Source organism: Malus sylvestris, chromosome 3 (genome assembly GCF_916048215.2).
Source record: "Malus sylvestris chromosome 3, drMalSylv7.2, whole genome shotgun sequence".
NCBI lineage: Eukaryota > Viridiplantae > Streptophyta > Magnoliopsida > Rosales > Rosaceae > Malus > Malus sylvestris.
In genome coordinates this window covers 26213589-26283317 of record NC_062262.1, presented here as the reverse complement: position 1 = coordinate 26283317, position 69729 = coordinate 26213589, and the positions used below count along the sequence as shown (strand labels likewise).

The window sequence follows — 69729 nt, the reverse complement described above, 5'->3', positions numbered from 1 at the left end:
CTGACTTGTTAAGCTAGAAAACAAGTTTCAATGAGCTTTTTTAATCTCTCTGCTCTTAATGTTAGTCTTGTTTTTTTTAACTGTTTAACCATTATATCTCTTTTTGGCATTTGGCCTATGACCAAGAGTCACATTTTGTCCCTAAATTTAACATCCCCACTCTTATTATATAAGCATGCCAACTGGTCACTTATTCTTAATTTATTGGGCAATGAGCGGTTGCACTTTATTGATCTAAAATATATTGCTTTTCTTCATTCTTTACAAATTTTGATGAGTAAATCATGATCATCTCAAGGGTACTTTCTTGGATTGAGAAATGCTATGATCAATCGTACACGCGGGCGAAAATTGATTTTGGATGTTCATACTTGTCATTTGCGCAACACATCCTAGCATTATTCCTTTTATTATTATAATTCAACAATTGTACAACACATACCATTATACACCTTTTGAAACTCAACTTGAGTCTTACTTAATCCTCTTAAGCTCAACTCGTGTCTCACTCCCAATTTGCAAAAATAGTTAATAAGTTTGTCAAAACGTTTAGGTAGCACAAATGAGACCCATTGTTGTTGGTTTGTGTCACATAAGTGCCATATGGTTAAACAATTAGTAAAAATAAGAATTTTAATTCAAAAGTTTCATTTCAAAATAAGAAAAAATGAAATTCTAACAACATTTTTTAGGGACACTTTCAAAAAGTTCAATTAGTGCCACCAAACTTGTAACGGAATTGTTAAAGAATTTTGATAATAAGAGGTAAAGTGAAATGAGTTGAGATTCAGAGAATTAAACAAATTTTAAGTTTCAATAAATTAAATGAGATTTGAGTTGAGTTTTAAGGAATGTTTAGGTAAACCTTTTAAAACTCCTATATTATAATTTAGAACAATGGTCATTGAGATTACTTATTTTACTTTAAATAACAGCTCTGCAGAAATCTGGGAGAGGAAAATAATAATAATCATTTTGGACTCAACCATAAAAATTTGAGATAGAAATAAACAAATAATGAAATAAATAAAGCTTTACAGGTCACTTGGAGAACAATACATATAATATTTACTAGGACATTACATAAAAACAAACTTAGCAGCCATATATGGACTAGCAATAGGGCTTTATGACATTCACATGCATGGCTCTAATGTGTAGTGCGAACTTCCCCTGTTAATCCTCTTTAATCTATTACTTTTTGTCTGCACTTTACACCACTGGTCTGTCGACATATTTGCTTATGTAAGGATAGGAAAATTAACTTTCTTTTCTTAGTTCATATCTTTACTTATAAAGTATTTTTAAAAACAATCGTCCACACATGTAAAACAAAAGTCAGAAATTTGCTACTATAACAGTGTGATTGAAATACTTATGGAATTAAAATATAGACAAGTGTGCCTTTACTTTTTGTAATTTATTATTGGATTCGTCAAACAACTTGACCACTTTCGTTTAAAAATATCAAAAGAAACATAAGAAACATTGGGGCCGGATTGCATATTCACAAAAGATTAATGAATGACTATTTCAATGTTCTTATATGTTGCGGCTTTGCCACGATAAATACACGCATGCAATGAAATTATTATACTATTCACATCGACTGATAATTATGAATATCAATAGAATAAACAATCTTCGTCCTTCTATATGTATCGACATCAAAGGTTTAAGACATGAAGAAAACTAGATATTGCTTCAGCCTTGCCAAGCTTTTCTTCATTGGAAAATTTCTAATTCCTTGAGTGCCAAACTTCTCATTCCTTCATCATTTGTTTCTATCTCATTTTCTTCAACTATTTAAAAATGCTTGTATCATTCTCACAAACTTCTCAACTTCTTTATTTGCTTCTCACTACAGCTACACACGCGTGTAGCACAAAAATGGTCCGAATCGGCTTAGGCCGGATCCATTGACTTAGCGGTTTAACCAGAACTATGGGGCTGGACCTTGTCTTGGGCTAGAAGGACGGACAGGTGGGCAGATGTACTCATGAATGGAACTATGAAAGCTAACAGCATGCTTACGGTGCAAGGCAGCAGCAGCAGCAGCAGCTTTATGGCTTGTTTACTTAGTAGCGGTGAGGTGGCCGCCTACGAGCTCAGCTCACACGTGGCCCGGCACAAGGCTGGCGCGGTGGTTGTCAGGGTGGCATGCATGGGCTCAAAGACTGAGAGCGGAGGCCTCACAATTAAGTATTTGGCATACTCTGCCTAATTTGTCACTGAGTTTTGTGTGGCTCCTTTTGTTTCCCTATCACCTAACCTGAGGGTGAGGGTGCAGATCGTAGACCACTGAAATAAGAAGAAAAAAACATGGGTAAGAAGGGTTGTGTCTGTAATGAAATGAATGGTTGTGACATGTGACTTGTCGATCTAAACACAAAATGGATAATAATGTTAGAATAGGAATGTAAATATTGTAATTAATTCTACCGAGATTTCTTTTTATGATAAGTTTTATGCATTAATTGTGGCTAGGGCTGTACAACTATTCACATTTCCTTCAAGTGATGAGAAGAATAACAGTGAACCATTCACGAATTCTAAGTTGGCATTACGAGCCTAGGTTAGAAAAAAAAAGGAGAAAAAAAAAAAGAGAGAGAAAAACAATTGTTGTCGTCGCTTACCGCTGCTGCCACACATGAAGAAGAAGCCATTGTTCAGTTGGCTTTTTAATTGTGAAAAGAATAATATTGAAGTATTCACGAATTTTAAATAATCACTATCTATTAGATAATTAGCGTGTGACATACTTTGATCGATATCGTCCCGAGGATTAGATGGACCGATGCCTAACTCAAGTACGCTCCAATCTTTCATACTCGACTCCCAAGTTTGTAGTCATTCTCAACGACCTATATCTCATCACTTCAATTTGGCTAATCTTTTGCAGAGATAATCCATCCTCAACGCTTATCATATAGCAATAGCATTGCAATTACCAAATGGGAATAAGGGAAAGAGCAAAAGAGGAAGGTAGAAATAGAAGGTACGTAGCTTTCTATGAACTTGTCTTTGTCTTAAAGACATGCATCCAGGATTAGGACTTAATGATTTATGAATCTAAACAAAAGTTCGAGGTTCCGATTAATCATTACGACCCTAAAAAGAAGGTTACAACCCTACACAAACGCCCTCGCATAGTTGCAGGTATTGGCAATTCATTTGTTGGGGTCTGTTGATCTGTAAAATCCATTATTTGAATCTTGATGTTCTTTAAACGTCCTCCACGTGTGCATGCCCCCTTCTGGTGTGTAATGGTAGTTGGGGTTTAGAACGTCAGACTTTCATATGCAACTAAATTTTAGTCTCAATAGTGTTATTATTTAGTAATTATTTTTTACGAGTTCAAGAAGTATATTGTTTGTCTAGACATTATCGCGTGATTATATGATGACATAAAATAATTTACAACACAGTTTTAACCTAATTCAAATTTTGTTTCCATTGCTGTGTACTGTGCCGACCTTTTCTTATATATGTTTTGTTAAGGTTTACGCAATGTTTCAGCAATTTAATTGACCAGAAAAGTTTACTAATGCTAGCGTGCTTTAACTTACAATGAGTAACTTCACTGAAAATTGATTTATCTGTCTTGTGTCATCGACAAATTAATAATATTAATCACCTAGTTATCAGGAGTAAACATATTTTTTTACATATCTCTATCATCACATGACTTCTCACGCAAGTCTTCCTCGTAATTGACTTATCACAGAAACTATGAGTAAAAACCTTTCCAACCAAAACACTAACACAATTGAAAGAAATTTTCATAGGGTCTCAACGGGGCTCTAAAGAATAAAATCCCCTTCTCCCTTTCTCCAAGAATAAATGCAGCCATCTCGAACCCTAGCCAAGTGAGACAAAGAAAAATATTATATCCATCGGTTTCATATAAGTTTTTCTCGTCATTGGCAAACTTATTATATCCACTCATAGACCTTCTATATCAGGCCAAAAAACGACTCAAGACTCTCAGTCTCAAGTGGAATTGGTCTGCAATATTTTGAGGCAGAAATGCTTCCACAGATCATAGGGTAGTTAAGAAGTCGTATCAAAGTATGGAAAACTAAGCGTACAACTTGGGACATAAAATTGAATATGAAATGTTTGTTAAGGTCAGTTACGTAATTTTGGTCGGTAAACGCCATGGTTGTTGGGTCCTTTCTCTCACCTCCACGCACCTCCACGCACCTCCACCTTCTCTATAACTGCAATTTACAAACACAACACCCAGAAACCCACCGACAAAACCAGAACCTCCATTGTTTGAGCACTCGGAGGAGCCACTTGGCTGTTCCTGGTTTTTTAAGGAACGTGGATTTCTGGATCTGAATTTTGGGTCAAACGAGTGCGTTGACTTCATTGACTTGGGATTGGTAAATGATTTATCTTTGATTGGTCGGATTTGAGAGAAGAATGTCTTGGAAGAGCAGAGAAGGAGAAGCATCGAAGAGTGCTTTTGTGTCTCGGAAATGGACCCTTTTGTTTTGCATTGGTTGCTTTTGTGCTGGGATGCTCTTCTCTGATAGGTAAATAATTTAAATTTCCACATATTTAAAGCGTCGATTTTTCTTTGAAATCCCAGAGAAAATGATTGTTTTGGTGAAGTGGGTAGCTTTCTACCATCCTTAAATTTGCTCAAAGATTTGGGATTTTGGATTATTTTTGTAATCTGGATGTGGGGCTTGGTGGGTTTTGAATATGATGAGTGATGGTGGATTTTTGAGCGTTTTCTGGGTTTTTGTAATTAATGCATCAGTGCTGTATTTTTTTAATTGTTTAGTTAGCATCTTCAAAGTGGAGATTAATGATGATGACAGACTCGTTTAAAATTTATTTAGTGTTATTAACTGCTTCCTGGTTGAGTTCCCTTATTTTTTTGGCAGAATTGGTAAGTTTGTTGTGTCCCTTGCAATGATGAGATTGGGATAGATCTGAATTTCATATAACAGATGCAATGCTTCAATTCAGACATCATTCTTGTAACCAGGTTTTGTCTTAATTGTTTTGTTCAAGAGATTAATCTGTTGTCCCTTCTTCATTAAGTACTACGACAACACCTTCTGCACCGCCCGCCCTCCTTCCCTAGTCCTTTTCTTTCCCTCCCTTTGCTTCTCATTTCCGGAAAACGTAGGAGAATGGGCATACACTCCCATCAAAACATGTTATTACTTTGCACTTTATCAGAAGCGAATATAGCACGTTTATGCTAGAGTTTCTTTAATACCACGCATGTGGTGTACTGATAAAAAAATAAATGATTTCTGCCAACAGAATGTGGTCAGTGCCTGAAATTGAAGACATATCGAGTACAACAAGGGTTGACGATGAAACACCAAAGTTAGGTTCTGGATGTGATCCAACAATCGTAAGTACAATTTATCTAAACAGCCGGTTCTTTACCTTTTCGTTATTTGTTTATTCATCTTTACTTTTCTTTTCGTTTAAAAGGATGTAGAAAATGAACCAAAGGATGTTTACGGGGAAGTTTCAAAGACTCATCGTGCTATACAGTAAGCCATGCTGGAGCTCATCTCATTTTATTGAAGTTGACTTAATGTTCTGTCTTATGACTCGTAAAATTTGCAGCATGCTGGATAAAAAAATTTCAAATTTGGAGATGGAATTAGCTGCTGCAAGGGCTGCGCAGGAATCTATTCTAAGTGGTTCACCAGTTGCAGAAAATTTAAAAATTCCCAAGACAAGAAAGAAAAGAAAATATTTGATGGTTGTGGGAATAAATACTGCTTTTAGCAGTCGAAAGCGCAGGGATTCAGTTCGTGCTACTTGGATGCCTCAAGGTTTTTTATCGATAACCTGCTTTCTTTATATTTTCTAACTATATGTGAATGCCTCTGACATTTCCTTTCCACTTTGTCTTTACTATATAGCCGATAAAAGAAAGAAGCTTGAGGAAGAAAAGGGCATTGTAGTTCGGTTTGTAATAGGTCACAGGTGAGTATTTGAGCTCAAATATATTGGTTTTACTTTTGATTTGTTGTTTTAAGTTTTTTAACTGATAAATTTCATGAAAGCGTCAGTCTTTCAGTAGAATATCGTGGAATTTGACTCTATCCCATTGGGATCTTTATCATGGGATAAACAACAATCTACTTGGAGCACTTTTTATTAGAAACATTTTGGAAATTATTTTGATAGAGTTCAATATTTTTTGTTCTCCGATTGTTTGGTGTCTTAGAATTGTGAATTTATTTTCCCCTCCCTTCCACCACCTGCATCATAATCCTACTCTCCATCATGTAAAGCAATAGTAATGCCAGACTACTGTCAGCTCCAATGTTTCTGTTATAGGTCTTTATATGCATACGTACACATTTTATTTTGACTCCTGCATTTCTTAAACAAATAAAAACCTTTAACATTTATTCTGTCTTTCAAAGTTAATGTTCACATGATTTACCCTCGTTTGTCTACGTTTTTATTTTATCATACATGGTCACCTCAACGTTGAAATATTTTCCTTTTCTTAAACAAATAAAACCTGATTTTTTTTTCTTTTATCCATTGCTAGTGCTACATCAGGTGGTATCCTTGATAGAGCTATTGAAGCAGAGGAGAACAGGCACGGTGACATTATGCGGCTGGTAAAGCCTTTGTCTTTTCAGCTAGTTTAGTTAATCTTTTTTTTATCTGGCATCTGAGGTATCTTCGTAATGTGTTGGTCTCAGAAAAAGCTAATTGATTTTGTCTTCATAAATTTGATGAAAGCAGGATCATGTTGAGGGCTATCTTGAATTGTCAGCGAAGACAAAAATATTTTTTGCCACTGCTGTTGCTTCATGGGATGCAGATTTCTATGTTAAAGTTGACGATGATGTACATGTAAATATAGGTATATAATCATCAGGCTTCTCTGTTCAAAATATGTCTTTTCAATGTTTACAAACTGGAAATTGGCTTTTCTGGAACACATCCGAAATGGCAAAATCAGTCCTGTTTAAGGAGTCACTAGTGCTGGCATTTTTACTGGCACATTCTGATCTCCAGCTTGTGTGTAATAATTTTTGCTGTTATCATTCTCCCTTTTTTCTCTCAATGTTGATTTCAATCATCATATATAATTACAGGAACACTTGGAGCAACTTTAGCTAGGCATCGACCAAAGCCGAGGGTGTATATTGGATGCATGAAATCTGGTCCCGTCCTTGCTCAAAAGTGAGCTGTGCACGCTTAATTTATTTCTTCCAGCAGGACCTTTTTGGCATTCTCTCCCTTACCTTACTTTTTTTATTGACAGGGGAGTAAGGTATCATGAGCCCGAGTATTGGAAATTTGGTGAGGAAGGGAACAAGTATTTCCGTCATGCCACAGGCCAGCTTTATGCCATCTCAAAAGACTTGGCTACTTACATATCAATCAACCAGTATGTTTCCGTATTCTTTATAGTAGAAGTCCTTCTGCTCAAATTATGTCTACCCTTTACTTATTTCTAATGTTATGCTAATCATCTAGGCATGTGCTACACAAGTATGTGAATGAGGATGTTTCCTTGGGATCGTGGTTCATTGGATTGGACGTGGAGCAGGTTGATGACCGGAGATTATGTTGTGGAACACCACCTGGTAATCTCATATCCATCTGTTTTTTCCCCCTTTTTTTTTTTTTGACTTGCTTGGTCTTAATGAGGTTCCAATGGCAATAGTTTTGGGGACAAAAAGTTCGGGTGCCAAACATTTGCATGACATGGGCTGTTACATGTTCCATAGCTCCAACATTGTGTTTCTGTTACTTAAGAGTGGCAATAGATGACCAAGATATTCTTTGCTTCATATGGTCGTGTTTAGTTTTGTCACCTATGGTAAACAAGTTGAATTATTTGTTTTGGTTACACATTTTTAACTATGTAGCAGGCCGGGAATGGGCATAGTTGGGGGGTCGTGACATAAACTGGCTTACATGCTATAAGGCGTAGCTGTGCCCCATGGGGAGTTATCAGTCATTTTATTGTTCATTGAAATGTCAGATCAACTTTACCTTCCAGAGCATTTAGAGTTGTTTCATGGGTTGATTACAGCCCCTTAATTGCTACACTTATTGCTTAGCTGATACCAGTTGCAATACACACCTGATCATGGTGGCTAGCAGCTCATCTAAGATATCATGAGATCTTAGTTCGGATCCTGCGATTGTTTTAGCATTTCTTACCAGTAGAGTTCACTTACATTTACGATGTATATTCTCAAATGACTTACGTCTAAAAGACTTCAAGGTCAGGGTTGATGATGTGCGAAATAACATGGGTGAGAGACGCCTGTGTTAATTCCTATGGTGCTATTCAATGTTATTAGTCTGGTTCAGTGTGTTTTGTGTGGGTTTACGCATTCATGCGTGATAAGTTTTCATGTCCAGAATTACAAAGAAAACAAAATTGGAAGAAAGGTTAATTAATGGTAGTTCAAGCTAGGAATAAATATTATCATGACATAGCGCATAGTTATGGGTTTAACGCTGTTAATTGTTACCACAGATTGTGAGTGGAAGGCTCAGGCAGGCAACGTCTGCGTTGCTTCATTCGATTGGAGTTGCAGTGGGATTTGCAAGTCTTCGGAGAGGATCAAGGAGGTCCACAGGCGCTGTGGAGAAGGTGAGAATGCTTTGTGGAATGCAGCTTTCTAATTGACAAAAAGTTCTTCCAAACTCGGGAGGAAAATGTAAATGGCGTGAGCTTGTATCATAAAAATCCACACAGAGAAATTTTTTGCAACACGACGGTAGTAGCTGTCCTATTTCCTGGATTCTGCTCCATTTTAGACGAGTGAGATACCCAATATTGAAACTTGAAAGAGGTGATAGATTGTCGTTAAAATCATTCTTTGATTGCTTCCGGGAACATTTGTATTGCAAGTCTTCCAATGTTAATGAAGTTCCAGAATAAGTGCCTGTTGGAATTTTTTTTCTATATTTTTTTCATGTTGTAGAAGAAATGTTTATGATCTCTTTCCTTTGTGATGAAGCTTCAATGTGGCATCTCTGACCACTGACTAGTTGACTCAGTTGATGCGCTCATATGCAATTACATTCTGTACCAAATGCAACTCACCATATTTATATCCCATCCACCTCCCCCAGACTGCAGTGAATTTGAGTAGGTGAATTAAGTGACCAAAGGCAAATTAACTTATTAAGTGACAAAACTCAACCATATTGATCGGAGAAATTTACCAAAAGAAAAAAAAATGCAGGAGAAGTCATTAAGTTGTTATTATTAATTGAAACTTTTAGGAAATGGGTTCACTGTTTTCGTAGCACTTTTGATCACTAATACAAGACTATGTAACCTTGCATAAATCACTTGGAACGCTTCAGTGAGTGTGAACACGTTGCATATAAGTTCTTCACCATCACTTGGAGCTTTCTTGGTGGCTCTTTGAGGAAATCATGTTTTCCACTGCAAAAGAAAGTTAATAGAAAAAGTAAAAGAAGCAGAAAAGAGTTTAAAGATCAAACATGTCATGGTGAGATCATGTTTAGGGTGGATTTGTAGTTGTTGAAATGTCGAAAACAGCGTTTTGTATCTATCTCTCTACTCACATCTACTCACATAAACTATATATGATAATCTAGTAATACTCCATTACAAGGAAAGATGATGATCAAAATTGTTCTGCTGTCCACTTATGATTAAGGTAAACATTTTCTTGAAAAGCACAGCCAAATCTACTTTTAATCCGCCACGCCACCTGTTCTAGATATTCATCATAACGTCATGACATGATTTGCTGCAGCTGCACTGAAAAAGCAAAGCCCCACTATCTTTCCTCTTCCCACTAACAAGGACACCATCCGCACCGAAAAATTGGAGCATTAGTTTCTAAAATATGATTCAATTGGAGTTGTAGCTTTATAAAATATTAAAAAAAAAAGTTTGTGAACGTTAGTCTTTGAAATTGTCATAACATGGAATATTAGTTGTTTTGAGTGATTCTTAGAACTTCCGTTTTCTATTTGAAACCTTTGATTTTGGACGAAAGTTTTAACAACATTACTTATAAGGATCACTGCTTCACATTATGATAAGTTTAGAAATGAATAGTCTCATATCTTTAATTCAAGAACTAAAGCTCTAATTTGTCACCCAAACATTATTTATTTATTTAATAGAAAAAAATCATAATAACAAGACCAATAAATCCACATTGATGATTTTTCCAAAACAAAAGGAAAGCAAAGTAATGGTACATTAGTTATATCTAACTTCTTCCTCAAATGTTTTGTATTTATTACCACATTACCATTTTAGTCTTAGTCTCACCAACATCTTCATCTCACTCTCCCACACACTCGTATAATATAAGACCAGCCAAGCCTGCCAAGGGTTTCATGTTGCTGCTGCTCTTGCATTACCTGCAAACATGTTGCTGAAGCTCATAGACTCCTCCCTCAGGATTTTTGTAATTCCTCTCAATATTGCAACCATTTGGCTCACTGTCACCAACCACCAAGACAACCCCAGCTATGGCAACCTAAAGTTCTCCAATTTCATAGGCCTCAAGTAACAACTCCATTCATTTACTTGGATAATTACTGTTTCTGTTTTTTGATACAAGCGATACTGAAATCCGGGGACTCAAACTCAGGACTTCGGGTGCATGAGTGAATGTTCTTAAACAACTAAGCTGCAAGCTCGTTGCGTTGATGTTTATATTTTTGAGTTATTGATTGACGTTTGAAGTGTCTTTGTTTCTGCAGGTACATGGTTTTCATCAGTACCATTTCTGGTGTGTATGCTTTTCTTGCAGCTTTGTCCTCATGGATCAGATGCTTTGCGACTAAAGCTTGGCTTTTCTTTGTCTCTGACCAGGTTCATTTTCTTTTTCCTTTTGGCCCCATTTAATTTCTTTTCTTTTTCACTTGGCTTTTAGACAAAAAAATAGGAGGTGTGTTTTTGACAATTGACACACATGCATAGATAAAACCGGTTGCAAACGCTCAAGGAAAAATAGAACTGGATAGACACTCACAATAGAGTTTTTTAAAGATAAATTTAGTGCCTTTTGTTGTCTGTTTAAAAGTTTTTATTTGTGCTTATTTCTCTTGAAAGTTTTGGGAAAAGAAAAATAGATACACTCACAATAGAGTTTTTTAAAGATCAATTTGTGTTTGTTGTCTTGCTTTGTGTTGAAGGCATAATCATAATGTTTTAGCCCACTAATTAAGCACAATATTGGTCCTATATTTGATAAAAGTATAATCTTTTGTTTTTTGAAATTCTAATAACAAGCTCACATGTCTCAAATTTGACCAAAAATGTATCATCGATCATTTTGTGTAATATATTTCTTTCTTGTTTCAAATTTTGGGTGCAGATTGTAGCTTATCTAATGGTCACATCTGGGGCAGCAGTGATGGAGATATTGTCTTTAGCTTACAAAGGGGACAGGACAGTCTCTTGGAGTGAAGCCTGCACTTCTTATGGGAAATTCTGCAGCAGAATGAAGGTAGCATTGGTTCTCCATGCCCTGGCTCTTTGCTGCTTTCTTGTATTGGCTGTGATCTCAGCTTATAGAATGTTTAGCATGTTTGACCCCCCTTTTATTTCTGATAAGGAGGTGGAAGAAGTGAGGACTTAGATTCGAATCATTAGATGGGTTTTCTTTAAGTGTTTTTTGTTAATTGATTTAGAGGTCTCTTGTGGTATACATATGATGCCGCTTTTAATTAAACACGTATTTGATAATTGGATTGTGAAAAACACACTTGGAGGTTATATGTTTGGTGAAATACTAATTGTTGTATGTTCAATCCAAGCTATTTCTCGGGAAAATTTTATTCGACTTGGTGATCACTTGTTATGAATCAAACAAGTTAATGATTAATCATGAGGATATTATTGGTTACAATAATTGTAGATTTGTTCGATATATATAGATGACTAATTGGTCTTCACGTTATATTAATTTTTATAGACATGATCTTTATATGAAGATAAAGAGAATGAATGACTTATATTATGAAGTTTGTACGATGAAATAATGTCACGTCGTCATGTCAAGAGGAACGACTCTTTACATGTAAGGAACCAAGTATGTTTGTTAAGGTATGTTTGGTGAGGGATTTCCAAGTCCCAAAAGACTAAGGTCAACTTCATAAGGAATAGACCATAGAGAGGATTAGAAATGCTCTTCACAAGCATTACAAAGGCATGTGAGATAGATTAATAAGTGACACTTCCCAAGTAGGAATTTGCAAATCCCTCTCAAATACCTTTGTAATACTCATAAAAGACATTTCTAATCATCTTTATCTAACATTTTAGTCTCTTCCTTATTAATTTGGTCTCAATTCCTTCATATAATGTTTGGATGAGGAAATTTAGAATTACTAAGAAATTCCAAAGCGATGGAAATTAAAAAAAAAATATATATATATATATATATATATATATATATATATATATTTCATAATTTGTGATTTTTCTTGTTTGATTAACCTAAAAGAACAATGAAATTTGAATATAGAATTTAATGTGTGTATAAGACTCATTAACATATAAATGAAAGAACAGTTATGAAATGTACTAGTAGTGGAGGTGGCAACGATGATAATGATGGTGGGTCATGGCAGTGATGGTGATGGATATGGCGGCGGCAAGGACCATAAGGCATGTGGTGGTGACAGCATCCGTGATGGTGATGATGACGCTTGTGCCACTCATGGTTGAGTTTTTTATTTATTTGTATTTTTTTATTTAGAAACTCTCACTCATAGAAATTTAGAAATAACACATATTAAATGTTATGTGAACTTGTAAATTAGAGTTTCTAAATTAAAAAAAAATATCATGCAAAAATGTTAAATTCTATATTTATAAATCCAAACAAAAGAATTGATGTATGTCAATATATAATAAGTTTATTTTTCTCTTCTTGTTTTAAAGTATGTCGGATCTCATGTGTCCAGGTTAAAATAAAAGTTTAAGCCTATGTTTCAAAAAAGAAATCATCTTTTTTTTTTTAAAGGCTTTTAAAAATGTAAAGCACTAAGCGCATTTCTGCCCAGTGCCCATCTCACCTACCACACCCAAGCAAAAGCGCTTTTGAAACAGAATGAAGGTGGCATTGGTTCTCCATGCCCTGGCTCTTTGCTGCTTTCTTGTATTGGCTGTGATCTCAGCTTATAGGGTGTTTAGCATGTTTGAACCACCTTCTATTTCTGATAAGGAGGTGAAAGAAGAGAGGACTTAGATTCGAATCATTAGATGGGTTTTCTTTAAGTGCTTTTTGTTAATTGATTTAGAGGTCTCTTGTGGTATACATATGATTCGGCTTTTAATTAAACACATATTTGATCATTGGATTGTGAAAAACACACTTGGAGGTTATATGTTTGGTGAAATGCTAATTGTTGTATGTTCAATCCAAGTTATTTATCGGGAAAATTTTATTCGACTTGGTGATCATTGAGTGTAGTTATGAATCAATCAAGTCGATGATTAATCATGATGATATTAGTGGTTGCAATAATTGTAGATTTGTTCAACATATATGAATAACTAATTGGTCTCCAAGTTATATCAATTTTTATAGACATGATCTTTATATGAAGATAAAGATAATGAATGACTTATATAATGAAGTTTGTACGATGAAATGATATCATGTCGTCATGTAAGGAGGAATGATTCTTTACATGTAAGGAACCAAGTATTTTTGTTAAGTTATGTTTGGTGAGGGATTTCCAAGTCCCAAAAGACTAAGGCTAACTTAGTAAGGAATAGACCATAAAAATTTAGATAGAAAGGATTAGAAATGCCCTTCACGAGCATTACAAAGGCATGTGAGATAGATTAATAAATGACACTTAAGTACGAATTTGCAAATCCCTCTCAAATACCTTTGTAATATACTCATTAAAGACATTTCTAATCCTCTTCATCTAACATTTTAGTATATTCCTTATTAATTTGGTCTCAATTCCTTAATATAGTGTTTGGATGAGGAAATTTAGAATTACTAAGGAATTCCAAAGTGACGGAAATAACAAAAAAAAATATTATTTTCCATAATTTGTGATTTTTATTGTTTTATTAACCTAAAAGAACAATGAAATTTGAATACAGTATTCAATATGTGTATAAGACTCATTAACATATAAATGAAAGATAACAGTTATGAAATGTAATAGTAGTGGAGGTGGTGACAACGATAATGTTGGTGGGTGGTGGCAACGACGGTGATGGTTGTGGTAGCGACAGGGGCCATAACGACATGTGGTGGTGACGGGATCCGCGATAGTGATGATGACACTTGTGGCCACTCATAGTTGAGGTTTTTTTTGTATTTTTTATTTTGAAATTCTCACTCATAGAAATTTAGAAATAACACATATTAAATGTTATGTGAACTTATGAATTAGTGGTCCTAAATTCTAAAAAAAAATCCATGCAAAAATGTTAAATTCTATATTTATAAATCCAAAGAAAAGAATTGATGTATGTCAATCTATAATAAGTTTATTTTTTCTTGTTTTAAAGTAGGTCAGATCTCATATGTCTAGCTTAAAATAAAAGTTTAAGCCTATGCTTCAAACACAAGTCATCTTTTTTTTTAAAACAAAGTGAATGTTGTAAATAATGGGTATGTTTGCCCACATGTGTATAGTTAAGTACCACATGTATATAGTAATGTGTATAATAAAGTATCACATGTGAATAGTAAGTTTTGTAAGTTTCCATTGAAGTGGCTCTATAAATAGAGCACTTAGATTGTTCAAATGAAGAGAACATTAAGGAGAGAAAAGGAAGAGAAAACATCTAATAGCAATAATATACATTAGTTCCTCTGCAACATTTTGTGTTAGTATAATACTCTGCAACTGCTTCGTTCCTGTCCCGAGTAAAGGTTATCTCTCTAAATTTTGCCTATTTATAACACGTTATCAGCATGACTCTCTAATCATTTCTCATTTCCCTTCACCGAAAGAAAAAAAAATGTTTCCTCTAATGTTTTTACTGTTCTTCTTCTTCCTCTGCCTCAATTGCTTGCTGGGTATACCCTCGCGAAGAACTGTTTGCACCATGTTTAATTCTAGTTCTCCAACTAACAGCCACTTATATCTTTGATTTCTTGTTTGGTGTAGATATTGACTACTAACCCACTGATTATTTATGCAATCCAAGATTGTGCGGTTCTATCGCCTATCTTGGACTGCAGATCTAATTTTATTGCAAATTTTAAGTGGAGCAGTATAATCGCCCGCCCTATCGTGCATATTTAAATTTGCCTGTTATTTAATTTTATCGCAATTTTAGGTGGTGTGAAATAATCACCCACCCTGCTTTACATATTTAATTTTATCGCAATCGCAATTTTAGGTGGTGTGAAATAATCACCCACCATGCTTTACATATTTAAATTTTATCGCAATTTAAATTTTATTGCAATTTTAGGTGGTGCGATATAATCGTTCACCTTACTCTACATATTTAAATTTTCCTTCTATTTAAAGTAGTGTGGAATAATCGCTCTTCCTGTACTTGTTTCGATGAGAATGGTGCGGTACAATTGCCCTTCTCATTAATTATGTAAATCTCAAGCCTGAAGTTTCGAGTACTTATCATTTTGGCCTAAAGATCAAAATTTGTAAGAACCAAAAATTCTAACAATATATTCCTCCAGAACACATATTATTGCAAGTTCTTACACACCTCATTTTTCTTTCAGAAAAGAAAATGGCAAACTTGGCAAAGCTTGATTTCGCTGCCCTGGACATTACTGGAAAGAATTACCTTACCTGGGTATTGGATACCAAGATTCATCTGGAAGTAGCGAATCTTGGATATACCATCAAGGAAGATAGCAGCTCATCCTCTCAAGATCGGGTAAAGGCCATGATTTTTATTCGTCTCCATCTTGATGAGGCACTAAAGAGCGAGTGCTTAACAGTTGAAGATCCGTTAGCCCTCTGGAATGCCTTGAGAAGCAGATACAATCACCAGACAACGGTAATTCTTCCAAGAGCTCACTATGACTGGATTTACCTAAGGATCCAGGATTTCAAGTCAGTGGCTGAGTACAATTCGGAGTTGTTCAGAATTACCTCTCAGATGAAGCTTTGTGAGGATACTATTACTGAGGAGATGTTATTGGAAAAGACTTTTAGCACATTCCACGCCTCTAACATGGTATTGCAGCAGCATTATAGAGCGCGAGGCTTCACTGAATACAACCAGCTGATATCTGTGATCCTGGTAGCTAAACAGAATAATGAGCTCCTGATGAAAAACCATAATTCCCGACCTACTAGATCAGCACCGTTCCCAAAAGTGAATGATGCTTCCCTTGAAAGGAATACCATATCCTTCCGTGGCAATAATTACAAACGATGACGTGGCCACAAGCAAAGCCGGTGGAAAGGGAAAGGCAAGAACCATGGTGTCCAGTTTCACAACCAAGTTCCAAGGCATAATCCAGGCCCGAGCTTTAAAAATGCAAATCACCAGAAAGGAAAAGCTCATATGAACACTCCTAGAAATCCTGAAGGAGTTTGCCATAGGTGTGGTGGCAACGGACATTGGGCGCGTACTTGTCGCACCCCAAAGCATCTGGTGGAGCTGTATCAAGCCTCCTTCAAAGAGAATGGTGTCGAGATGAATTTCTTCAACCAGGCTCAATCAATGGAAACCCTTGATCCAGTGACCAATTTATTAGGACAATTAAACACAACCCACATGGATGCCACACATTTTATTAATGAAAGAGGGAATGAAGTTTATGGGTCCGATTGAATTATTTATGTTTAATGTACTCCTGTTATTTATACTTGTGGTTTAATGCTCGCATTTTCAATTCAATAAAAGTAGTATTCCAGTATGAATAAACTGTTTTTTCTTTACTCAGAGAACATGGATAAAAATTATGGTTATTCTCAAAACAAGAGCAATGGCGGAGAATTTTGTCTTGCAGACAGTTCAACCACGCATTCAATACTTCGAGATCGAAAGTATTTCTCGAATTTGGTACTTGCAAAAGTAAAGGTAACAACAATATCAGGGCAATTAGATGTAATTGAAGGCTCAAGAAAAGCCCAGATTATGTTACCAAATGGAACAATATTATCCATAAAAAATGCATTATATGATACTCGATCCATTTGAAATTTGTTGAGTTTTAAAGACATACGTCTAAATGGATATCACATTGAAACGAAAAGTGTAGAAAATGTGGAATATTTATGCATTACCTCCAATGATACCCAGAAGCGTATATTGGAGAAGTTGCATGGTTTATCGAGTGGATTGTATTATACATACATAAAGACAATTGAGGCATATACTGTCATGAACCAGAAGTTCATTGATTCAAAGGTTTACATGCTTTGGCATGACCATCTAGGTCATCCAGGATCTATCATGATGCGTAGAATCATTACCAACTCTAATGGACATGCATTATTGAGCAGACACATTAATGTCTCAAATGATAACCCTTGCAAGGCTTGTTCCCAAGGGAAATTGGTAATTAGACCAGCACAACTAAATGTTGATGATGAATCCCCATTATTTTTGCAAAGAATTCAAGGGGATATTTGTGGACCTATTCAACCACCTTGTGGACCATTTCGATATTTTATGGTTTTGGTTGATCCATCTACCCGATGGTCACATGTTTGCCTATTGTCTACTCGAAATGTAGCTTTTGCGAAATTTCTTGCTCAGATAATTAAGTTGCGAGCACAGTTCCCAGATCATCTCATTAAGTCCATTTGACTTGATAACGCTGGTGAATTTACGTCTCAAACCTTTGATGATTACTATATGGCACTGGGCATTGATGTTGAACACCCTATTCCTCATGTCCATACTCAAAATGGTTTAGCAGAGGCATTTATCAATGGGCTTCAATTAATAGCTCACACTCTGCTCATGAAAACGAAATTGTCAGTCTCTGCATAGGGATATGCCATATTACATGCTGCATCATTGGTTAGATTGAGACCCAGAGCCAACCACCAATATTCATCAATACAACTCGTGTTTGGACAACAGCCAAACATTTCCCATTTACGAGTTTTTTGTTGTGCTGTTTATGTGCCTATTGCACCGCCACAACGAACTAAAATGGGACCTCAACGCAGACTAGGAATTTATGTGGGTTTTGATTCACCATCTATCATTAGATATTTGGAACCTTTGACTGGTGATATGTTTACAGCTCGTTTTGCTGATTGTCAATTTGATGAGACAGTTTTCCCATCGTTAGCGAGAGAAAAGACCGTTCCAGAAGAACGGCAAGAACTGACATGGGTTGTTCCCACCTTATCTCATTTTGATCCACGAAGCACTCAATGTGAAAATGAAGTAAAAAGGATCGTTCATCTTCAAGGTATCGCTAATCAAATGCCAGATGCATTTAATGATGCTTCGAAAGTGATAAAGTCACATATACCAGCTGTAAACGCACCTGTAAGAATTAATGTCCCTGTTGGACAAAATAAAGTGGCAGCGAATGATTCATCCAGTGCACGCCTGAAGCGTGGTAGACCCCCAGGTTCAAAAGATTCAGCCCCTCGAAAGAGAAAGATGAAGGCATAGTTGAACCCAAATGATATCATTCAAGAAAAGAAATTGAATGATAAATCCATAATTCATGATTCTGTACTTTCAGAAAAAGAAAATGTCCTTGATGAGACATTTATCCCTGAAGAGACAGACGTACATGAAAACAAAGAAATATCCATAAATTATGCATGTACTAATGAATTGTGGGATCGAAATGAAATAATCATCGACGACATGTTTGCATTTGCAATAGCCACTGAAATTATCTTAAGTGATGATATCGAGCCCCGCTCTGTTGATGAATGCAAACAGAGACAAGATTGGCCTAAGTGGAAAGATGCAATCCAGGCAGAATTAAATTCCTTGGAAAGACGAAGTGTTTTTGGATCAATAGTCCAAATCCCGCCTGGTGTGAACCCCGTAGGTTACAAATGGGTATTTACTAGGAAACGCAATGAGAAAAATGAGATTGCAAGACATAAAGCACGACTCGTTGCACAAGGTTTTTCACAAAGACCTAGGATTGATTATGAAGAGACATACTCTCCTGTAATGGACGTAATTACGTTCCGTTACTTAATAAGTTTGGTGATTTCAGAAAAACTTAACATACGACTTATGGATATCATCACTGCGTATCTATATGGAGAATTAGATACTGACATATATATAAAAGTCCCAGAAGGACTTAAGTTGCCTGAAGCAACTAACAAACCACGAGGTATGTTCTCAATCAAATTAAGACGATCACTATATGGGTTGAAACAATCTGGGCGAATGTGGTATAATCGTCTCAATGAGTATTTGATTAAAGAAGGATATGCCAACAATGTCATCTACCCTTGTGTGTTCATTAAGAAATCAAATACTGGATTTGCTATAGTGGCAATATACGTCGATGATATGAACCTAGTTGGAACCCCCAAAGAGCTCAATAAGACTGCTGAATATTTGAAAAGCAAATTTGAAATGAAAGACCTTGGGAAAACAAAATATTGTCTCGGCCTGCAGATTGAGCATTGTGCTAATGGAATTTTGGTCCATCAATCAGCTTACATTGAAAAGATACTGAAGCGATTTGGCATGGACAAGGCTTATCCACTTAGCACCCCAATGGTCGTTCGTTCTTTAGACATTAAGAAAGATCCATTCCGTCCAAAAGAAGAAGATGAACTGGTCCTTGGTCCAGAAGTACCATATTTGAGCGCAATAGGTACTTTATTGTATTTAGCACAATGTACTAGACCAGATATAGCTTTTTCAATTAACTTGTTAGCCAGGTACAGCTTTGCTCCAACAATTCGTCTTTGGAAATGAGTCAAAGATGTTCTACGATATCTTTGTGGGACAACAGATATGGGTCTCTTCTACTTAGACAAGCTCACAAATGATCAGATCCTTGTTGGATACGCAGATGCTGGTTTTCTCTCCGATCCGCATAAAGCCCACTCACAAAATGGATATGTGTTCACTTATGGAGATACTACAATTTCATGGCGGTCAACGAAGCAAACGCTAGTTGCTACATCTTCCAATCACTCAGAAATAATTGCTTTACATGAAGCAAGTCGTGAATGTTCTTGGTTAAGATCAATGATCCATCACATCCGGAATTCATGTGGTCTACCTTCAAGGATAGACACTCCAACTGTCATCTATGAAGATAATGCAGCCTGTGTCGCCCAGATGAAGGAAGGATTCATCAAAGGTGATAAGACTAAACACATATCTCCAAGATTTTTCAGTGCACATGACCTTCAAAATGGTAAAGTTATTGAAGTCAGACAAATCCGTTCCAATGAAAATTTAGCAGACTTGTTCACCAAATCTCTACCAAAGTGCACATTTCAGAAGTTGGTGCAGGGAATCAGATTACATCGGCTTACAAATTTGAAGAATGCGGAATTAAGGGGAGATACAATTCAGGGGGAGCATCCATGATACATGTATGTTGTACTCTTTTTCCTTCGATTAGGATTTTTCCCACTGGGTTTTTCCTATCAAGGTTTTAACGAGGCAACATAAGCATGCTCAACACCATCCAGGTAAAGTTGTACTATTTTTCCTTCGCTATAGTTTTTTCCCACTGGGTTTTTCCAAGCAAGGTTTTAATGAGGCAAATGATACTGATATGTGGGCATCCAAGGGGGAATGTTGTAAATAATGGGTATGTTTGCCCACATGTGTATAGTTAAGTACCACATGTATATAGTAATGTGTATAGTAAAGTATCACATGTGAATAGTAAGTTTTGTAAGTTTCCATTGAAGTGGCTCTATAAATAGAGCACTTAGATTGTTCAAATGAAGAGAACATTAAGGAGAGAAAAGGAAGAGAAAACATCTAATAGCAATAATATACATTACTTCTTCTGCAACATTTTGTGTTGGTATAATACTCTACAACTGCTTCGTTCATGTCCCGAGTAAATGTTATTTCTCTAAATTTTGCCTATTTATAACAGTGAAGGGCTTTTAAAAATGTAAAGCACTTAAGCGCACTAGCGCCCAGTGCCCATCTGACCTACCACACCCAAACAAAAGCGCTTTTGAAACAAAAGCACTTATGTCCAAGAACTTGAAGGAAAGGAACGAAGGTCTTATGGAGCAAGTTAATTCCAATCCGTAATTTCGGTCAAACGAAACTTGGGCCACCACGGTGTAGCCCAGTTAAAATAGAACTCAAACCATTTTGATCCTGGGCCGCAGGGCGATGTCGGTAAAGGTAGTTGTGGAGTCACGCTCCGGTTCTTTTGAGTATTATCATCTCTTTTCCCAATTCACAAAGTTTCTCTCTCCTCAGCTCTCTCTCTCTCCCCTTCCTTCTCTCCTTCCCAAATTTTGTTCCTTTATCATTCCTTCAGATCTTCTGGTAAGAAGCTTATTTTAAAGAAAGGGGCTTTTGTTGTGATTTTTATTATTACCCTCGTTTTGGATCTGAAACCCTAATTTGGTTCTGTTTTTTGTGGTTGATCGGAACTCAAGAAGTGCTACAGAAACAGTCAAACCTGATCCTCCATGGCCAAAAGCTCCTTCAAGCTCGAACACCCGCTCGGTTCTCTCTCTCGCTCTCTCGCTCTCTCTCTCTCTCTCTCTCTCTCTCTCTCGACACACACACACACACACACACACACACACACACACACACACACACAAGCAAACAAGTACTGATGTTATGTGCAGTGATGTGATTGTGATTGAGCTTGATTGAGTGACCCTGAATTTTGCTGATCGATATGTATCTTGCAATTTCCCTAAGAGTGGAACCAAAAAATTGAAAATTTGTTTTCTTTATTCAATTAGGTTAAAAAAAACTCTTTGATTTGGGGTTTATGTGAAATTTAGTTATTTTCCACAATTCTTGGTCCTTCCTGTGTATAATTATGAGTTATATGATCTGGGTTACTGGTGTTTTAAGATTTAGTTGAGATGGTGCGAATATTACTTTTGGTTATGAGATTAAATTGCGGTAGGCCTTTCTATTTTGAATGTGAATCTGTAAATTATACTTGTGTGACGTTCCTTTGTCATAAATTTATTCAATTAGTTGTAGGGTGAGTATGCATGAAAAGTGAGAATTTTGAGCAGGTGAAAACGAATAGTCATTGGAGTCTGGGAACGAAATGTAAGCGTAGGAAGTATGGAGGAACTAACCATGCAGAGTGTCGCTTGCTTAGCTATTTATCTTTGGATGCGTAGCAATGGTCATGGAACGACAGCATCAAACTGTCTAGTTCTGCAAGTTATTCATATGTTTGTTACGTTTTCATTTTATCTTTATTTTGGTACCAGAAAGGAGGCAGGCAGAAGCTGCTCGGATCAGGGAGAAGTATCCTGACAGAATTCCGGTATGAATATTGAGTATCATTTCTAGTCCATCAAGAACCAGTGTTATGAATGCTGAAGGCAGTTAAAGCTAAGGCCTTGTAGAGCCTAAACACAATGAGATTGTCAAGTTTAACTTCTTTCTCGAAAATTATCAAATTTAACTTCTTAAAATATTAATTAACACAAAAATCAGATCCAATTCCAAAAAGCTATTTTTAGCCTTGAATGTTACCAAAATAGCACATGCTTTTGTGTTTGAGTTGTGCCTCTCTCAAGGAGCTTCATCAAGGGTCATAAGTTCTCCATGTAAAACTCATTTAGCTTTGGACTTGAACTGCTGTGCCTTGTAATAACACTTTTAAGATCCTTTTTCTTGTGATTTATGCCATGTGTGATTCTTATTTATGTAACATTTGTATTCTTGTTTAATTGTGTGTGTGTGTGTAGGTTATTGTGGAGAAGGCTGAAAGAAGTGACATACCAGACATTGACAAGAAAAAGTCAGTCTCTGTTTATATTTCATAGTCTCTCTATACTTTGTCTGTTCTTAATTGTGTTTTTTCCTGTTATTTGAATTACTCTGTGAGGCTTGCTTGATTGTGTTATGCAATTTTCCATAAGGTTTTCAATATGAAGAATGTGTTGAGTGAGAGAGAGACACGCACACTTGCACACACTTCTTTGGTAAGGTCAAGGCTTCATACTCACTTTCTTATGTGTGGTGTACTTCCTAGCATTCTGCAGTGTTTAGAAGGTTGTCATTTTGAAGTACATAAGTGTATGTGTTTGTGTGCCTTGCTTTCTGGCACCCTGCAATTTTTCAGAATGTTATTGTTTCGAAAACATCTGTCTTTTAACATTTGGGACTGTGTGGACATACTTTTGTAAATTCATTATGTCATAAGAATACATGTTTGTGCACTTGTGTGTGTTGAGTATATGTATTTACAGTTGGGTTATCTTCAGTTACTGATGTGACCAAACTGAGAAGTTATAATCTTTATATTATTTTGTGTGGCTGCTGAGATTTTCTTTCATTCTGTGTGAGATTCCTGTACACCACTGGCAATGCATCGTTGATCTTAAACTTAACCGTACACACCATTCCTTGCCCTCACAGATTCTCGCCTGATAGCTTGATAATACTTTTTCCCGAGTTATACCATACGGTTAAAGTAGTTAAAATGAGTTATAATCATAATGCTAGCAGCACGAATTAAGAACTACGCTTGATTGAAGCTGAAATATTGTTAACTTGATTTGTATTCTTTCACTATCTGTAAAACATTCTTTGTATTGTTCGTCATCTCATTGAAAATGTTATTTGTAATGGTCAAATGATGGAAACAGGTATCTGGTTCCTGCTGATTTGACTGTTGGGCAGTTTGTTTATGTGGTCCGGAAGAGGATTAAGCTCAGTGCCGAGAAGGCCATATTTATATTTGTGAAGAACATTTTGCCACCCACTGGTGAGAATAATACTCCAAAAATGTTTCATGTATACTGTAAATAACATGTCGGTCCCTATACCTGAACAGATATTTGGGTTTGTGGTATTACAGCTGCTATGATGTCTGCTATCTACGAGGAAAACAAAGACGAAGATGGTTTCCTCTACATGACCTACAGCGGTGAAAACACATTCGGTTAATTCTGATGCTGTCAATTCTGCATTATGTAAATAAGACTTTTTTAAGAAGCATGAAAGGTGTATATTCTGTTGGATTTCAAATTCGGCTACTGCATACTGCGGCTCAAAGCAGCCCCAAATTTGTGGTTGCTTTTTTTATGATAACTATTAACTGCTGTTGAATCTATGACTTTATTCTGTAAAATGCTATATGGTTAATCCTTCTATGAATCCAGCTAGTAAATTATCATTATTTCAATTGTGTTTGATGATATGATTGACTTTTCTATTGAATTTTGTTTTGGATGCCAAAGGAAGCGATGGCACGAGTTGTTTTTCGTTCCGCCTATTTTGTGTTCAAAATTCTGTTGTAATGTTCATTGCTGAAACCCAGGGCTTTAGCAAGTGTTGGATGCTCACGGTTCAGAGAATTGAACACGGGCGTTGAATGCTCTGAACCATCTGAGTTACGAGCCAGTTACTGATAGATGGTCAATATGTTCTTTAAAGTGCTTGAAAATATTAAACATGCCGTAACTGCTGATTCTTCGAAGCACAGCAATAACAAAGTTGAACTCGGAACTCGGAAGGCATCCGACCTTGCAAGTAGCCATGGCTCATTCTACCGCGATGTTTGCCATGTCTCAGTCTGTTCAATCTCCGGTTTGTAACCACTCAAGCGAGACAAAGATGCTACTGAAACACTACAAAAAGGCAATTTTGTCTTCCCATCTATTTTTCGCTATGGGTCGCTCATTTAGTGCCTATTTCATTACAACTTTTATTTTGTGGAGTTGAGCTTTTTTTTGGCTACCTTGGACTCTTTAAGTTTTCGTTATTCTGTACTAGTTTTTTCTTTTAATGAAATTTACTTTGATCGACAAAAAAATACTGTTTAAAATTGTTAAAGAGAAATAATTAGAATGCGATACGATTCCTTCAGAAGAGTTGATCAATGCGGTGGTCGAATTTTGTGAAGCTTGGGGTTATTAGAAATTGGGTGGTTGGAAGATGTGGTGGCAAACGTTCCTGGAAGGTGGGCATTGGGTCACGACTCATAACTCTCATTTATGACAACAACTTATACAGTATATGAATATATAGTCACCATAGCTTTCTCGCGCTAATAAAATAAAACTATGTTTAAGTTTTATCAATATATCCCTATTTTATTAGTATGAAATGCCACGTAATAATTTACTCGTAATATATAGGTTGTTCTAATTTAAACGAAAAACTTAACAGACTTGCCAGATGAGAAAAATAACATGTCTTAAAGACTAGGGGTGACACAGACAAATTAAAAGTCGCAGACAATTCAAATGTGATAAATACATGAGAGAAGAGACATTGCGAGAGGAACATGAGAAACGTGTTGAGAATGAATAATTTACGTGTGGTGTATTTTTAAACGCCACATATGGACAACATAAATCAGGTAACGTGGAATTAAGGTTCTATCATAAAAATCAATTGCCAATATGAGCCCATTCATATGGAAATCTCTTGGTTCAAACCCCTTGCTATTGGGTGGTAGATCTCTCTTCTTTACATTTATTACCACTCTTTCTTAATGAGTATTTTAATTGGAATAGTCTTATTACTTCAAGACTAACCCAATTTACTTATAAGTTCATGCAAAGTTCCTCCTCTTATTAATGAGATATTCATTAACAACACTCTACCATTCCGGTTATGCAGTTAAGAGAAAACGGACAAAGTCGATCGGTGAAATTTTAATATAAATAAACATTAGCAAAAACCAAGAGAGCCAATATATAAAGAGTTCATTTTCTCCATACTAGAAACATAATACAGAAAATTAAGATTGTTTAATACATGTGCTATCATATGAAATATATAAATACATATGACGTAAAAATCACGTCTTGAGAGTTTAGAATAAAACATACGCAATACTCATTACAAAAACAATTAGTAATAGGTGAGTGTTATATTTTTTTTGGAGAGATTTTAAGCTTGAATATCGTAAATAGCGAGTTAGGTACCAATTTATTTTTCTCATTATGGTTGTAATAAATAATAATATAATAATAATAACAAGGTGCAAGACACCCAATACTTGAGAGAGTTTGAGAGGAGATGAGACCAACACGTCTGTGGAAAACATTTTGTTTGAATTTTGAGGATGGCAATTAATCGTGTGCCTTGTGGTGTGTTGCTAAAATTAGATAAAGAGCCATCCAACATTGACCTAATTATTTATTTATTATTTTTCATACCTAATTATATTAATTAGGACATGTAATATGTGCACGGAGGGACCAAGACCATAACCTATTCATGTATATAAGTCCGTCTGTATTCATTCAGAAAATAAAGAGAAAACTTTATCAGTCTCTGTTGTTTAAATTTTAGCAGTCTCATCTGTATATTCAATGACTCTGCATTTTCTCCCAAACATCTTCAGCTGCTTTTCAGAAGCCTCTCACCGAAACAAACGTTACGTATGCAATGGCGATGTTTGTGTTCTCAGAAACAATAGATCGATGAAGAACAAGCAAAAACCGAGCATGAGGATTTCGTTCGCCCGCCTTTCTTTCAGAAGGTTAAAAGTTTATAGGCACAACAACTCAAGCTAATCAGCATGGAATTGTGGCAAAAGGATTAATTTGTGGTAGAACTCACTTCCGTTCATATACAAGTGCAGTTGTCCAGGAAAACTTTTTGTCTCGTTTGTTTGAACCAGAAGAATCAGCTCAAGTACTTAACTGTTAAGTAATAAGTACTTTTATTTAGTTTCTAAGGATCTATGTCATCATTTTTTCCCCCAACTGTACGCATCATTATATTTATTTTTTCCGTTTTTCCCATTTTCGGCTTCTCGTTAGAGCCCCTCGAGCAACGCTCGAACTCCTTCCGGTGATTAATATTCTAAAATATAATAACTTGGTTGATTTTTAAATTTCTTGTATAATTTATTATTTCATGCTCCAGCAATTCTGCATGTATTATCCATTTATTTTTGCCGTGAAATCGCACATGGCGTGTTTGGTTTTGCGGATTCAAGGTCAGGCAGTAGGAAATGAAACGTCAGACTGATATCATGTGAATGTGTATGAACATCCCCCGACTTCTCGTGCCGCAGAATTCTCAGCATGTTTCAATGCTAATATATGAGTGCTAGTGTTTTAGCTGTTTAATTTATTTTCCACAATTATTAAATTTTTTTATTTTCATACTCAGCTATTAATTTTCTGTGCTGCTGAATATTATGTACCATTAAATAAAAATTGGTTTATTTTAAATAGATTTTTCATAAGAAATAGGGAAATACCCAGAAATAAGACAATTTCTTAATCTTCTGTGCTGCTGAATATATGTACCATTAAATAAAAATTGGTTTATTTAAAATAGATTTTTCATAAAAAATAGGGAAATACCCAGAAATAAGACAATTCCTTAATCTTGAGATAGAAATAGGACATTTAAAATATGCACACGACCATGCACAATAATCGGCCAGAAATAAGATTTTCAACACCTTGAAATGACTTAATTACCCTTGTATATATATGGGTTATTTTCTCCCATTTTTTTTATTTCTCTCTCTCCCTCCCTCTCTCTCTTCTCTCACTTTCACCCTCACGCACTTTCTCTCCCCTTCTCACTGTGCACACATGGTGCACAATCCTCCCGACTAACACCGTCCAAATCGAAGCAACCACCAATTTCATCTCGTCCTCACGTGTCCAAAATACCTAACCTTGTCATGAATCTCATCCCCGATTGTTGGAATCAAAACTCAAGCAACCACGAGTTTTTCGGCCATTTTCCGACAACATGGCAAACAATTAAGGCTCGAGACCACCACCGCTGGACTCGCATTGACAGTGGGAACAAAGCCCAGTCATTAATTGCTGTGCACAAAACCCATTTGTTTTTTGCTCTCTTCCTTCCAATATTTGCAGATTAGTGGGATTAAATAAATGATTCTTTCATATTTGGGGAAGAGGAGAATAAACCCATAAGTTGTATAAAGTTTTGATGGGATTCCCTACCTTGTTTGAATGTTGTGATGGTGTTTACTAAAAATTGGCAAAAAATTGTGTTTTGTTGGATGAATTTTTCAGGATATGTTCACTGTATGTACATGACATGCAAATAATATGCTCACAAATCTGAGCCAACCCAAAAACCTAAAGCTCACAGCTTTCTCTTCGAAATCAGAAAAATGACATCATCACCGATAACGTCACCACCATATACACTATATGCACACCACATGCACATCATATGTACAATACATGCACATGATATGCATAGCATTAGAGATCAAGCAATGAGTTATTTTTTGCATTAATAAGAAACTTTAGCGGCAACCTATTGGTATAGTGGATACAATAAAAATATAATTGTTACGTATGTAAGGTTACCGTGGCGATTTGAAAAGTCTTGTTATGTATATCAATCACCATTTAATCATGCATGTGGAAAACATGATCTCGTTGTTGTTATTTTATGGACATGCATGATCCTTAATGTCCTCTAAGCTTTTTCTTAATTTTTTTTTTTGTTGAGGCTCATGCTCGTTAAATTCCAAGGTAAAACATATTGCATCATAACCAATGTATTAAAAGACGGAGGCATAGGCGAGGCGTTCCATAGATAGCCCCACCTAGGTGTGAGACGTGAGGTGAAGCCTTACAGGACCTTAAATAATAGGGGACAGCTGAGAAAAACAAGGGAAACAAGGAACTCTTATGGGTTTTAAAAATAAAAGAAAAATAGACTTGGCCAAAACGACGTCGTTTTGAGCCAACTCATTTAAAAAAAATTAAGACTTGGCCAAAACGATGTCGTTTTGGGCCAAATCTTTCAAAAAAAAAATTCCTCTTTTTCTTCTTCATAGTCGTCTTCCTCGTGAAGATGACGCACACCCCTGCAACCCTAAACTGAGCTATCAACTTCGATTTACCTATACAACAAAGCCATTTGACTTCGATTTAGGGTGGCTGATGGATCTAGGAACGCCCACCAATAGCCTTTAAGCGTGCCTCAGCCATCTAGGCTCACCTAGACCATTCTTGGGCGAGTTTTCGCCCACTCCCATTGGGAAGAGACGTTATCACTCCCACCCTGCCTCCGAAGCAGCTTAGGCGCGCCTTAGGGTGCTTCTTTTAAAACACTGATCATAACTAGTGAACATTCCCGCTTCTCGTATTAAGATATAGCCATGCATATTATATGCACACTGTATGCACATTACGAAAAAAATTTCACAAATTTCTACAATTGGACACTTGAACCAAAAATTGTCCCATCCCAGTTTTGTAGCACGTCAAAACTTCAAATTTATTCCACAACCTATAGGCCCCAAAATGAAACACAAACCTTGATTTAACTTCTAAGTTTTTGGGTTGCTCAGATTTGTGAGCATATCATGTGCATGTCATTTACATACAATAAGCAAATCCTGAAAAATTCATCCAACAAAACACCAGCATTTAATGACTAGCCTTTGTTCCCACTGTCGATTCGAGTCCAGTGGTGGTGGTCTCGAGCCTCAATTGTTTGCCGTGTTGTGGGAAAATGGCCGGAAAATTCGCGGTTGCTTGAGCTTCAATCCAAACGATCGGGGATGAGATTTGTGACAAGGCTAGGTGTTTTGGACTCATGAGGACGAGATGAAATTGGTTATGACTTCAATTTGGACGATGTTGGTCGGGATGACAATGCACCATATGTGCATAGTGAGAAGGGGAGAGAAAGTGTGTGAGGGAGAAAGTGAGAGAAGAGAGAGAGGAAGGGAGAGAGAGAAATAAGAAAATGGGAGGACATAACTCATTTATATGTGGGTATTTTAGTAATTTCGATTTTGTGCATGGCTTATGCATGGCCGGTTTGTCCTATTTTTGTTTCAAGATTAAGAAATTGTCCCACTTTGAGGTATTTCCCTAAAAAATATGACCAAGTTTTGTACGTAAACTAGTGTTTCAACAAATGCACCCCGAGGTGCTCCTAGACGGCTTTGGAGGTGGGGTGGGCGTGAAATCGCTTTTGCCCAATGGGAGTAGGCAAACACTTGCTAGATGTGGTTGAGGCATGCCTAGGTGGCTGAGGCATGCCTTAGGGTGTTCTGAGTTGGCCAAAACCCTTGCCTTAAAATTTGCTGGCACCCCTTGAAATCGGAGGTTGGGCCTCTGAGGCTCTGCCCTCTGGTCTTTTTTTTTTTTATGTTGTAGTGATTGCCATATGATTTTCTTTATGTTGCATTGGCTGAATCTTCACAAAGAAGAAGAAGAATTATCATTATTTCTTTTTTATGACTTGACCCAAAACAACATTGTATTGGTGAAGTATTTTTATTTTTATTTTTATTTTTAATGATTTGGCCCAAAACGGTTTTGGTCAAGTCTAATTTCTTTTATATACACTTCATAATCTCCAGTAGATCCCCTTCTTCCCCATCCACCCGATTCCCATATTCCTATTCACAGTTCTCCAATTCCTTGATTCTTCAAACCCTAAATTATCAATCCCATATTTCAAGTTTACGCCAATCTCATGCTTCAACTTGTTTCGAAATTCTCCACACCACCATAATTTGTTTCAAAATTTAAATAAGTTTTTTAGTGTTCTAATCTCAATTTGGTCGTGATTGCTTGTTTAATTGTTGATTAATTGTTTTACAAAGTTATATTATATAATTACATATATAATATATATTAAAAATTCTAAATCCCGTGAGGCTTCACTTCATACCTCAAGGCTTTCGCCTAAGTGGGATTATCAATGAAACACTTCACCACGCCTTCACCTTTTAAAACGTTGATGTAAACACTATGTAGTGTTCATACAATGACAATGGACTAAAATGTCTGCATGTCGGCATAGAGAACAATTTGTTTCTTCATCTTTTTGTCCTGGTCAATATGTCAATATTTGTTTTTGTCAAACGATAATGATTGTGTTCATAACATAGCTTAAGCAAAATCAAAAGAAACTGCGTATGTAGAAACGTAAAGGGAGTTTCTATTCACACTTCCACTTTTCTCTCTTTCTACCTAACAACTTCTTCTCATTTAAACATAATTTTAGAATTTTAATTCCAAATCAAAAATCAAATTGGGGATCAATCACCCTTAATGGTCGAGCACAATTAAGCACACCGAGAAATAACTAATTTAAATTCATACTCTTTGATTTTGAGATTGGATTGTGACTAATTATAGATTTGAATTATTATGTAATGTTTAAAGTAGAAAATTTTTGAGTTTTTTTATGAGAAAATCATAGCTTGTCGCTCAAAATGTTCTTATCGTTCAGTAGAGAGTTGTTGGACGTCTTCTAGATGTTTGTTAGGAGTTGTCGAACCTCTTCCAAATTTTTATTTCGGGTGTGTACTGTCGAACCTTTCATAAAACCCCAAACGACTTGTTGGTCTTTCCTTCTTCGAAATTTTGTATTGATTCACTTATATGTGAGGTGAAAGCTGATGAAGGCGTACATAAGAAGACTCTTGAAACTAAGATATTCTCCCAGTGGCACCACCGATGGCAAAACGACATTTGTTTGCGGGTTGTGTAGAGAGATTATTGGCCGAACCCGTGACCGTGAAAATACAGAAACATTAAATTTTAGTGACAATAGTCCACAATGTACATTATAAGCGTAGTAGTGGTATAAAGTGGAATTCTCAATGCAATTACATACATAAAATGACTAAATTCTACATAAGTAATTCTACCCATCAACCTGTAACAATGTACAAGGCCTCAACCAGATATGTAACAGCTCCTAAGCGATTTGATATAAATCTTCAAATGGATCCTCCTTCTGCCGAGACGAAAACCTGCGTAGGCAAGTCTGAATTCCTTATCTGGGCCAGAAAATGAAGTTCTGTTAAACCTATAGCTTCTTAAGTTCTGAGCTGATCATATCAGGTCGAGCAAAGCTAATCTAACCAGAGACAATCCTTCGTTACGTGTGGACAACTCCTTGTAGAAGTCAAAAATGGATAAACATCGCCTCTAAAATCATTCTGTCATAACGAGATCCTTGGCATTCTCACACTGGATGCAACCATGGCACCAGAGACACGAGGTGAATCCCTGAGACAGAGGCCAGAAGCCAGAAGCCAGAAGCCAGAAGCCAGAGACAACTCACCCTTTTACTCTTTGTTTAATTCCTCTGAATACGTATCTAGACTCAGAGTTGCAACGCCAGGTCTGGCTGCTGAGAGTCAGCCAGAAGACTAGAGGACTGTTTTACCGGAGACCCAGGGGACTGGAAACCAATATTCAAGTCTGGAGGAAGGCTTTCCTGTTTCTGTTTTGGTCTTGGCTGAGCAGTTGGACTGAGACCCCGCCAAGGTGATTGCGCCTGAAATCTAGATAAGTCAGCTGCTGGCAACTGAGGAAAAACTGTAGGTCGGCCTTGAAAATGTGCTTCATTCGCCATACGAACAGGTTGTTGTAAAAAGGTTGGAAATGAAAAACTGTTCTGAGTTTGAAATTGCATTGGAAACTCCCCACGAACTCGTGAAATTTGTGACTGAAAATCCCTAGCTGGGTTATATAATGAATCTGCAGATATCTGACTTTTGGGTTTAGTGAGATCCTCCGTAGGCTGATTAAATGCTCCAGCACCTATAGACATCCAGGCCCGGGCAGCAGCTGCTGCAGCATTGCCAGAATCATCTCTTCTTACTGATGGAACCGATGACCCAATAGGTTGAGTATCAACTGATGATTGACTTGACGATTTATGTTGCTTTTGACTTGATGATTTATGTTGCTTTTGATTCTTTTCTGCCAAGTTTTTCAAAAACTGTACGGAATCACTATGACCCTGCACCTGTCCATGAGGAAAGAAAGCTGCTGTCCTATCCATTTGAGTATGAGCACTATCAGATGGACTAATCATCCGGTTGTCCAGAGAAGCACTCACATTTTTCCCATTAGGCAACCCTCGGTTAACATTTCCATTAGAATCCGGCATCTTAAAAGGTACAGGTTGTGGAAGATTCATGTTCCTTGATACTGTATCTCTGGGCCTAGAAGCCTCTGCCTCCGATTTTCTTGATGATTGCTTTTCTGCAACAAGATTGGCATTATTGTGATTGACTGAGGGTATAGAGTTCAACTCAACTTCCTTTTGAACCTTCTTCTCAGGCTCAACAAACCGGGATTGCAGTTTTTTCTGTGGATTAACTGAGGGTATAGAGTTCGACTCAGCTGCCTTTTGAACCTTCTTCTCAGGTTTGATATACCGGGATTGCAGGTTTTTCTGTGGATGAACTGAGGGTATGGAGTTCAACTCAACTTCCTTTTGAACCTCCTTCTCAGGCTCGATAAACCGGGATTGCAGTTTATTCTGTGGATTAACTGAGGGTATAGAGTTCAACTCAACTGCCTTTTGAACCTTCTTCTCAGGCTTGATAGACCAGGATTGCAGGTTTTTCTGTGGATGAACTGAGGGTATGCAGTTCAACTCAACTTCCTTTTGAACCGTCTTCTCAGGCTCGATAAACCGGGATTGCATTTTATTCTGCGAATTGACTGAGGGTATAGAGTTCAACTCAACTGCCTTTTGAACCTTCTTCCCAGGCTCAATAAACCGGGATTGTGGGTTTTTCTGTGGATGAACTGAGGGTATGGGGTTCAACTCAACTTCCTTTTGAACCTTTTTCTCAGGCTCCCTAAACTGAGATTGCAGGTTTTTCTGTGGATTAACTGTGGAATTAGGTTTTGCTCCAACAGGACGGATCACAGTCGGTTTCCCTTCTGAGTACTGCCCCCTAGTAGTAGAACCAAGAAAAGATGGCCTCCCTCCTGAAGTAGGCACACTAACGGAGTGCTGTCTCTCTTCTGTAACAGGGTGCTCCTTAGCAGGAACTGAAGTCCTAAGAGTTCTGTCATCCTTTCTCAATTCCGGGCATGAATAAAACTTTGAAGCCAAAGCAGATTGATTTTGGGTACTATTTTCAACCAGTAATACAGGGGTTGGAAGTGGCTCATATTCTCCAACCCAACCGCGGCCAAATTTACACCCTTCAGGTAGTGCTTGTTCAATCCTCTTTGACGCAACTTTCCAAGCAACAGATCCAAGATTTCCACAAAACCGAGCAAGGCTCCTAGCGTATGAATATTCTGCATGAAGCCCAACCTGATTCGATATGGATAAATATTATTAAAATAAGTTAGTACAAAAGCCAACTAGTAGGGAAATAAAAGATTAAATGTGAAGACTAGATTCCTTGTTACATACTGCAACAAATTGCTTGATTTCACTGTCAAAGGTAGTAAATACAGATTCTGATCTGACCACGGGCTGAGTGGATATGTTGTAGGTTGCACGGCGGTTTTCATCAACCACGGATGGCTTCCTCCCAACTTTCGATAGGAGACCCTTCCCTACAAAAAGTACAAGAATAAAATAATTAGAGGTGAATCCTCTGCTATGTTACAACATTATGATGACCAAGTTTTTTCAGATCCTTTTTGAGATAAGATAATTCGTGTCTATCAAAGGAGAGGGCAAAGAAATCAACTTTGCTAATTAATCCACTATTTTAACAAGAACATTGAGATCCACACGTTCATTTTTGTGTCAAATCATAATTCTACATTACCAAAGGGGTAAACAAACAGTTCAGTGCACCTGATGACATATCTTCTGGCTTCTCCACATTAGCTTCATTCAAAGAGGAATTACCCTCTACAGGTCCATCAATGTTGCTAGGTCTCTCACAACCACTACCTTGTGTTGGAAGGGAAGTGTTCTGGACATCTACAGCAGTGGCAAGAGTGGCACCTGAGGAGAAATCAGAGCCAATGGGTTCCTGTAATGTTCGACACAAAGGCTTCTTTGTCTGTTTCTTGACCAAAGAATTGGACTTTGTTTTCTGCACTAATTTGAGCTCCTTTTCCAAGCGTTCATAGTCACTTCGCAGCCTATCAAATTTTCTCTTTGCCAGCTCTTGTATTGAACATGCCTTTCAAAAATATCACAAGACAGTGGTAAGAAACAAACAAGATAAACCAGAACAAGACGACTTAAATAATAAGACAGCAAAAGCTAATTACCTGTTTATAGTATATCGTATCTGATGAATTGTATTCCATTGCATTTGAACATATTAAAAAGACATCACCCTGCAACCAAGAGGAACATATTACCAACAAGACACTTCTCTCCTCTTTTAACATAATTTCATGGAAATGAACTAGAGTAAGAAGATTATTTAATTATTCATTCTAGAGAGAAAAATGTGTGTTTTAGATAGAGAGAGAGAGAGAGAGAGAGAGAGAGAGAGTAGTGTAAGAAAATTATTAAATTACAAGAATAGTCAATTTCAAATGTGAATTTATGCACTTTTCTCTCCCTCACCCCCCTTTTAACTAAGCATATAGCAAAATATCTTCATAGATTAAATACAACAACAACAATAACAAAGCCTTTTCCTACTAAGTGGGGTCGGCTATATGAATCCTAGAACACCATTGCGCTTGGTTCTGTGTCATGTCCTCCGTTAGATCCAAGTACTCTAAGTCTTTTCTTAGGGTCTCTTCCAAAGTTTTCCTAGGTCTTCTACCCCTTCGGCCCTGAACCTCTATCCCGTAGTCACATCTTCGAACCGGAGCGTCAATAGGCCTTTGCACATATCTAAACCACCGTAACCGATTTTCTCTCATCTTTCCTTCAATTTCGGCTACTCCTACTTTACCTCAAATATCCTCATTCCTAATCTTATCCTTTCTCGTATGCCCACACATCCAACGAAACATCCTCATCTCTGCTACACCCATTTTATGTACGTGTTGATGCTTCACCGCCCAACATTCTGTGCCATACAGAATAGCCGACCTTATTGCCGTCCTATAAAAAATTTCCTTGAGCTTCAGTGGCATATGACGGTCACACAACACGCCTGATGCACTCTTCCACTTCATCCATCCAACTTGTATTCTATGGTTGAGGTTTCCATCTAATTTTCCGTTCTTTTGCAAGATAGATCCTAGATAGCGAAAGCGATCGCTCTTTGGTATTTCCTTATCTTTGATCCTCACCCTAACTCATTTTGGCCTCCATTTGCACTGAACTTGCACTCTATATATTCTGTCTTTGATCGGCTTAGGCGAAGACCTTTAAATTCCAACACTTCTCTCCAAAGGTTAAGCTTCACATTTACCCCTTCCTGAGTTTCATCTATCAACACTATATCGTCTGCGAAAAGCATACACCAAAAAATATCATCTTGAATATGTCCTGTTAACTCATCTATTACCAATGCAAAAAGATAAGGACTTAAGGATGAGCCTTGATGTAACCCTACAGTTATAGGGAAGCTTTCGTTTGTCCTTCATAAGTTCTTACGGCAGTCCTTGCTCCATCATACATATCCTTTATAGCTTGGATATATGCTAATCGTACTCCTTTCTTCTCTAAAATCCTCCAAAGAATGTATCTTGAGACCCTATCATATGTTTTTTCCAAATCTATAAAGACCATGTATAAATCCTTTTTCGTATCTCTATATCTTTCCATCAATCTTCGTAAGAGATAGATTGCCTCTATGGTTGAGCGCCCTGGCATGAACCCGAATTGGTTGTCCGAAACCCGTGTCTCTTGCCTCAATCTATGCTCAATGACTCTCTCCCAGAACTTCATTGTATAACTCATTAGCTTAATACCCCTATAGTTCATGCAATTTTGTACATCGACCTTATTCAAAGTGCTCTTTCGCGACTCATTTGGCATCTTCTTCGTTTTCAAAATCCTATTGAAAAAGTCAATGAGCCATGCTATACCTGTCTCTCTCAAGACCTTCCACACTTCGATCGGTATATCATCTGGGCCCACTGCTTTTCTATGCTTCATCTTTTTCAAAGCTACAACCACTTCTTCCTTCCTGATTCGAAGGTAAATGGAGTAGTTTCTACACTTTTCTGAGTTACTTAACTCCCCCAAAGAAGTACTCCTTTCATGTCCTTCATTGAAAAGATTATGAAAATAACCTCTCCATCTGTCTTTGACCGCGTTCTCTGTAGCAAGAACCTTTCCATCCTCATCCTTGATGCACCTCACTTGGTTTAGGTCCCTTGTCTTCTTTTCCCTTACTTTAACTAGTTTATAGATATCCAACTCTCCTTCTTTGGTATCTAGTCGCTTATGCATATCGTCATAAGCCGCTAGCTTAGCTTCTCTCCCAAGACCTTCATAGATTAAATCCTTCCATAAATTTCTATAGTTCTCTTGAGAAAGAGTAGTCATCTTAGATTGTGTGTGTGTGTGTGAGAGAGAGAGAGAGAGGGAGAGAAGTGTTATCTTAGATTGTACGAAAGATTTTGTACTACTCTTTGTACCAATAGCATCAACCAAATAGAATGGATATAATCATATAATGATCAACATAAACCAAAAGCATGATGTGCCTGAAATCCACAATGGGGTAGCAAAAGAGATGGTGTGATCCTAATTTTTCATTGAATTCTATCAAACATGGAAGCAAACATCAGCTATCACATTTGGCTCTAAACCCTGAGAGTGCTAAATGTGAGATGCTTTAGTGTGTCCCCCCCCCCCAAAAAAAAAAAAGAAAGCTACGTCGAAGGGAGAAAGAAAAAAGGATATCAACATTTCTATCCTCAATTGCACATCCAAGGAAAAATCAGGCAAAATGGAATCCTATATTAGATTGAAGATACTGTGAAATTTTAGGCAAAATTTATTCCCAATTAACACTGGTCTGACTCCACTTCCCCAGTCAATTCTGAAGTGTTATCACTAACAATTTGCACAGAATCCACATCCTGCGCCCTTAAAACTTAGGAGCTTTAAATCCAATATCCTCCATCTCTCTCGCCCTCCTTCCAACATATGCACAACACAGTTCGCCCAACTTGTTTCCAACAAGTATCTAAATTACTTTTTCAGTACTCCCTCTTTCACTTTGCTACCCAAATTCCCTGAACTAATTAATGAACACCACAGTAGTATATACAGAGGTGTTCACCGTAACAAAAAACTAAAAGGGAGGGAAAAGTTGAAGAAAAATTATTCTGCCCCCTCAGCCCCCACCCTTAACTTTAAGAAGATCCTATAATGTTGTCGGGTATTGAGGAAAGTCATGCAGTGTTTCTACAACAAAGCCTATTTAATCCCCTGAAGATTAATGAGAGTATGTGGTTGGTAACATATGAGCACTCACCTCAAATTGTTCCAGTGTAGAATACAATCCGTTTGCTAACTGCTTTCTCACCGTGGCAAAGTCCATTGGACGCTCAATGACCTCGTGATAATCAGGAAGCTGTAACATTAAAACACCTTATGAAACTCTAACCCCTGAAATAGCGAAGAGCGCTGAACGAACACAGAACGATTTCATGGCGAAAAATTAACCGCACCTCTTCAGGATCAACTGGTTCTGCATATACACCGTAAGTGTCTTTCCTGCCACAATGAGATGTGAGCGTCAGAAAACAAAGCTTTTAGCTTTGAAATTAGCAACATTTAACAACAGAGGGAAAATCCATACTTTTGAAGCTTGTCAAGAATCAACTCCAACGTTTTCTTATCCGGCAACGGAATCGCAGCATTTGGATCAGACGGCGCTCCTGAAACAAACCCAATAACAATTCAACAACCCCATATCAAATTCACAAATCCGAAACCCAGAACGAAAAACAAAAAACTAAAACCCATACATCCAATTCACCCAGAAACCCGAAAAATGGATATGCAATGAACCAAAAACAAACCTGGAGGGGAATCAGGCCGCTTTGAGTCAGCTTTTCGACACCGTTCCTGTCAAAATCCATAGGCGCCATGAAAACCCCAAAGAAATAAATAAACAGTCCAACGAAATTAAAATGTAAAAGCAAGAAAGACTGCGGTTTAATGTGACAGAGACAAAGACATATAAGGCACAGCAGACAATGCGTACCTAGAGAGAGAGTGTGTGTGAGAAAGAGAGAGAGAGAGAGAGAGAGAGAGAGAGGAACGTGGGGAGAGCGTGATCAGATTCGTGTTGGTTTTTGACAGTTGACTCCGACCGTTATTATCAACAGACACAGAGAGAGAGAGAGAGTGTGTGAGTGTGTGTAAGAGTGAGAGAGAAGCTAGAAAGAGAGAGAGTGTGTGCAATATAGAAGTCTGGACCAATCAGAACACTACTCTGAGCTGGACTCGCGCGCACACAATCTCCCTCTCCCCATTTCAAAGGAGCTCTCCTTCTTTCATCATCGGATCCGTGCATTGATGCTAAAACCCTATCTACAAACACATACCTCACAATCATCATCGTCCTCATCAATTCCGTCATCATCTTTATCAGAATCATCGCCGCCGTTAATCCGGCGCCTCTTCTGCTGCTTCCTCTCACTCTCGCCGTCCTCCTCATCCTCATCCTCATCGCCGCCAGAATCCTGCGCGTGGGAATCACGCGCCGAACGGTTTCCGGCCTGGTCGAGCTTCACCACCAGCTTCACCTTCTTCTCTCTCCTCCTCTCGTCTTCTTCCTCGTCTTCCTCGTCATCCTCGTCCAAGTAGTCGTCGTAGTCTATGTTGTACTTAACATTTCTCCGCCGCAGGCTCCGCCGGACGTCCGACTCTTTCTTCGCCGTCTTCGCCGGCAGCTCGCCGGACCGGCGTGCCAGATCTGCCTTCGATGGCCTCCCCTTCTTCTTCCTCCTCACGATCTGACCCATCCCCCACTTTTTCTCTCTCTTACTCTCTCTCTAAAACCCTCACTCTATCTCTCTGCCTCTCTATCTCTCTCTAAAAATACGCTCTTTTTCTCTCTCTATCTTTTGCTTTGGCTGCATTATTTTCGATGCCAGTGGCTTGGACTTTTCGAAATGTGAGGTCCGCGCCTCAGGTTCGGGTGCGAGAAGGTCAATAAATCATTGATTACCTTTTTTGCTAGTGTTTGGCCGAAACGGCGTCAGTGGCTGAGGAAGACGGCGTTTGGTGCTGCCCGTTGCCCGGATTGGCCTTGCGTGCTGCCCGCGATGCTTTTGTCAATTGTCACTGTGCCCTTTTCCTATCAGTTACTATTAGGTCGTCTTTGGCGCGAGATTCCACGCCCCGCGAACTTACCAAAGGAATTTAAACGTGTGTTTCCAACTTGAATTCTGAAGAGGGAAAAAGGATTATATATTTTCAGAAATTAAAAAATGTGGGAGGTTTTTTATTTGATGTTTACAGCTGATGAGCCTGTTTGATTGTAATTACAGCAAGGCAAAATTGATCATAATCACTTTAGGTTCTGAACGTAGGGATAATCATGATTTACCATCAATTATTTCTTTTTTATATAAAATATAAAAAATATTTTTTTTTTATAAATATAATACGTTAAGGAATGAATTGCATGATCTAAATTAGAGGATGAATATACCGTTGAGTTTGTTTACTACAAGGAAAGGTGAATTTGAATTACATTATTGTTAGTCATTGTAAAACTTAGCTCACTCTTTCGTCATTTTAGTGTAGATAATATATTTTGTTCAAAAAATGAAATAATTTGTGTTTCCTCTTTCTCAGTCTTGTGGTATGACTAGATGACGTAATCTAATTCACAATGCTAATTTATTTGTAAAATAATATGTTGGTGGACCAACGGTGTTAGAGGGATTATTTTCCTTTTCCTTTCAGGACCCTGTAATTGGAGAAGTACAATGTCAAACATAACATTATAGGGCAAACAAATTGACATCGCACAATAAAACTCCTCCAACAGGAAATGGCGGCCTCTTTGCAATTCATGACGGAGCAAAATATCATTGCCACGAAAGAAAGGAACCATAGACATGAAGAACAGGTCAAACAAATACAAGAAGAGATGAATGATAGGAATATGCAAATGAACACTTTGGATTACACTCCAATGAGGAATACCTATTTTAAATTGTGGCCTGACAACAGTTGTTTACCTCTGACTGTACTCCTACAATGGCAGATGATGAAGATGATGATGATTATAGACTTTAAATTTAAGTTGTTATAATTTTTAAATTTAAGTTGTAGTAGTTATTAAATTAAAATAATAAATTATGTTTGGCCCTTTGGTCCATTGGTTTGAGATGGTTTTTTATCACAGGGTTATGTTTGACCTATGGTCTTCTAGCCCTTCGGTTGGAGATGGTAAGAAATATGGTCTGACATTATTTATTAAAATATTAATTTCTTAGAGGGCTATACGACTAAAACGAGTCATCTGGCCCTCCTTCGGTTGGAGATGACCTAAGTTTCAAAATATCGAAAAGAAAAAAAAATATGAGCCACGTGGAAAAAGAAACCTTGCCGCAGCCTAATGTCTATTTTATCCTTAAACTAAAACGGCGATTGAAATTTGCTTTTCCCGCTCTTATTGTATTAGTGCTTGGATTCATTGGTCATTTCGTTCTGGTTTTCCATTTGATGTGATCAATCGCTGCAATGTAATTTTATAACAATTCATATATTTGCTATGACTGATCAGACGGTGATGAGGTCTTATGGTGGGCCATGGGTTTAGACTGAAGATAATAAATTAGTTGGTGTAGGCCGCCTGAAATTCAACAGGTTAATACTTTGCATCCACATATGTAACATGGTCCCACATAATTGAGAAATTATGAAGCTAATTTCTGCTATGGGCCCTCACAAGTTGTTGGATACGTATTTAATTTTGTTTTGTTAAGAATTTCAATGAGTGCTTTGTTCAACTGTTCACCTTCATGCTAATCAGTATAATCTGAATTACTTATGGTTAGATGAGCTTAAAAATTTATGTATTCATATGTGTTATGTATTTTGATGTGAGTTCAATTTTTATTTTTTTATTTTATTTCATTGATAAGTAATTATTTAACTCCAGTAACATTTATTGTGGATGTAAATTTCGTACACAGTTGATTTGACAAAATTCTACCTACAAAAGAATAAACATTGTTACCTTAATTGACAAGCACCCTAAAAAAAAGGGAGGGTGCACGCCAAAGAGCATCTGATGCCTAAAGTAGTTTGAGAGAAAAAAAGAACTTAAAGAGAGTTTTGAGTAGTGAGTGGTGATTATCGTTCCTCTATTTAGCTTGAAACCCTATCAGGTAGTTGGGAGGGGAGTGCAGATCATACTCTTAAAAATCTTGTATGAATTGAACCTGTTAGATGAAGAAAAGAGAGCTCAAATGTATTTCTCTGAATATTCTGTTTTACAATATGTCTAACTTAACTAAATGAAAAGAGAGGGAAAGCCTATTCATACAATAGTTCAAAGGTAGCTTATATCTGAAGCTAATGCTAACATGGCAATTACCTTATGTGGCACATGTATATCCAATACCCCCTCAATCTTAACTGGGGTACCCCATATTAAGATTGTGACAATGTCGAAGAAAATCAGTTCCATGTAAACCCTTTGTAAGTATATCAACTATTTGGTCTTGTGTAGGCACATACTACACATCCATGTCTCCTTTTTTAACGCGCTCTCAAACAAAGTGAAAATCTATTTCTAAATGCTTAATCCTTGAATGATGAATGTGATGCAAGCTCAAGGCAATGGCAAATTGATTGTCACATAGTAAAAAGGTGGATTGGGAACAACAGCACATAAAATCACTTAAATGGAACTGCGAGAAACAGAACTTTGTTTCTTAGATTGCCATGAGATGGGATTGGCACCAAGATAGACCACATAAACTGTGATAGATCGTCTGGTATTAACATCTGCATCCCAATCAGCGTCACTATAACCTTTAATATCAATCCCATTGCCAGAAGTAAATGTCAATCCACACTTCATTGTGCCTTGTAAAAACCTGAGAATTCTCTTTACCATACCAAGATGAACATTAGTAAGGGCATTCATAAATTGGCACACAGTGTTAATCGCAAATGCAATATCTGACCTTGTAAAGAAAACTAAACTGGAAATTGAGCAACAGGATACTGACACTGAGAAGAATAATCCTGAAATGCATGGTTAGCACTGAGTGAATGAGGGGGAGGAGCCCCTTGGTAAACATAGTTACCCATGTGTCTGCAATCAATGGCAATATGGCTTCTCTTGCCACAAATCTGACATTCTTGCACAACCTAAGTAGTTTCATTTTTTTACAGATAAGTCACTGCAGTATGCCCATTCCTTGAACAAATCTAACATTCAGGAACTACATTTTGTTTATTAGAAGTGTTACAGACCAATACTTGACATATCTATTACTATTAAACTTAGGTTTATAGCCATCATTACCTTTACCTCTGTAACCATTACCTCCAAAATTATTACTAGACTGATTGCCATAGTTATTTCCAAAAGAAGTATAGCCATTATTACAAAAAATACTTAGGTCCTTGATTGCCAAACGGATTTAAAGCTCCATTAAAACCATTGGCATTAGTAGGAGGAAATTGTTGTTAACACTAAGAAGTTGAACCACCTAAATTAGAAGAATTAGGAGCAACAAAACCAAAGCCAAAGTTAGGTGGAAATGGCACAGAAGAACTAGAACCAGTGGAAGAACTAAATGCTTGTGAAACTGACTGATATGCAGAATTAACACTAGAAGAAGATGGAACTAAACCATTAACATACATAGCGGTCATGCTTTAAATAAAAGAATGCATCCTAGTTCATATAGTATTTTCAACCCCTAAGAGTTGAGCCCTGAATTCTTTCAATGAAATAGGTGTTTATCTGGTTAATACCATAGTTCTTGATGTGAAATTTAACTAGCACTCAAATTAAACCCTCTTATTGACAATTGCAGTAAAGATGTAAGTAGGGATCATTCTAGGCCGGGGATTGGGAGGGATGCTAATCTACTCAAATTTAACTCAAAAACACTTAACTAGGCTTGAAAACACTAAACTAGACTCTTATGAACTCAAAACAAACTAAAAAGACTCAAAATAGAACAAAACAATCAAATAGACTCAAACTAGACACCAGATGGTGAATTGGACGAAAATTGATTTTAACTTGACTTAAAACACTTAAAAACACAAATTGGACAGACTCTAACTAACTTGACATAGCAAAGTAAAAGGGATTAGGTTTTTGACGAATTTAAAGTAAAGACAAATAAATTAAAATCTTAAGCAAATTTAGCACGAATTTGGGGAAAAATATGGGTGATTGGCTAGCTAGATGGTCATTCTCCACACATGACATATGCATACAAACCAATTTTCAGTTATTATTCCTTTAGACTATGAATGACAACACCCCAAGTTAACCGTGATAGCACAAATTAACCATCAAATTTTCCTTAATTCATTGAATTGGATAGAATACGCATCGCAACCAAATTATCCTTATCAAGTTCCCTTACTATGAAAGCATGATAGAAACACATATCAAAGGTCATTAAGTTCTTTAAAAACCATAAGCATTGACGAGGTATTTGTAACTATGAAAAACATGATACTCCTGCCAATGATTTACTTAACACAATTATGACAAGTGACTTCCACTACTTGTGAATATAAGTTCATAACGATTAGCTGAAACTCCCTTATAATCTAGCATCAAATTCATGCATGCAAATTAAGTGTCGACCCTCAGTCTACATACATAAACAAGTTTTGATAACTCAGATAAGCAAATCACATTCAAGACTCAAGAAACAATAACTGGATGTAATCAATTCATATAAAACATATAATCATGGCTTCGAATTCACCTCCAACTATAAAGAAATTTGTTCCTCATGTTCGCAATTAAACAAAGACAATTAAATTTAAACATTGAAAACAAAGATAGAATACACTTAGAAACGCTTCAACAATCCAACGTCTTGAATGGCAAGCACGACTCCAGGTGACTCATTCTTCTCCTTCCTTACACAGCTGCAGTATTAAAGGGATGTATGTATATGAGTATGTATGGTGTGAAATTGTGGTGAATGGTGTGTGATATGATCGTAGAGGGTGGTGGTTTGAATTGTGGTAGAAAATATGTATTTATAGGCTAGGTTTTACGCAACGTAGTGGAGTAGAAGGATTACACAATCCTAGAGGAATAGGACTAGGAATTTCAGCATAAAGTTTCTAGAAAGGGATTAAATTCGTCAGATTTCTAGGGGGAAAATGATCAGGTTATTTGCATTGTTTCAGGGCTTCTAGAATCAGATATTAGGCATTATAATGTGATAAGGAGTCCCACTTGCAGCTGGAATTAAGGTAGGATAGGATTAGGATATGATAAGATAAGATAAGGTTAGTTTGGAAGAGATAAGGTTAGATAAGGTTTTGGATAAGATAAGGCAGTTTGGATAATATCTCATTCTTTTGAGCTAATTCCTTATCTTCAATGTCTTGAATTAATTTCCTCAACTCTTTAGCACATTCCTAGCCTCTCTTGAACTTCAAATTCGTCCATTCCTTGTGCTCCATATGTAAGCTATCCATTCCAGCCTAAAACTGCTCTAAAATGCTCCAAAATACACTTTATTGCCAACTTTGTCATTTGAACCTACAAACACACGAAAATAGCTTAAAACACTATAATAAGTAGAAACTAACTATGAAAATGCAAGAAAACAAACTAACTAAGTAGCATAAATATGCTCCTATCAGTTCTAATCATATCAAAATCAACAGGCAAACCACTCAATGCAGTAATAACCAAATCAATATGCGTGATATTTTCACCAACTGCAATGAGTTTGTCTTTAATTGTCTTTAGCCTTAACAAATACTTATCAACATTATCACTTCCTTTCTAAATAGTGAGTAACTCAGCCTTTAAATGATTCACACTAGCACTAGAGACAAACATATACCTATCTTGTAAGGTAGTCCAAGATTCATGAGTAGTTTTACAACCAACAACATGTTCCATGGCATCATCACTCAAAGTGGCAATAAGAAGACTCAAATGAGCCATATCAATTTTAATCCATGCTTTATATGCAGTACTAATTTCAATGGAAACCCCCAATTCAGGAGTAAGAACAAACTTGGGAGGACAAGGAGACTCACTATTAAAATGATCAAACAAATCATAGCCACGAAAAACAGAGCAAAATTGAAAATTCCACTTGATGGAATTGTCATCATTCCCAAAAGATTTTCAAGTTTAACCGAGTCAATCATCATGCTTGAGTAGAAATTGACGCAACACAGAAATATGAGCAAAAAAACCTACATGTAAAATTGCAGAAACATCTCCCAAATCGCAGAAATTAACAATAAGAATCTACAATCTTGATGAATAATTGGTTATCGACCTTAATTCTTCAACCACTATGAGAATAATTGGCATTGGCCTTCAAGATAACAATCAAATCTTTAATTAAAAACAAGATAGGTAAGGCCATCTCCAACCGATCCGGCCAGAAGATCATAGAGCAAAAAATAGTCTGAAATGACACGAAAGCCGTCTCCAACCGAGGGCTAGGCCAAAGGGCTTGTGGGCCCCACCGGGCCAAAAAAGGAGAAAAGGGCCAACCGACTAGTCTAACCCAGCCAGCCTTGGGCCGAGCCAAACGTTTAAAACCAACGGCTAGTTGCTGACGTCAGCTAGCCGTTATATTTGAATTTTTATTTAAGTATTTTTTTTACATTTTTTTTTCATTTTTTTTTTATATTTTCCTATAACTTCCTAAGCCATTAAACAACATTAAATAATATTAAGTAACATGAAACAACTGTAAACAATATTAAACAACATTAAATAATATTAAGTAACATTAAACAACATAAAAAAAACATTTAAAAACATGAAACTTAAATAACACTTTTAAAAACATTTAACAACATAAAACTTAAACGCCTACTTCATGCTTCTTTTGGCCCAAAGATGTGCAACAAGATCCTGTTGTAGGTACTTGTTTGTGGCATGGGACCGTATCATCCTATGATGTCTCATGTACTCATTCAAAAAGATATTACCAGTTCTTGGATTCAAATGCAAATTAGGCCCATCATATATTTTTGCATGAGCCATTCTTGACCTATGTGGATCCTCTTGGTCGTCATCAGACTATCCTTCAATATACCCATCTTGCTCATCCTCCACAATCATGTAATGTAATATGATGCAAGACATCATGATGAAGTCCAAATTTTCTCGACTCCACCATTTTGCTAGTTCCATAATGATCTTCTACTGTACTTGTAGAATACTGAAAGCTCTCTCAACATTTTTCCGATATGCCTCTTGGTGTAAGGTAAACCATTTTTCGGCATCATTCCCAGGGTTTGCAATTGCTTGGACAAATGTCGCCCACTTTGGGTAGATGTTATCTGCTAAGTAATACCCTATATTGTATTGATGCAAGTTGACGTAGTTGTCAAGTTGAGGTGATTTACCCTCTGTCAGATTATTGAAGAGAGGTGAACGACCAAGAACTGTAATATCATTTTGGGATCCTGGGACTCCAAAGAAAGCATGCCAGATCCATGTCAAATGATGCAATCGCCTCTAACACAATTGTTAGCTTTCTCGATCTTCTGTTAAAGCCTCATTGCCATCCAATGGGATAGTTCTTCCACTGCTAATGCATGCAATGTATTGACCCTATCATGCCCGGAAAGCCACGATCTTCAACTTTACGAATGAGCCGCCCTAGATCTGCTTGATTTGGTTGACGAAGGTACTTATTTTTGTAAAACTGAACAATTGTTTCACATAATTCAGCAAAAGTATCAAGGCATGTAAACTTAGACATACCATATGTATCATCCATCGCATCAACTCAACTTTGCGAATGAGCCGCTCTAGATCTGCTTGATTTAGTTGACGGAGGTACTTATTTTTGTAAAGCTGAACAACTGTTTCACATAATTCAGCAAGAGTATCAAGGTATGTAAACTCAGACATACCATATATATCATCCATCACATCAGCTGGGGAAGCATAGGCCAACATTCGGAGTACAATAATAACCTTTTGGATGCGGTGAGAAATTATGGCGGCCTGCTCTGTCCATTTTCTGTCGAAAGAATGGATTGACATACTGGACATCATGAAGTACACACTTGAAGACATGACGCCTCATCCGAAAACGACGTCTGAAATCCTCTTTGTTGTACATCGAGTGAGGGTTGAAATAGTTTTTCATCAGATTCTGATGTGGCATCTCTTTATTTCGTGGCTTGTAAACACGACCAGCAATAGAGCCACCCCATTGAGGTTGTTCTTCAGTTGCCTGACAAGCCATGACCCCAGCCATAGCTGCCATATATGATGTATTGCGCCATGCTTCATCTTCTTCATCGAACTCCTCATCTTCTTGCTTCATCTGCACCCATTTATCTTCCAATTTAGAATTAGAAAAGAACCCCTAGTTGGAATTCGAAGAGGATCTAAAGTTGGAATTCATTGCAAACTTGAATTGAAAGAGATATTGGAGAGGGCAAAGCTGAAAGTGTGTGAATTATAGGCCAATATCCACCATCTTTATGGACATTAGAAGCAGATAAAAATCTTATAAAAAAAATTCCCACAATCAATTACATCTTGCCATGTGGCACTCGAAATCTAATCAGAAAAAATATTGAGATTACATATCGACAAGAAATCTGGAAAGTTACTCACAGACGTAAAATTATTGAGGTAGTTTAATTTAAGTAACCATATTAATTTAATTAAAATAATAAATTATGTTTGGCCATTATCCCTTTGGCCCCCTCGGTTGGAGATGATTTTTTGTCATAGGGCTATGTTTGGCCTATGGCCATCTGACCATTTGGTTAAGATGGTAAGAAAAATGGTCTGACACTATTAATTAAAATATTAATTTCTAACCGAGGGCCAAAGAACCAAAACAAATAGAGCCCAACACTGAAATATAAGCAGAAAAATCTAGATATAAAATTGCAGAAAAATCTCCTAAATTGCAGAAATTAACAATAAGAATCTACAATTGTGATGAACAATTGGTTATCAACCTTAATTCGCCAACCACTATGAGAATAATTGGCATTAGCCTTCAAGATAACAATCAAATCTTCAACTTGTTGATGCACAAAAACGGAGGGGTCTTGGAACAACGTAAATCTGACCGTGAATCTGCATGAAAGTAAAGAACACAAGATGTATTGTGGTTCACCCCAATGTTTGGGCTACGTCCACACTGATATTGTATTTCTCTGTTTGTGAGAGGATTGTAAGGGAGAGTGATAGAGAGCTTCTCTATGAGGATAAGAGCTCTGAATATGAGAGTGAGTCATTCAGATTGTGAGGGTGAGAAGTCCCTTTTATAGACTAAGGGCTCCTCACTTATTACATATTTACCCCTTTATTTATTACATAATTACACTTGAGTCCTGAGAGTATTTATACTAGGTCTAAATACGGATGCCCTAAGTATGGTACAAACAGTAGTCCCCCAAGTCTTCAGTCAAGAGAGTATTTTGGCTGGAGACTTAAAATTCAGTCCATGTGTGGGCCGAAGTAACTAGATGTCATCTAGAACTGATACTCGATATGAGGCGGTGCCCAATCTGAAATGATGCTAAACCAGAAGTAGCACATGTTGCGAGGCTGCTCTGCTTGTGGCTTATGTTGCCTTGGTTAGCTCGGCTTGTGGCGTTGAAGGTGAGGGAGTCCCTTTTATAGAATAAGGGATTGCTCCTCAATACAAAAATGGTGGGCTAGAGTTGATGCTCGCGGCGAGGCGGTTGCTCAGCAGGCGGCGATGTTCTCTAATGATGGTGAGGGAGTCCCTTTTATAGAATAAGGGTTCGATCCTCAATACATAAGTGATGGGTTAAGAGTGATGCTCGTGGCGATGCAGTTGCTCAGCTGGCGGCGATGCTCTCTAATGAAGGTAAGGGAGTCTCTTTTATAAATAAGGGCTCGCTCCTCAGTACATGAATAATCGGTGCTCTTTAATGAAAGTGAGAGAGTCCCTTTTATAGAATAAGGGCTCGCTCCTCAATACATAAATAATGGGTTAAGTCCCTTAAGTATTTTTCATGAGCCCTAGTTGTGGAAGCCCAATATATGGTACATAGTGAAGTCCCCCAAGTCTTCAGTCAATAGAGTATGTTGGCTAGAGATTTCAAATTGAATCCATGTATGGGCCGAAGTGGCGGTTGTTCTGATGCGGTATTTGTATACTCTGCACTGAAGCTTTGTAGGTGAAGCTTTGCAAGTGAAGCTTTTGAAGCTGAAGCTTTTGTAAATGAAGCTTTTGAAGCTGGAGCTCTCGAAGCTGGAACTGTGTAAATGAAGCTTTCGAAGCTGATTGACATGAGTGATGCTCATGAATGTTTATGTTGATTGACATGAGTGATGCTCATGGATGTTGATATGAGTGATGCTCATGAATGTTGACACGAGTGATGCTCATGAATGTTGACATGAATGATGGTCATGAATGTTTATGTATGATTGACATGAGTGATGCTCATGAATGTTTATGTATGATTGACATGAGTGATGCTCATGTATAATTTTGGAGTACTGGACATACTTTTGATCACCTAGTGGGTGATAATAGTGGCAGGCTGCTGAATAATTTTGAAGTACTCGGCGTACTTTTGATCACCTGGTTGGTGATAATAGTGGCAGGCTGCCGAATTTTTTTTTGTAGTACTAGACGTACTTTTGATCACCTGGTTGGTGATAATAGAGGGCCTGGCTCTTTTGGGCATATAGGTCTTCGCCCTCCACATAATACTCCAGCCTATCATTTTGGGCTTGCCTTTTTTTTTTAAAATTTTAATTATTATTATTACCCTCTGATGGGGTTATACAGATGTTTCTGAAAGATAAGAAAAATAAATCACATCATTCAAAAATAAATCCGACCCTTTACTTAATGGGTCACGCCCATAATTTCTTTTTCTGCATGCCATCACCACTGCAATTACGTCTGCTTCTTTTTATCTTTTTTTGCTTTCTGCTTTTACTTTATGCTTTTCTTTCTGCTTTTCTCCAAACATCCTTTTTCTTCTTCTTTTGTGGGAGTGGTTGAGTTGTCTGATGGTTTGCAATGATGTCTGAGACTGATCAAGTAGTGGGTTATGTCATGAAAGTTTCATCATTCTCTGGTAGCTAGAATCAGTGCTGGCACCACTTTGATTTGATTCCCAAAACTCATTGCTCCCACTATATATACCCATCATCAAATATCGGGATGGCAAAGTGGGACCTAGGAGGTTAGTGAGGTTGAAGCTTACTTTGTCAATATGGTGGGATGATTTTTGCACAGAGAGAGAGATCTGAGCTTCGCATTGTACTCTTCCCACGTCACAGACCTAGGAAGGTAGTTTCGACATTTGAAAACTGGAGCAGAGAAAAGCCAGTGCTGTGGAGAGAGTTGAGGTATATTGTGTGAGCCGCCGACCAAGCTTGTCGTGCTTTCACCAGCTGCTTCATGTACCGCTTTCTCGATCTGCATCTCGACACCATTTCTTCCCGTTCTACCCTCGAATAGAAGCATCCCATTTTTGCTCCTGATCAGCTCGATTGCTCCAAAAATTACAGTGTTTTAGCAGCTGCTAACTAACTTCTCAGATGGTTTTCTGGGTTGGAAAAATAACATTTGCAAACTTGGATTTGATCTGAAAACTCTGAAGCTTTTAATCTCTGTGTGTTTGTGTCTCTGAGACTCTGAGTCTCTCTCTCCTTTGTGATGGTTGTTTCTCTCTCTAGAGGGTAGAGATGGATTTTGGGAATTATCTAGGATGTGGTGGAGGAACAAAGGACACGGGCATCAAGCTAGAACAGGGCCACGATTTGAGGGACGATCAGATTGAGCTGTTGGTGTTTGAAGACGCTGTTATCGTCGAGCTATCATTCATGGCTTCTTTCTCACTGCCCTTGCATTCCACACCAATTCCTAGCCGACCCATTTCTTCAATCTCTCCCATCTCCAAACCCACTCCCAAATTTCCTTCATTCGAAATCCCAATCCTTGCTTTGCATCCAAAGCGTTGTCAAACAACCCACAATTTGCAAGGCGAGACATTCTCATCGGAGGGCTAGGAATATACGGCGGATCAAAGATGAGCAAAATCACAGGGAATTCTGGTGAATCGGCGGCCACCGAGACTACTCCAAACAGGGTCGTCGAACTCAGTGAGTTCTCGATCACTCTGGACTTGGTTATCAGCGTGATCGTGCCACGGCCAAAGAAGTCTAGGACCAAGGCAGAAAAGGGAATGGAAGAGAAGGTGTTGGCGATTTAGAGGATCAAGTTCGTAGCGGACGACACTGTGAAGTTCGACGTTCACGTGAATGACGACGAGGATGCAGTTCCGTCCAGTTTCGACCCCGACCTGAAGCGGGTTGCGCGGAGGAGGCCATTGAGAATAGGGAGCTGCTTGATTTCTCGAAGTAGGGATCTAGAGATTTGGGGATTTGAAGATTGAGATCGTCGTCGTCCTTGTTGAACTCAGCCATAATGCGCTGGACCTCCTCCAGTGAGAGGGACTTTCTAGAGAGAGAGTGATGAGAGAGATTTGGAGCATTTCTGTTTCTTTTGTCTTTCCATGGGTTTGACAGCTGTGGGAGCAGTAGAAGAAGAAGGAGCAGAAGTTTCTATTGTCTCTTACTTTGTTTTGCCCTTTTTTGATTTCTTCAAATTACTGAAGCCGTCGTCGTCAGCCACAGCTTCCATGGAAGCGGAGCTTTTCTTTTTACTGTACATGAAAATATCTTTGCCGTGGCCAAGATTCTTTTTGCAATTGTCACAGAAGCTGAGAAAACTCTCAGATAGATAGCTTGACCAGTTTGACTTCCTGTCTGTGTTTGGGTTTTGCAGATCCACGATGGAGGTGAAAAATTGAAAGAAAACCGACGTAATTTTTGTGTCGTTTCCCACAGACGCGCCAAATGTTGATGCACAAAACCGGATGGGTCTTGGAACAATGTAAATCCGATCGTGAATCTACATGAAAGTAAAGAAATCAAGATGTACCGTAGTTCACCCCAATGTTTGGGCTACGTCGACACTGATATTATATTTCTCTGTTTGTGAGAGGATTGTGAGGGAGAGAGAGAGCTTCTCTGTGAGGATGAGAGCTTTGAATATGAGAGTGAGGCATTCGGATTGTGAGGGTGAGGAGTCCCTTTTATAGACTAAGGACTCCTCACTTATTACATATTTGCCCCTTCATTTATTACATAATTACACTTGAGTCCCCCAAGTATTTATACGAAGTCTAAATACGAAGGTCCTAAGTATGGTACAAACACAACTAAAACAAGATATGTAATGATTCATCGAGGCATTGGCCTTTAACATGGATCCAAGATTGTAAACAAACAATCAAAATCCGAAAAAAAAAATTCCCAAATTTTCACAACAGAAATCTGAAATCGAAAGAGAGAATCAAGAAACTCTCACTGAACGGAGCAGCGGAAAGAACCATCCAAAATCAATCGCGCAATGGCTCATCATGATACCATCTTAACAATCTTGTATGAATTGAAGAACCTGCGACCCGGGAATTTTTAAGCACATGGATCCTTATGAAGTCTTGGCACTTTGTCCGGAATTAAAGATCATACCTCTCGGTGAACGCACTGAAGATAGCTTCAAAAAGCTGTTGCAGGAGATTTGAAAGAAAACTTACAAGGTACGAACAAAATCCAAGTTTGCTCAGTTATAGTAAGAGCAAAATGAATCATTAACCTAAAAACAATAAAGAACATAAAAGAAAAACCTAACAAGGATGCAGAGACATATAATCGGAGAAAGTTAATGCGATCTTATAGTAGGTATAGTTACTGGTTCTTTTCTTGGATGGATTGTTATTTGAATATTGACTAGAAACAAATACATATTCGAATCAGGGCTTCTTTATTCAACTAGAATTACATGAGCAGAGTACACAAAAATTACAAATACATGAGCAATAGCAAATGCTAAGGATTTTGCTTCATCTCTCTTTCTTCAATTCTTTTCAAGTAGTCTTCATTGTCTACCAACACCTACAGGGTTAACAACGAAGAGTGTTTCTGTAAGCTTGCGCCCATCAAAAAGAACATTTCTTTGGGTTATGTAATGAAATGAGGTTCAGGTTGCCTTTACGGGTAACTCAAGTCGTGTAACAGCGTGACACAATGAGTTAGGATTAGGATAGACTCATGTTTCACTTTCCAATATACGTAGCAAAACGAAAGCATGAAAGAATCAAATTATCAAAGAACATAGTTTTCATGTGGTTTTCTAGCTCCTTACCGTTTGAAAGCCATCTGTATCAAGGAATGCAGTGATTTTGGCGTCGATTTTTGGGATTGGACCTGGTGGTATTATTATTTCCCCTCCAACTTCCTTGGTTACCCGTCTTACAGCTGCTGCGCTCTTGTACACATCATTAGTGCCAATAGCAACCTTCAAATACAATTTTTGAACAAAAAATAAAATTAGAACATAGAACTCAATGACCAAGGGATTAATTATTAATTGGAGTTATTCAACAAAACCCTAGACACAAGAGGGAAAAAAAGAGAGAAAGAGAATGGGATTTAATCTCGTTCGGGATGATGACTCTTAATCAGCAGAAATTCTTTAGTTCGGTTTCCAAACTATGGCCAACTAGAGAGAGAGAGAGAGAGAGAGAGAGAGAGAGAGAGAGAGTGTGAGATTCCTGTGTCTGGTTGGCCTGAAAATTAGGGACGAGGCAAGTATGATTTTTGTGTTTGTAGAGTTCACGTGATCCGGTTTCTAGACAGTATAAGTTGACAATTCGAATGGGATGTAATCATGTATTATTGAAGACAGTTTCAAGATTTTGCTTCAAGCCATAAAGCAAGAAAGCAAGAAAATCCAAATTCCTTGGTAGCTTACGATCTTTTTTTTTTTTTTTTTTTGTGTGTGTGTGTGGAAAAATGCTTCCTTCACTTTTATTACAAACTAAAACATACACGTAAGCAAAAAGCCCCAAACAACACGCATAAACAAGCAAAACACGAGCCCAATAAACAAAATACAAAGGGCCAACCAGAAGTTGAAGCCCAAAATGCACAAAAGACCACAAACACCAGAAAGTTCTACACCAATCGTCGCCGATCGCGAACCGACCAAGTCCTCGTCCACAGCCAGGCATCGCCAGAGTAATTGCAGCATCTCACCCCGATGAACGTCCCGAGCACAGCCACAAAGAAAGGATGCTAGGAAGAAGCCAACTATCAGGATGAAGTTCGTGGCAACCCACAAACAACACTGCCAGAAAAGGCAGAGACAGTGAGAAGGTGGTGGTGTTGAACACCCGAGCCGGTGGGAACACCGGAACTCTGCACACCATCTCGAAGTACCGCAACAAATTGCGGTTTTGAAGTGGCTGCAGATCGGAGCAGAGATGAACAAGGAGGAACGCCGCTGGGAGTAGGAAGAAATGGCCAGATCGGAAATGAAAGCAGGGGAGAAAAGGAAGAAGCATCGGAAAAAGCAAAAAGAAAAAAAGAGGAAGAAGTAGAGAAGAAAGAGGAATTGACAGAGAAGGGAAAAGGAGGAGAAAACAGGATGAGGAAGAGAGAAGGGGCTACCGACTCCAGCTGAAGCCAAAATTGGCGCCAAAGAAGGTGGGCAAGATGAAAGCCCTCACCAAGACAGGGCTTCTCTCACAGAAGGACTTTGACGCTAGTTGGGAACTTACGACAAGTCCCGCTTACGATCTTTAGTACAAGCAAGATATTTATCGACTTCTGAAGCAACAAGGAGAATAAAAGTAGAGAATGAGTTAAGAAAGTCATTTTCGATTTTTATTTTTTTGACTAATCAACAGATTTTGGTTTTTTGTTTTTTTGTTTTTTTACAAGTCAACAGACTTTTTGGCCAAGCAACCTTGAAAAACAATCATAAAAAAAACTATATATAATCAGGACATTTAAATTACCAGTTAAGGGTACATTTTTGCCCATCATTCTATTTTTTATTGTTGGATTGATTTAAATTTTGAGATTTGTGTCTATACATTACCCGTATTTCAAAATTAACTCATCTAACAGTAATAAATATGATAATAAACATTACCATCATTTGAAAGTGTTGAGCGAAAATATTCTGTCGATGATTAGTCAATAGAGAGTCAAAGACAACACGCTTTGCAATTTATTTGACTGTGTTTTGAATGAAAGAAAAGTATATATGCATATGTAGCTCACCTGTGCATAACCATTTCCTCTTCTATATGCCGTCACATTATAATTGTATTTCAACTCGATAACAACTGTTTGAGTAAGATTGGATCCGTACCCCACCATACCTACGGTATACTGCACCACAAAATATAGTTAATAAAACATTTGTTTGCCTAGATTCTAAAGTATAAAAATAATTTCGTCACAATACTGTAATTTAGTAGTTTTTTTCTCAACTTTATACATGAGACATAGATTTGACATTCTTGGTGACAAATTTGATATCAATTTATGGTTGACTCATTGTTTAACTTAGTCTAAATTCTCACTTGATATCAATTTATAGTTGGTTCGTGAATTAGTCTAAATTTTCGCCTAAAATATCGTTGTATAAAAGAAACCATACAAATGAACTATAGTGGTAAAATAAAAATATGTATTTACCCGCTCTTGAGGGAAGTCAAACGTCTGTAGTAGGTTCATGCCCAAGGACTGCATGGCGTTTCAGCAAAAAAATGCAATTGTGTAAGCATTTTGATGGTCATAGCTTAAGATCAAATAAGGGCTTATATATTTATGAAAAAGTACGCAATTAAACCTTGTTGTAGAACTCAATAGAGCGATCTAAATCAAGAACATTAAGACATATATGAGAAAGTGGTTGTGGAGTTGGCGGCCTCTGGAGGAGCTCGAAACTGTAGCCGTCAGGATCGTTCATGAAGGCGAAAATGGTTCCCTCTCCCCCTTCTACGAGCGGCCCAGATTCACGAGTGATCACACCACCACTAGCTCGAACTTTTTCAACCGTGTTGTAAATCTGAAGGTTGATTAATTCACAGAAACGAAAATTTTACCCAAACGGTTAGTACTCCTCAAAGCTTAAGCAAAAGTTTAATGAACAAAATGATACATACATCTTGGGTTGAAAATCCAAAATGACTAAAGGCTGTCCCAATGTCTAGCTCGTCCTCTGCATTGTCTGTGAATTAAGATTGTATGAGTACTTACATGCATAAAATATTAGGAAAACTAACGAAAAATCCAATTTTTTTTTAGTTTTAATGAAAAATGATAAATAAAGGTGTAGTGAATAGTATCAAGGAAATGTAAAAATATGATTTTTCGTTAAAAGTGAACAGTACCGAGAGTGTTTCGTTAAAACTTCCTAAAATATTAGGGTTTCTGCTCTCGAGTTCAATGCTTCCTTACCAGAAGATCAAATTACCAAATATATATTGAGCGATTTAGACAAATTTTTGGAGTGAAGAAATTAACATACGATGGTCTGTGAGCCCTATCACAAACTGAGATTCTTCCGGTCCAAACCCAACGATTGCATTCGAGTATTTTTCTGCTGGGAAATCTTTTCTACTCAGTACTTTCATTCCAAAAAATTCTGTGTAAAACCTGACAATTAATATTATGAGAAAAAAATAAAAATTAATTATATATTAAACAAGCGTAACCTAAAACAAATTTGCATGCATGCATGCAAGAATATACTTTGCCAAGTTAACTACGTACTTAATGGTGCGATCGAGATCACCAACTCGGATATTGGCACGGAGGAAACGACGATTATCTTTCTGTATCCATTCTAACACATCATCATGGGGTACTGCCCGAGCTACAAACTGAACCATATATTATATATACACAGTTACACATGTACACAGCAAGACAATACCTCAAATAATTTTTTAATATTGTAGATATCAGTATTTTGAGAAAATAGGAGGAATGGTCCTTGAACTATGATCCAATTGCAGCTTTGGTACCTAAACTAAAAATTTATTATATTTGATCCTTAAACTTGATAAAATGTGGAGGAATAGTCCTTCATAACCAATTCCATTAAATTTTAGTTAAAAGTGTTTACTTGTTAGCAGTGTTCTAAAAGTCGGTCTAGGCTGTGGGCAGTGGCCAGCCGTTCCGATTAAGGTCAAATCGTTTGATAAGTAGGAAAATCCATTTGATGACACCTAAGCGAGGGTCTAGGTGGGCTAGGCGGAGCAGGCGAGGTTGGGCAATTGAGTTTGTCTGAAAAAGAATTGCATCCAAAATGAAAAGCGTGAAGTTTGGTGGCAATCGACAAGAAGATGCATTAGCAGGAGCAACATGTGAAGTCTGGTGTCAAACATGTCTATTTTTTTAATAGAATAACTGAAAATATTTGGATTAGAAACTTTCTTGTGTTTTGGTTGTTGGGAGAGTGCTACAATGGTGTGATTGGGGTTTGGAGGAGGGTGAGGCGGAAGGGAAGATGGGGGAGAGAGAGAGAGAGAGTAAACAGAAAATATGAAGCCCACAAAGCCCACAAGATTAACGATTCTAATTAGAAGAATTTAAGAATAATCTGGAGAAAAAAATGTAAAAGATGATCCTGACATTGTACATTTTACAAACAAAGATGCATACTAGTTAGGTCATAAACACAGAGAGCTTACCAAAGAGAGGAACAAAAGAATAGCACAGACCAACTGCTCGTACTTGATCACCATCTTCGTAATATATTTTTCTGGACGCTGAGGAAAATGTTAGAATTAATGTAAGAGAATGATAGTTACAAAACTTGTATAGATTCTGATATGCTCTTGTCCTCTATATATAAACTCATGGGTTTTTCTGACTTTTCATCGATTGAAAAATGGGCAGAATATATTGCATATATAATAATCCTCGGCCGTCGATATCATTGCTATGTATATAATTCCATGATTTTGGCCAAAATTTGAAACTTATATAAAGTTGAGCAGTTCTACCGTCCTCTGTTTGACTTGGCTAGATATTTGTCTCTAGGTTGATAACAATTTACGTTAGACTTTTAGTTGTGGGACTAAAAGTCTATATCGAACTTCAACGATTTGAACCGTCTATTTTGTAAGTCTCGATTTATAAATCATCATTGCAAAAATTCAATTCAATTTGAAATCATTTACCTATTTAATTATCATAATGAAATTCATTGCTTCTTATAAAATAAAGTATTTGTTAATTTCTTTGATCTCAATTAAATGTTTCAAATATTTCTGAATTGATTGATATTTTAAAATGATTGTTTAAAATGTGCAACTTAAAAAATAAACTATTCAAATCGTTAAAGTTTGATATGATGTACGTCAACAACTAATTTTTTATTATATAAAAATCAAAATATCTCCTTTTAAAGGCCTTTTATATGTGAGATTTTGAGGTTCATGCACTTAATTTGGAACTATTGATTTTACATAAAGTGAAAAGGATGGAATAGATTTGTCTCTAGATTACGTATGCCTTTTCCTTAATTAATTCTCTGTTTGAATTTTCTCGACTCTGAAGTATTCAGTACCGTCATCAAAAGAGAAAAAAAGTAAAATATTCAACATACAATGAATTCTCTGTTGAATTTTCCGGAATGGTTGTTGAAGAAAGGGAATTGAATTCCTTCCCAAGTGATTCCGCCATTTACCAAATTTTGGGAATGAAAGGATTAGCGGGCTCCAGCTAAAATCAGTAATCGGATTCTTGATATACCCGGAATCCAAATACTGACTTGAAGGTGGTAATTGAATTTTGTAAGAAAGCCAACAGCCGGAATCAAACTTCTATACCGAAATTGTCCTGCCCCTCCCATCTACCTCCCACGATTCAACCACCCAAAGCACACCCATCCCCACCCTTAACCACCGCACCACCTCCCAAACTGCCAAGACCTATCACCAACCCACCCCAACAGTTCTACAAACAAACTCCCGACAGCCCCAAATTCAAATTCGAATGGGGAAAGAGAGATGCAAATGATCATAGATAAAAGAAAAACCTTGTGATATAACCACTGCGAATCGAATTTCAATTGCAGACGTTTTTATAGATAGCATAACATAAAGCATTGAGCGGCCGGCAAAGGGTTAAGAAATCTGAGAATGGCTGCAGGCAAGGAGTCCATGGTTTACCAACAAAAAGAAATCTTCAGGCCGATAGAACCCGACAAGATCAGGAGGGGCAAGAGCTGGCGCTTGGGGATGATCGCAAAATCAATTTACGGATGCAGACAGGGAGAGCAGGTGTTGTGGTGGAACGGTGGAGGTTCCCAAACCTTTTATTTTATTTTGAGTTTTTAACTTCTTTTCCTTGTTGAATTAGGTTTTTACTCTTTAAAAAATAAAAAGAGTTTAAGTTTTATTAAAAAGTTATGATTTTTTCTATTATTTAGATTCAGGGTATTTTAGTAATCTTATTCATTTCCATTCCGATTAAGGTGAATTAGTAAATAGCTTATATCATTTCAACTCTGATTCTAGAACATTATAGTAAACAACTTTGACAGAAATTCAATTCTGGCTTCTCCCCATTCTAACCCCCTTTCAATTCAATTCCTCCTTAATTCAATTCATTTTATTTTGATTACTGATTAGTAAATGGACTATAATAGAGTAACTGAAAATATGGTCTAATATAGCCTCATTTGGCAGCTCAGATTGTACTGACTATTTTAATGGAATATGATAAATAATCATCGAATAATGCTGACTAAATAAGTCGGACATTTAATTCTATATTGAATTATTTGTACATTGTATAATAGGTCGAACTACAATAATTTTCTAGAAAATTAAAAAATTATTGTTGTTAAAATGGAAAAAAGAAGAAAATCAAAGAAACAAAAGAGAAACAAAAATTAAACATCATTACACCAACAAAATTGAAAAAATAAACATTAAAAAAAAGAAGGAAAGAAACCTAGGTTCTCTCAAATGAGAGATTTTTCAGTGTGATCGGCACACGAGGTGGTACATCACGTGTCACTATATAAATGGTGGAATTTGTGTGTTAAAAAGTTAATAACTTAAAAAATAAAATTTATTACCACTTATATAAAAACACGTGGTGTTCCACTCATGCTCCTGTCACAATGAAAATTTTCTCCTCTCAAAAAGTCATCCTTTCTTCACCATCTTTCTCCCGCATCAAATCTCACCCTCCACACGAACCCACTTTCTCATTTCTTCAATCTCCCAAAACCCACCTCGATTCACCAACCAAAACAATACTACTAAATAAATTGAAGATATAAATTGATGAAGAAAAGACATCAATTTGCAAGGAAAAAGACAAATCAACTAATTTCATAACAAAGAGAACATAGAGGCAAACAGAGAGATCAGAAAGAGAGCGGAGAAATAGGAGGAAGACGAACCAAGTATAACAGATGAAATTCGCGAGGTGGAAGAAGAACAAAGCACAGCAGATGGAGTTCGCGATGAATTGGAAAAGAGAATGGAGAAGGCGCATATTCGTTGGAGAGTGAAGAGAGAACACAAATTAGCTTTAGCTTTTTTTTATCAAACGATAGATTTTGTTATATTAGATTAGCAAACGGCCCGCTTAAATATCCTTAACTTTTGGTGAGTATTAATTATTTAGCAGGTGTGAGCCGGACTAAATGAGTGGGCCAGAGATATTTAATCGGTTGGCTATTTACCAATAGGATCCTCTAAGGATTTTTTGGTGAGGATTCTGGGAATTCGTAAATCGTGTTTGTTCATTGTACATCATGCGGTCATTTTTTGTTAGGTACTGTTTGTATTTAATTTTAAATAAAAATATTTAAAATGATTTCTGACAGCATGATATGTGATGAACAAATATGCTTTACAGATCCTTGGGATCCTCACAAAGAGGATTCGACTATTTAATCCAAAACTGCACCAAACAAGTCTCCCGCACTATTATTCCTATCTGAAGTCTAATATAGTGTACCAAACGAAGCCTATAAGTACACCCCTTGGAATTCCTTGACTAAAACCCATCATGGTAAATTTTACTGACAAAAACTCAATGACTAGGCTCCAACTAAGCAATATCTATGTTGAACAATAAAAATATATAACATAAAAAAAATAAAATCCATACAAATTGGGTCAAACTACAAGGCAAAACAAAAATGTAATCCAACCCAAAAAATGAGGATAGGCTTTACATACAAATCAACATCCATAAAATAAAATATGTATTTCTTCCTACAAAAGGGGGAAGAAAACGTGCAACATGGTCTCCTATGTTTTTTGCGAGACGTAAAAAAAACTGCACAGTTGGTGGGAGAGGTTAAGGGAAAGTGGAAGAAAAACATGGCCTCCATCTCCCCCACGTAAAAAAGTCTAGAGCCTTCCTAGGATGCCTATAAATAGGCATCGGCTGCAGCAAGAAGGGGACATAAAAACTTTGAGAGAAGATACCGAAAGCAACGAAGTGCTGCCAGAAAAGTGAAGTTCAACCATTCGTGCTTTCGAATCAAGATCCAAAGAAGAACATTCATCACCAGGTATGAATCAAGTTATGTTAATTTATTTATCTCTCTTGTTTAATGTTGTGTTGTAGACAAAAATGAAAAAATGGGGGCATAATTAACTACATAGAACCTGTAATCTTCAGTTTATGCAAGAAAATTGCCAACTAGCCACCATAAAAGGTTTATGTGCAAGGAGGGGTTCTTAAATGGTAGCCCGACTACTTTTCTATACATCCAACAACACAATGCAATCCAAAAAAAAAAAAAAAAGCAGCAGCCACACGTTTTCTTTCTGCCTAAATCTGAAGAAAACAAAAATACACAAGAGTTCTGCTCCCCGCTGTTGCCTTCATTCCCATGAATTTCTTCGGGGTGGCCTAGACCATCTCGTGAAGTTCCAACCAAGTCTAAATGGTCTATACCCCCTCACCAGATTGTCAAGTGCAGTTTCAAAGTTCTAAGCTTAAGTCTCTAAGAAGTAAGACAGCAAGGAAGCAACATATACAAAGATGCAACTCAAGAAGAAAGAAATTATTCTGTTTGGTGTTTTCTTTACTACTCACGGGTACAAGATATAGAGGATGCCTTTGGCTAAAATTTCTATGAAAACCTATCGGGGATAAGAGTCCAAGGAAAATGAGAAATTGGAAAAGAGGAAGTCTCCCTTTATAGTCGTAAAAAGCTCCAGCAAAGTTGATGATGTTTGTACAAGTATTTTGAAGATGGACTAAAGTTAAAGTAAGAGACTTTATCAAAAGAAAAGTTAAAGCATGTGCTATCATGTTGGATAAAGTTAAGAGACAAAGGATCATTCTAATTCACATCTGTCAGAGAAATAAAGCTAAGGTAGCAGACATAGGAAGCCAAGTCTTATATGCAAGGTCATTCTTTGTGGTCCAATGAGAAAATAGGTGCACTTATGGACAAATGAACAAAGGAAAAGAAGGGTTGTAATTAATAGGTGCGTAGCCAAATCCTCAAGTTACGATTTATTCATATTAAAATCAAAGGGTATTCCTTTCCCAAAAGAAGGGTTGTAATTAATAGGCGCATAGCCTAGAATGGGTCGAACTCAAATTAATAAAACCCTCTTCAAAGAATGAATGAGAGTGAAATTGTGTCGAGTGAATTATTTGTTTACATATTGTGTACAATTTTTGCTCAACAATCTATAATTAAGTTTTTTTTTTTTTTTTTGTTTTGTTTGAAAGGGAGATTTTATTAAACAACCAACACAAACTTACAAGCAAACAAAGGCCCAAGTACACTTATAAACAAACAAAAAAAGGGCCTAAGACTAAAGACAAACATAAAGAAAGCCCAACAAACAATACGACCCAAAAAAATACACACCAGCCGAGAAGCTTCCACTGTCATCTCCACCATCAGCTTTCCAGTCAATCCAAATGATTCCATGTCTACTGCCAAGTATTGCCTCACCATACTCCACCTCCAACCCCGATATGCTACCTAAGCACAACCATAAACAAGGGATGGTCGGCTACAAAGCAAGAGAAGCTAACTACCAATATGAAACTTGTGGAAACCTATGAGTGCCACTGCCGAAACTGGCAGACAACAAAGAGAAAGTGGTGGTATTGGAAACACCTGAGTGTAAACACTGAAACTTTACACACGATCTCAATAGGAAACATGGTTGCATATCGAACCAAGGAAGAGTCAGAAAGAGGAATAACCTCTGGGTAGAGGAATTGGACAGACCAGAGTTAAAATTTGGGAGAAACAACAGTAGAGGCAAGGAAAAAAGAAGGAAATGGGAGAAAAGAGGACATGATAGCCGACCGCAGTCGAAGCTAGGGTTGGTGCCACTGGAAAATCTTAGGTTTAAAAGTCTCATACAAACAGTGAGAAAGACTCTTAGTTTCCGAGAGAAAATCTCTCACCTCGGAAAGAAAGGAAAATTCCAGATAGCATATCAATAATTAAGTTTGACTTGGCAAAATTTGTACCTTTGGATTTGCCAATTACGCCTAATAACATTGACTTTAGATCCTTTACTTATTATCTATATTTATTCTACATTATTTCGTTCAATGAAATGTTTTCAAATAGCATAAGGGTGTTTTCATATAGGTAATTAATGAAATAATGTAGAATAAATATAGATAATATAAGTAACAAACTCAAAGTCAATGTTATTAGGAGTAATTTGGACATCTAAAGATACAAATTTTGCCAAGTCAAACTTAATTATGGATATTGTTTAGTTGAAGCCTAGTCACTAGGTTTTTGTTAGAAAAATTTACCATGATGAGTTTTAGTGAAAGAAAATTGAATTCCAAAGAGTGCACTCATATTTTTAGTTAGGGATGTTTTCATAATTAAAAATTGTACTTCTATTTTTTCATATACATTTTATGATTTGCTAAATTGTATATAAAAAATGAAAGTACAATTTCCTATTTATAAATGAAGAAGAATATCGTATTTGTAGCAAAATCATAACTGAAAAATTGTCTACAAAATATTTTGTAGTTATGATTTCGGCTCTTGCTAATCCCTAGGCCCATGGACGTTGAAGTAAAAACCCTTGTTGGGTCTGGGCTTAGCACCACAACCTGATTTTATTTTGTTTTATTTTTAGTATTATTCTTTAAATAAAAATGTAGAAACTTCATGAACGAAATCGCGTCCAGGTTCAATGAACCGTGACACTCGTCAACTGTTTCCCTTAACCCATCTTAATGCTTTTCCTGTGCTCTCCACGCCAACACATTACAGACTCTCTCTCTCTCTCTCTCTAAGCATTCAAATTTCTCTCATGGCTTTCGTAGCTCCGTCTCCTCCCACCCAATCATTGCTTCGCGCTTCGCTATCTCCCCACGAGCCCAAAGGTAATTCTCTTTCCCTCTTTTAATTTTTTTTTTACATTTTTTTGTTGAATTATTTATTTATATTTATTATTGTCTGCAATGTATGCGGTTCTTTATAATGGGCTGTCTGAGTTAACTCTGATCTCATCGACTTCACTTTGGTTATGAAATTTGAGTTGAATTGGTGCTCATGATCATGCAATGAGAAATGTGAATACCCAAATGATCAATTTGTTTAATTATTTATTTAAATTTTGATTCCTTGGGATTGTATTCTTAGAAATTAAGGTTAATTTTTCTGGGTTTTGTGTTGTTTTCTTCTCTGCTCTGTAATTTGTTTAATTGAATTTGAAAGGGATTTAATGCATTTTTTTTAAATTTGTTATTTCAAACCCATCAGCTCAATGGACATCTTCTGTGAATCCGTCGGATCAATTTTCGTTTGCATCGACGGCTGTGGCCTCTTTCCAGAGACCATCATCGGCAAAATCCCTTTCCGCAGAATCGAAAAGGTGCAAATCAGTTGTTCCGCTTGCTGCAAAAGTGGCATCTCCAGGTATACATGTGTGAACTTGTAGCCGTTGTATCATTGTGAGAAGCTTGAAATTAATCTTTTATTTTTCTCCTCGAGCGAGGACGTGAAGGAATTGATGTGTAAATTTATTGTCGGAATTATTGTAGATGTTGACAACAATGTGGTAGGAGAAGATTACGAAAAACTGGCAAAAGAGTTGGAAAACGCTTCCCCACTTCAAATCATGAAGAAGGCTCTTGACCAATTTGGGAATGACATTGCCATTGCTTTCAGGTAAATCCACTTTAGTACTAATTTCTTGTTTCTGGTAAATGACTTAAATTACTAAAAACTGAAGCGCGCTCAGCATGGGGCTCGAACCCACCAACTGAACTAGACGGGCTTGTTATCTGTAATACTATTTTACAGAATGTTTTATGGAACCTTTTCCATCTTACTTTCGAGGTTTTTAAAACGAAGGGGAATTAAATTTTTCCGTAAGTAAATCAGGACAAGCGGCTACGAAAATATTTCAATGCATACTTAACAATTAGCGGTAACAGTTTCTAGAGGTTTACCTGAGTTTATTTCATTTAGGATTACAAAAATTAAGTTTAGTTAATGTTCATTTGTGCAGCGGGGCTGAGGACGTCGCCTTGATCGAGTATGCCAAACTAACAGGTCGGCCCTTCAGGGTATTCAGCCTGGATACTGGGAGGCTTAACCCAGAGACGTACCAGTTTTTTGACACTGTTGAGAAGCACTATGGCATTCACATCGAATACATGTTTCCTGATGCTGTTGAAGTTCAAGCACTGGTGCGAGGCAAAGGACTGTTCTCATTCTATGAAGACGGCCACCAGGAGTGCTGCAGGGTAAGGAAGGTTAGGCCTTTAAGGCGAGCCCTTAAGGGTCTTCGTGCCTGGATCACTGGGCAGAGAAAAGACCAGTCTCCGGGCACAAGAGCTGAAATTCCGGTTGTCCAGGTGGACCCATCGTTTGAAGGAATTGATGGTGGAATTGGCAGCTTGGTGAAATGGAATCCTGTTGCTAACGTGGAAGGCCATGACATATGGAACTTCCTCCAAGTCATGAATGTACCTGTCAATCCTTTGCACTCGCAAGGATACATTTCAATCGGGTGTGAGCCATGCACAAGGCCGGTGCTGCCAGGGCAGCATGAAAGGGAGGGAAGATGGTGGTGGGAGGATGCTAAGGCAAAGGAATGTGGCCTTCATAACGGAAATATCAAAGAAAAAGAGGCGCTGCACCTCAATGGCAATGGTAATGGGATCTCAACAACAAATGGGAGTGCCAATGTCCCAGACATCTTTAACAGCAAGAACTTGGTTTCCTTGAGCAGGACTGGGATAGAGAACTTGGCTAGACTGGAAAACCGAAGTGAACCTTGGCTTGTTGTGCTTTATGCACCATGGTGCCGTTTCTGCCAGGTGAATACTATTCACATTTTATTAACATGGTTACCTTGTAAAGCTGAAAATGTGTTGAGTTTGATCGGTCTAACTTGCTTCGTTTCTCCATTGTTTGCAGGCAATGGAAGGATCATATGTTGAATTAGCAGAGAATCTGGCCGGAACTGGGGTGAAGGTGGGTAAGTTCAGAGCTGATGGGGAACAGAAGAAATATGCGCAGCAAGAACTGAAGCTGGGGAGCTTCCCAACAATACTCTTCTTCCCCAAGCACTCGTCAAAGCCCGTCAAGTATCCATCAGAGAAGAGGGATGTAGCGTCGTTGTTGGCCTTTGTGAATGCTCTCCGGTGAGAACTCGATGCACCTGATAGCTGTTACGGGAAAGCACCGGCACAAGAAACTGTTCTTGTTAGTCTTAGACAAATTTAGGCAGTACTTATCTGAATATCAATGGAAGTGTTTGTGGTGTACTTAGGCAGAGTAGGCATGTACCGTAAATATGGTGGTAAGATCAATCGTTTCGTCGATCTCTGCTGCATGTTTTGCTGAATAAAAAGAGGGGCTTCATCTTTTGTAAAACGATCCTTTTGGAGCTGACTAGTGGATTCCGTCTTCTACCTATTCCCCCAAAGTTGCAGTCGATGAACTTATCAAAAGCCTTAATAGTATAAACCTAAGGAAAGAAATAAATTTTAATATGCAGTATTCCGCCGATTTAGTTGCTAAATTATTACGCCCAGTGAAATTAAGTTCTTAAATTATATTTTTTAGAAAATTAACTCCATAAAATTTATTAAAAACTGCTTATTTCATCGTTGCTATAATATTAGAAGCTATTCTATTTTGTTTATTTAAGTCGCCTGAATTGCACATGACATGTTTTAAAGGATACTACAATTATTTTCTTGGTCATAAGCTCTTATCGTTGCATATGGGTTAGCGAATCTAGTTGACAATTTATTCTTTAAAGTTGACTCCATACACTATATATTGAAGAAAAAAATTAGTTAGTAAACTCATTAAAAACTGCCAAATTATTCTCCAAAGTGTATCACGTACAAGTCAGTTACTTATGGTAGAGGTGAAGTTGACAATTAAAGGGGGGAAATTAGGAACTTAATTTTTGGTCAAATAATATTTCAGGACGAAACCGACACATTACTCTTTGGGGGTGTGATATCCACATATCCCATTTTACTTCTCACACTTTTTTAATTTTCGACCGTCGGATCAGATGAATTGAAGAAGATCAACATACAAAAATTATCAAGAGGTGTGTGAGAAGTAAAATGAGGTGTGTGGATAGCACACCCCTACTCTTTAATATGTGAAAGCCTCTTGGGTCTTGGCAGATAAAGAGTGAGCGTTTCAAATGAAATCACAATTGAAAGCATCCACTCTATTGAATTCTGACTAATTTTTTTTTTTTTTAATTTTTTTTTTTTTTAATTTTTTTTTTTTTAATTTTTTTTTTTTTAATTTTTTTTTTTTTTAATTTTTTTTTTTTTAATTTTTTTTTTTTTTAAGTGGGAGGTCTGTGAAGTAGATCATATGGATGTAGAAAAAGCTTATGATTTTGATGAAATGGAAACATCTCTTTTCCATTTCTATTTACCTAGTTCATATCTTTGTTTCGTGTGTTCCAGCGAGGAATAACTCGGGATATCTAAATAACTACGGACAAATAACAACTGATACAAACAGACACATTTCAAGCTAAACTCAAATCGTTTTTAGCGATGATCCCCTTACCTACATAGCCATTCTTGCAGACTCGGGCTTTGGGTCGACCAAAGGGAGAGGAAGCACCAATCAATATGGATCTACTTCATTCTTTTTGTAATGACGATTCATTCTACTGTTCTCTTAACGAGGAAATTCCAATCGTTGTTGAATTAATTGAGTGTTTTTTTTTCGTTTGTACAACAAATTATTTTTATTGATCCAAGTCATAAAGGAACCACTAGTGGTGATTCACGAGAAACAATATATCTGACACATGCACGTTGTTTTCATTTTTTATCTAAAAGCCTAACATATAGACACTAACCTCTTGTCACCTGTCCATGCGTATGGTACTTAGTGCATTTTCTATTTGAAAGCCCAACATATAGACACTAGCTAGCCTCGTGCCACACGCTCACGCATGTGATAATTAGCTCTCTATTACTGTTTTTGTCTTAATTTTACTTAGTTTAGATATTATTATTTTTTATTAATATTTTGAAAAATAATAAATTTACTAACCACCCTACACGGTTTTTTCTGTAAATTTATTTTTTGAAATCTTAGTGGAAGACAATTGAGTATTATTAAAGTTTCACCTTTTTTTACCTTTTCCTTTTGTATATATATAGATAACCGGTAGTCCGGTCATAGCAAACAAAGGAGCACTCAAACAAAGGAAGGAGCACACATGGCACACCCTATTAGAATGCAAGTTGGATTGGAATTTTCGATTTTGCCATTGAGGTTTTTGTTTGAGAATTTTCGAATGGAGGTAATTTTCACTTACCCTTTTAGCTTCTCACACACTTTTCTTTACTTATGGTCACTGGCGGATCCATTAAGGGGCAAGGGGGGTCAGCTGACCCCCCGAACTTCGATGAACGTCTATAGACACCTTAAGTGCTGATCCTCCGAACTTCGGTGAATGTCCATGGATACCTTGAGTGTTGCCCCTTGCTTACATTA

The 69729-nt window shown here is 37.2% G+C and overlaps 7 protein-coding genes across 15 annotated transcripts; 5 read left to right on the top strand and 2 right to left on the bottom strand.

Moving 5' to 3' along the window:
* Positions 1 to 4016: 4016 nt before the first annotated feature.
* LOC126614413 (probable beta-1,3-galactosyltransferase 2) lies at positions 4017 to 8911 on the top strand. 2 transcript variants are annotated; one of them, XM_050282073.1, is made up of 12 exons: positions 4017 to 4544; positions 4902 to 5005; positions 5290 to 5383; positions 5467 to 5528; positions 5605 to 5816; positions 5907 to 5970; positions 6548 to 6620; positions 6748 to 6868; positions 7104 to 7191; positions 7274 to 7399; positions 7489 to 7598; positions 8504 to 8911. In XM_050282073.1, exons 2-12 carry the CDS (start codon positions 4968 to 4970, stop codon positions 8650 to 8652), a joined length of 1137 nt encoding a protein of 378 aa, XP_050138030.1. In that variant the 5' UTR covers positions 4017 to 4544; positions 4902 to 4967; the 3' UTR covers positions 8653 to 8911. The 2 variants fall into 2 exon arrangements, with proteins under 2 accessions (XP_050138030.1, XP_050138029.1); XM_050282072.1 differs by lacking the exon at positions 4902 to 5005 and having other exon boundaries at positions 4019 to 4544.
* A 1190-nt stretch (positions 8912 to 10101) lies between these two features.
* Positions 10102 to 11879, top strand: LOC126614417 (CASP-like protein 2D1). The gene is made up of 3 exons (XM_050282078.1): positions 10102 to 10528; positions 10726 to 10837; positions 11343 to 11879. The coding sequence occupies exons 1-3, from the start codon at positions 10389 to 10391 to the stop codon at positions 11604 to 11606; spliced, it is 516 nt and encodes a 171-aa protein (XP_050138035.1). The 5' UTR covers positions 10102 to 10388; the 3' UTR covers positions 11607 to 11879.
* Positions 11880 to 14693: 2814 nt separating this feature from the next.
* LOC126614414 (uncharacterized) lies at positions 14694 to 16869 on the top strand. Its single transcript, XM_050282074.1, has 2 exons — positions 14694 to 14876; positions 15699 to 16869. Exon 2 carries the CDS (start codon positions 15707 to 15709, stop codon positions 16361 to 16363), a length of 657 nt encoding a protein of 218 aa, XP_050138031.1. The 5' UTR covers positions 14694 to 14876; positions 15699 to 15706; the 3' UTR covers positions 16364 to 16869.
* Positions 16870 to 21239: 4370 nt separating this feature from the next.
* Positions 21240 to 24245, top strand: LOC126614418 (autophagy-related protein 8C-like). Of its 3 annotated transcripts, none has more exons than XM_050282079.1 (6): positions 21240 to 21406; positions 21520 to 21589; positions 22327 to 22382; positions 22810 to 22862; positions 23713 to 23831; positions 23925 to 24245. In XM_050282079.1, the coding sequence occupies exons 2-6, from the start codon at positions 21553 to 21555 to the stop codon at positions 24011 to 24013; spliced, it is 354 nt and encodes a 117-aa protein (XP_050138036.1). In that variant the 5' UTR covers positions 21240 to 21406; positions 21520 to 21552; the 3' UTR covers positions 24014 to 24245. The 3 variants fall into 3 exon arrangements, with proteins under 3 accessions (XP_050138036.1, XP_050138037.1, XP_050138038.1); XM_050282080.1 differs by having other exon boundaries at positions 21258 to 21406; positions 21523 to 21589; XM_050282081.1 differs by having other exon boundaries at positions 21260 to 21406; positions 21512 to 21589.
* A 7325-nt stretch (positions 24246 to 31570) lies between these two features.
* Positions 31571 to 39826, bottom strand: LOC126614412 (uncharacterized). 5 transcript variants are annotated; one of them, XM_050282068.1, is made up of 10 exons: positions 39247 to 39826; positions 38719 to 38764; positions 38496 to 38574; positions 38365 to 38410; positions 38169 to 38267; positions 35044 to 35112; positions 34619 to 34952; positions 34226 to 34371; positions 33380 to 34123; positions 31571 to 33292 (listed from the first exon to the last, which is right to left on the bottom strand). In XM_050282068.1, exons 1-10 carry the CDS (start codon positions 39664 to 39666, stop codon positions 32165 to 32167), a joined length of 3111 nt encoding a protein of 1036 aa, XP_050138025.1. In that variant the 5' UTR covers positions 39667 to 39826; the 3' UTR covers positions 31571 to 32164. The 5 variants fall into 5 exon arrangements, with proteins under 5 accessions (XP_050138025.1, XP_050138027.1, XP_050138028.1 ...); XM_050282070.1 differs by having other exon boundaries at positions 31571 to 33216; positions 33391 to 34123; XM_050282071.1 differs by having other exon boundaries at positions 33641 to 34123.
* Positions 39827 to 52919: 13093 nt separating this feature from the next.
* On the bottom strand, positions 52920 to 58585 carry LOC126615873 (lactoylglutathione lyase GLX1-like). 2 transcript variants are annotated; one of them, XM_050283799.1, is made up of 10 exons: positions 58436 to 58585; positions 57513 to 57622; positions 57268 to 57395; positions 56903 to 56967; positions 56587 to 56805; positions 56433 to 56480; positions 56013 to 56123; positions 54088 to 54240; positions 53415 to 53449; positions 52920 to 53340 (listed from the first exon to the last, which is right to left on the bottom strand). In XM_050283799.1, exons 1-10 carry the CDS (start codon positions 58487 to 58489, stop codon positions 53301 to 53303), a joined length of 963 nt encoding a protein of 320 aa, XP_050139756.1. In that variant the 5' UTR covers positions 58490 to 58585; the 3' UTR covers positions 52920 to 53300. The 2 variants fall into 2 exon arrangements, with proteins under 2 accessions (XP_050139756.1, XP_050139757.1); XM_050283800.1 differs by lacking the exons at positions 52920 to 53340; positions 53415 to 53449 and adding an exon at positions 53688 to 53837.
* Positions 58586 to 64974: 6389 nt separating this feature from the next.
* Positions 64975 to 67656, top strand: LOC126615868 (5'-adenylylsulfate reductase 3, chloroplastic-like). Its single transcript, XM_050283794.1, has 5 exons — positions 64975 to 65111; positions 65491 to 65646; positions 65772 to 65898; positions 66242 to 67055; positions 67156 to 67656. The coding sequence occupies exons 1-5, from the start codon at positions 65039 to 65041 to the stop codon at positions 67384 to 67386; spliced, it is 1401 nt and encodes a 466-aa protein (XP_050139751.1). The 5' UTR covers positions 64975 to 65038; the 3' UTR covers positions 67387 to 67656.
* Positions 67657 to 69729: the final 2073 nt, after the last annotated feature.

Bases quoted from the DNA above. Each gene is read 5' to 3' on its own strand.
- LOC126614412 (XM_050282067.1), bottom strand. From the start codon at position 39,666: ATGGGTCAGATCGTGAGGAGGAAGAAGAAGGGGAGGCCATCGAAGGCA. The intron at 38,575-38,718 runs GTTTGTTTTTGG...GGTTTGTTTCAG, and splicing joins GCGGCCTGATTCCCCTCCAG to GAGCGCCGTCTGATCCAAAT. The intron at 34,124-34,225 runs GTATGTAACAAG...ATATCGAATCAG, and splicing joins AAATCAAGCAATTTGTTGCA to GTTGGGCTTCATGCAGAATA.
- LOC126614417 (XM_050282078.1), top strand. From the start codon at position 10,389: ATGTTGCTGAAGCTCATAGACTCCTCCCTCAGGATTTTTGTAATTCCT. The intron at 10,529-10,725 runs GTAACAACTCCA...TTGTTTCTGCAG, and splicing joins TCCAATTTCATAGGCCTCAA to GTACATGGTTTTCATCAGTA. The intron at 10,838-11,342 runs GTTCATTTTCTT...TTTTGGGTGCAG, and splicing joins TTTTCTTTGTCTCTGACCAG to ATTGTAGCTTATCTAATGGT.
- LOC126614413 (XM_050282072.1), top strand. From the start codon at position 4,432: ATGTCTTGGAAGAGCAGAGAAGGAGAAGCATCGAAGAGTGCTTTTGTG. The intron at 6,869-7,103 runs GTATATAATCAT...ATATAATTACAG, and splicing joins TGATGTACATGTAAATATAG to GAACACTTGGAGCAACTTTA. The intron at 7,192-7,273 runs GTGAGCTGTGCA...TTTTATTGACAG, and splicing joins GGTCCCGTCCTTGCTCAAAA to GGGAGTAAGGTATCATGAGC.
- LOC126615868 (XM_050283794.1), top strand. From the start codon at position 65,039: ATGGCTTTCGTAGCTCCGTCTCCTCCCACCCAATCATTGCTTCGCGCT. The intron at 65,647-65,771 runs GTATACATGTGT...GAATTATTGTAG, and splicing joins TGCAAAAGTGGCATCTCCAG to ATGTTGACAACAATGTGGTA. The intron at 65,899-66,241 runs GTAAATCCACTT...TCATTTGTGCAG, and splicing joins GACATTGCCATTGCTTTCAG to CGGGGCTGAGGACGTCGCCT.
- LOC126614414 (XM_050282074.1), top strand. From the start codon at position 15,707: ATGGCAAACTTGGCAAAGCTTGATTTCGCTGCCCTGGACATTACTGGA.
- LOC126615873 (XM_050283799.1), bottom strand. From the start codon at position 58,489: ATGGTGATCAAGTACGAGCAGTTGGTCTGTGCTATTCTTTTGTTCCTC. The intron at 56,968-57,267 runs GTATGTTAATTT...CTTAATTCACAG, and splicing joins GATAGGGCTCACAGACCATC to ACAATGCAGAGGACGAGCTA. The intron at 53,341-53,414 runs GTATGATCTTTA...CCCGGGTCGCAG, and splicing joins TTCAGTGCGTTCACCGAGAG to GTTCTTCAATTCATACAAGA.
- LOC126614418 (XM_050282079.1), top strand. From the start codon at position 21,553: ATGGCCAAAAGCTCCTTCAAGCTCGAACACCCGCTCG. The intron at 21,590-22,326 runs GTTCTCTCTCTC...TTTTGGTACCAG, and splicing joins CAAGCTCGAACACCCGCTCG to AAAGGAGGCAGGCAGAAGCT. The intron at 23,832-23,924 runs GTGAGAATAATA...GTGGTATTACAG, and splicing joins GAACATTTTGCCACCCACTG to CTGCTATGATGTCTGCTATC.